Source organism: Argentina silus (assembly GCF_951799395.1).
Source record: "Argentina silus genome assembly, chromosome: 9".
NCBI lineage: Eukaryota > Metazoa > Chordata > Actinopteri > Argentiniformes > Argentinidae > Argentina > Argentina silus.
The window spans coordinates 293,019-364,615 of record NC_139663.1 but is presented as its reverse complement, the minus strand read 5'-3'; positions in this window follow the sequence as shown (position 1 = coordinate 364,615).

The following is a 71,597-nucleotide window of genomic DNA, read 5'->3' as shown; positions in this document are numbered from 1 at the left end:
GTCGAAAAACACATAGGCCCCAAAATGAAAGAAACGGCTGGCGCGCCAAAACTATGGCTTCAAACTTGATGAAAACAGTCTCTCCCATAATAACTCACGGGCTGCTTGTGTTTTTTAGGCCTTTGCAAGCTATCGGAAGTGTGTGCTCGGCAGGAGAGACAAATCCATGTTTTCGCGCCTTTTTTGCGATTTCAAGGTCGAAAAACACATAGGCCCCAAAATGAAAGAAACGGCTGGCGCGCCAAAACTATGGCTTCAAACTTGATGAAAACAGTCTCTCCCATAATAACTCACGGGCTGCTTGTGTTTTTTAGGCCTTTGCAAGCTATCGGAAGTGTGTGCGCGGCAGGAGAGATAAATCCATGTTTTCGCGCCTTTTTTGCGATTTCAAGGTCGAAAAACACATAGGCCCCAAAATGAAAGAAACGGCTGACACGCCAAAACTATGGCTTCAAACTTGATGAAAACAGTCTCTCCCATAATAACTCACGGACTGCTTGTGTTTTTTAGGCCTTTGCAAGCTATCGGAAGTGTGTGCGCGGCAGGAGAGACAAATCCATGTTTTCGCGCCTTTTTTGCGATTTCCAGGTCGAAAAACACACAGACCCCAAAAATAAAGAAACGGCTGTCCAGCCAAAACTGAGGCTTCAAACTTGATGAAAACAGTCTCTCCCACAATAACTCACGGGCTGATTGTGTTTTTTAGGCCTTCGCAAGCTATCGGAAGTGTGTGCGCAGCAGGAGAGACAAATCTATGTTTTCGCGCCTTTTTTGCCATTTCCAGGTCGAAAAACACACAGAACCCAAAAATAAAGAAACGGCTGGCGCGCCAAAACTATGGCTTCAAACTTGATGAAAACAGTCTTTCCCATAATAACTCACGGGCTGCTTGTGTTTTTTAGGCCTTTGCAAGCTATCGGAAGTGTATGCTCGGCAGGAGAGACAAATCCATGTTTTCGCGCCTTTTTTGCGATTTCAAGGTCGAAAAACACATAGGCCCCAAAATGAAAGAAACGGCTGGCGCGCCAAAACTATGGCTTCAAACTTGATGAAAACAGTCTTTCCCATAATAACTCACGGGCTGCTTGTGTTTTTTAGGCCTTTGCAAGCTATCGGAAGTGTGTGCGCGGCAGGAGAGACAAATCCATGTTTTCGCGCCTTTTTTGCGATTTCAAGGTCGAAAAACACATAGGCCCCAAAATGAAAGAAACGGCTGGCACGCCAAAACTATGGCTTCAAACTTGATGAAAACAGTCTCTCCCATAATAACTCACGGACTGCTTGTGTTTTTTAGGCCTTTGCAAGCTATCGGAAGTGTGTGCGCGGCAGGAGAGACAAATCCATGTTTTCGCGCCTTTTTTGCGATTTCCAGGTCGAAAAACACACAGACCCCAAAAATAAAGAAACGGCTGTCCAGCCAAAACTGAGGCTTCAAACTTGATGAAAACAGTCTCTCCCACAATAACTCACGGGCTGATTGTGTTTTTTAGGCCTTCGCAAGCTATCGGAAGTGTGTGCGCAGCAGGAGAGACAAATCTATGTTTTCGTGCCTTTTTTGCCATTTCCAGGTCGAAAAACACACAGAACCCAAAAATAAAGAAACGGCTGGCGCGCCAAAACTATGGCTTCAAACTTGATGAAAACAGTCTTTCCCATAATAACTCACGGGCTGCTTGTGTTTTTTAGGCCTTTGCACGCTATCGGAAGTGTGTGCGCGGCAGGAGAGACAAATCCATGTTTTCGCGCCTTTTTTGCGATTTCAATGTCGAAAAACACATAGGCCCCAAAATGAAAGAAACGGCTGTCGCGCCAAAACTATGGCTTCAAACTTGATGAAAACAGTCTCTCCCATAATAACTCACGGGCTGCTTGTGTTTTGTAGGCCTTTGCAAGCTATCGGAAGTGTGTGCGCGGCAGGAGAGACAAATCCATGTTTTCGCGCATTTTTTGCGATTTCAAGGTCGAAAAACACATAGGCCCCAAAATGAAAGAAACGGCTGCCGCGCCAAAACTATGGCTTCAAACTTGATGAAAACAGTCTCTCCCATAATAACTCACGGGCTGCTTGTGTTTTTTAGGCCTTTGCAAGCTATCGGAAGTGTGTGCGCGGCAGGAGAGACAAATCCATGTTTTCGCGCCTTTTTTGCGATTTCAAGGTCGAAAAACACATAGGCCCCAAAATGAAAGAAACGGCTGGCGCGCCAAAACTATGGCTTCAAACTTGATGAAAAGAGTCTCTCCCATATTAACTCACGGGCTGATTGTGTTTTTTAGGCCTTCGCAAGCTATCGGAAGTGTGTGCGCAGCAGGAGAGACAAATCTATGTTTTCGCGCCTGTTTTGCCATTTCCAGGTCGAAAAACACACAGACCCCAAAAATAAAGAAACGGCTGTCCAGCCAAAACTGAGGCTTCAAACTTGATGAAAACAGTCTCTCCCACAATAACTCAAGGGCCGCTTGTGTTTTTTAGGCCTTCGCAAGCTATCGGAAGTGTGTGCGCGGCAGGAGAGACAAATCCATGTTTTTGCGCATTTTTTGCGATTTCAAGGTCGAAAAACACATAGGCCCCAAAATGAAAGAAACGGCTGCCGCGCCAAAACTATGGCTTCAAACTTGATGAAAACAGTCTCTCCCATATTAACTCACGGGCTGATTGTGTTTTTTAGGCCTTCGCAAGCTATCGGAAGTGTGTGCGCGGCAGGAGAGACAAATCCATGTTTTCGCGCCTTTTTTGCGATTTCAAGGTCGAAAAACACATAGGCCCCAAAATGAAAGAAACGGCTGGCACGCCAAAACTATGGCTTCAAACTTGATGAAAACAGTCTCTCCCATAATAACTCACGGACTGCTTGTGTTTTTTAGGCCTTTGCAAGCTATCGGAAGTGTGTGCGCGGCAGGAGAGACAAATCCATGTTTTCGCGCCTTTTTGCGATTTCAAGGTCGAAAAACACATAGGCCCCAAAATGAAAGAAACGGCTGGCGCGCCAAAACTATGGCTTCAAACTTGATGAAAACAGTCTCTCCCATAATAACTCACGGGCTGCTTGTGTTTTTTAGGCCTTTGCAAGCTATCGGAAGTGTGTGCTCGGCAGGAGAGACAAATCCATGTTTTCGCGCCTTTTTTGCGATTTCAAGGTCGAAAAACACATAGGCCCCAAAATGAAAGAAACGGCTGGCACGCCAAAACTATGGCTTCAAACTTGATGAAAACAGTCTCTCCCATAATAACTCACGGACTGCTTGTGTTTTTTAGGCCTTTGCAAGCTATCGGAAGTGTGTGCGCGGCAGGAGAGACAAATCCATGTTTTCGCGCCTTTTTTGCGATTTCCAGGTCGAAAAACACACAGACCCCAAAAATAAAGAAACGGCTGTCCAGCCAAAACTGAGGCTTCAAACTTGATGAAAACAGTCTCTCCCACAATAACTCACGGGCTGATTGTGTTTTTTAGGCCTTCGCAAGCTATCGGAAGTGTGTGCGCAGCAGGAGAGACAAATCTATGTTTTCGCGCCTTTTTTGCCATTTCCAGGTCGAAAAACACACAGAACCCAAAAATAAAGAAACGGCTGGCGCGCCAAAACTATGGCTTCAAACTTGATGAAAACAGTCTTTCCCATAATAACTCACGGGCTGCTTGTGTTTTTTAGGCCTTTGCACGCTATCGGAAGTGTGTGCGCGGCAGGAGAGACAAATCCATGTTTTCGCGCCTTTTTTGCGATTTCAATGTCGAAAAACACATAGGCCCCAAAATGAAAGAAACGGCTGTCGCGCCAAAACTATGGCTTCAAACTTGATGAAAACAGTCTCTCCCATAATAACTCACGGGCTGCTTGAGTTTTTTAGGCCTTTGCAAGCTATCGGAAGTGTGTGCGCGGCAGGAGAGACAAATCCATGTTTTCGCGCATTTTTTGCGATTTCAAGGTCGAAAAACACATAGGCCCCAAAATGAAAGAAACGGCTGCCGCGCCAAAACTATGGCTTCAAACTTGATGAAAACAGTCTCTCCCATAATAACTCACGGGCTGCTTGTGTTTTTTAGGCCTTTGCAAGCTATCGGAAGTGTGTGCGCGGCAGGAGAGACAAATCCATGTTTTCGCGCCTTTTTTGCGATTTCAAGGTCGAAAAACACATAGGCCCCAAAATGAAAGAAACGGCTGGCGCGCCAAAACTATGGCTTCAAACTTGATGAAAACAGTCTCTCCCATATTAACTCACGGGCTGATTGTGTTTTTTAGGCCTTCGCAAGCTATCGGAAGTGTGTGCGCAGCAGGAGAGACAAATCTATGTTTTCGCGCCTGTTTTGCCATTTCCAGGTCGAAAAACACACAGACCCCAAAAATAAAGAAACGGCTGTCCAGCCAAAACTGAGGCTTCAAACTTGATGAAAACAGTCTCTCCCACAATAACTCAAGGGCCGCTTGTGTTTTTTAGGCCTTCGCAAGCTATCGGAAGTGTGTGCGCGGCAGGAGAGACAAATCCATGTTTTTGCGCATTTTTTGCGATTTCAAGGTCGAAATACACATAGGCCCCAAAATGAAAGAAACGGCTGCCGCGCCAAAACTATGGCTTCAAACTTGATGAAAACAGTCTCTCCCATATTAACTCACGGGCTGATTGTGTTTTTTAGGCCTTCGCAAGCTATCGGAAGTGTGTGCGCAGCAGGAGAGACAAATCTATGTTTTCGCGCCTGTTTTGCCATTTCCAGGTCGAAAAACACACAGACCCCAAAAATAAAGAAACGGCTGTCCAGCCAAAACTGAGGCTTCAAACTTGATGAAAACAGTCTCTCCCATAATAACTCACGGGCTGCTTGTGTTTTTTAGGCCTTTGCAAGCTATCGGAAGTGTGTGCGCGGCAGGAGAGACAAATCCATGTTTTCGCGCCTTTTTTGCGATTTCAAGGTCGAAAAACAAATAGGCCCCAAAATGAAAGAAACGGCTGGCACGCCAAAACTATGGCTTCAAACTTGATGAAAACAGTCTCTCCCATAATAACTCACGGACTGCTTGTGTTTTTTAGGCCTTTGCAAGCTATCGGAAGTGTGTGCGCGGCAGGAGAGACAAATCCATGTTTTCGCGCCTTTTTGCGATTTCAAGGTCGAAAAACACATAGGCCCCAAAATGAAAGAAACGGCTGGCGCGCCAAAACTATGGCTTCAAACTTGATGAAAACAGTCTCTCCCATAATAACTCACGGGCTGCTTGTGTTTTTTAGGCCTTTGCAAGCTATCGGAAGTGTGTGCTCGGCAGGAGAGACAAATCCATGTTTTCGCGCCTTTTTTGCGATTTCAAGGTCGAAAAACACATAGGCCCCAAAATGAAAGAAACGGCTGGCGCGCCAAAACTATGGCTTCAAACTTGATGAAAACAGTCTCTCCCATAATAACTCACGGGCTGCTTGTGTTTTTTAGGCCTTTGCAAGCTATCGGAAGTGTGTGCGCGGCAGGAGAGACAAATCCATGTTTTCGCGTCTTTTTTGCGATTTCAAGGTCGAAAAACACATAGGCCCCAAAATGAAAGAAACGGCTGGCACGCCAAAACTATGGCTTCAAACTTGATGAAAACAGTCTCTCCCATAATAACTCACGGACTGCTTGTGTTTTTTAGGCCTTTGCAAGCTATCGGAAGTGTGTGCGCGGCAGGAGAGACAAATCCATGTTTTCGCGCCTTTTTTGCGATTTCCAGGTCGAAAAACACACAGACCCCAAAAATAAAGAAACGGCTGTCCAGCCAAAACTGAGGCTTCAAACTTGATGAAAACAGTCTCTCCCATATTAACTCACGGGCTGATTGTGTTTTTTAGGCCTTCGCAAGCTATCGGAAGTGTGTGCGCAGCAGGAGAGACAAATCTATGTTTTCGCGCCTTTTTTGCCATTTCCAGGTCGAAAAACACACAGAACCCAAAAATAAAGAAACGGCTGGCGCGCCAAAACTATGGCTTCAAACTTGATGAAAACAGTCTCTCCCATAATAACTCACGGGCTGCTTGTGTTTTTTAGGCCTTTGCAAGCTATCGGAAGTGTGTGCGCGGCAGGAGAGACAAATCCATGTTTTCGCGCATTTTTTGCGATTTCAAGGTCGAAAAACACATAGGCCCCAAAATGAAAGAAACGGCTGCCGCGCCAAAACTATGGCTTCAAACTTGATGAAAACAGTCTCTCCCATAATAACTCACGGGCTGCTTGTGTTTTTTAGGCCTTTGCAAGCTATCGGAAGTGTGTGCGCGGCAGGAGAGACAAATCCATGTTTTCGCGCCTTTTTTGCGATTTCAAGGTCGAAAAACACATAGGCCCCAAAATGAAAGAAACGGCTGGCGCGCCAAAACTATGGCTTCAAACTTGATGAAAACAGTCTCTCCCATATTAACTCACGGGCTGATTGTGTTTTTTAGGCCTTCGCAAGCTATCGGAAGTGTGTGCGCAGCAGGAGAGACAAATCTATGTTTTCGCGCCTGTTTTGCCATTTCCAGGTCGAAAAACACACAGACCCCAAAAATAAAGAAACGGCTGTCCAGCCAAAACTGAGGCTTCAAACTTGATGAAAACAGTCTCTCCCACAATAACTCAAGGGCCGCTTGTGTTTTTTAGGCCTTCGCAAGCTATCGGAAGTGTGTGCGCGGCAGGAGAGACAAATCCATGTTTTTGCGCCTTTTTTGCGATTTCAAGGTCGAAAAACACATAGGCCCCAAAATGAAAGAAACGGCTGCCGCGCCAAAACTATGGCTTCAAACTTGATGAAAACAGTCTCTCCCATATTAACTCACGGGCTGATTGTGTTTTTTAGGCCTTCGCAAGCTATCGGAAGTGTGTGCGCAGCAGGAGAGACAAATCTATGTTTTCGCGCCTTTTTTGCCATTTCCAGGTCGAAAAACACACAGAACCCAAAAATAAAGCAACGGCTGTCCAGCCAAAACTGAGGCTTCAAACTTGATGAAAACAGTCTCTCCCACAATAACTCAATGGCCGCTTGTGTTTTTTAGGCCTTCGCAAGCTATCGGAAGTGTGTGCGCGGCAGGAGAGACAAATCCATGTTTTCGCGCATTTTTTGCGATTTCAAGGTCGAAAAACACATAGGCCCCAAAATGAAAGAAACGGCTGCCGCGCCAAAACTATGGCTTCAAACTTGATGAAAACAGTCTCTCCCATATTAACTCACGGGCTGATTGTGTTTTTTAGGCCTTCGCAAGCTATCGGAAGTGTGTGCGCAGCAGGAGAGACAAATCTATGTTTTCGCGCCTGTTTTGCCATTTCCAGGTCGAAAAACACACAGACCCCAAAAATAAAGAAACGGCTGTCCAGCCAAAACTGAGGCTTCAAACTTGATGAAAACAGTCTCTCCCACAATAACTCAAGGGCCGCTTGTGTTTTTTAGGCCTTCGCAAGCTATCGGAAGTGTGTGCGCGGCAGGAGAGACAAATCCATGTTTTCGCGAATTTTTTGCGATTTCAAGGTCGAAAAACACATAGGCCCCAAAATGAAAGCAACGGCTGTCCAGCCAAAACTGAGGCTTCAAACTTGATGAAAACAGTCTCTCCCACAATAACTCAAGGGCCGCTTGTGTTTTTTAGGCCTTTGCAAGCTATCGGAAGTGTGTGCGCGGCAGGAGAGACAAATCCATGTTTTCGCGCCTTTTTTGCGATTTCAAGGTCGAAAAACACATAGGCCCCAAAATGAAAGAAACGGCTGGCGCGCCAAAACTATGGCTTCAAACTTGATGAAAACAGTCTTTCCCATAATAACTCACGGGCTGCTTGTGTTTTTTAGGCCTTTGCAAGCTATCGGAAGTGTGTGCGCGGCAGGAGAGACAAATCCATGTTTTCGCGCCTTTTTTGCGATTTCAAGGTCGAAAAACACATAGGCCCCAAAATGAAAGAAACGGCTGCCGCGCCAAAACTATGGCTTCAAACTTGATGAAAACAGTCTCTCCCATAATAACTCACGGGCTGCTTGTGTTTTTTAGGCCTTTGCAAGCTATCGGAAGTGTGTGCGCGGCAGGAGAGACAAATCCATGTTTTCGCGCATTTTTTGCGATTTCAAGGTCGAAAAACACATAGGCCCCAAAATGAAAGAAACGGCTGCCGCTCCAAAACTATGGCTTCAAACTTGATGAAAACAGTCTCTCCCATAATAACTCACGGGCTGCTTGTGTTTTTTAGGCCTTTGAAAGCTATCGGAAGTGTGTGCGCGGCAGGAGAGACAAATCCATGTTTTCGCGCCTTTTTTGCGATTTCAAGGTCGAAAAACACATAGGCCCCAAAATGAAAGAAACGGCTGGCGCGCCAAAACTATGGCTTCAAACTTGATGAAAACAGTCTCTCCCATATTAACTCACGGGCTGATTGTGTTTTTTAGGCCTTCGCAAGCTATCGGAAGTGTGTGCGCAGCAGGAGAGACAAATCTATGTTTTCGCGCCTGTTTTGCCATTTCCAGGTCGAAAAACACACAGACCCCAAAAATAAAGAAACGGCTGTCCAGCCAAAACTGAGGCTTCAAACTTGATGAAAACAGTCTCTCCCACAATAACTCAAGGGCCGCTTGTGTTTTTTAGGCCTTCGCAAGCTATCGGAAGTGTGTGCGCGGCAGGAGAGACAAATCCATGTTTTTGCGCCTTTTTTGCGATTTCAAGGTCGAAAAACACATAGGCCCCAAAATGAAAGAAACGGCTGCCGCGCCAAAACTATGGCTTCAAACTTGATGAAAACAGTCTCTCCCATATTAACTCACGGGCTGATTGTGTTTTTTAGGCCTTCGCAAGCTATCGGAAGTGTGTGCGCAGCAGGAGAGACAAATCTATGTTTTCGCGCCTTTTTTGCCATTTCCAGGTCGAAAAACACACAGAACCCAAAAATAAAGCAACGGCTGTCCAGCCAAAACTGAGGCTTCAAACTTGATGAAAACAGTCTCTCCCACAATAACTCAATGGCCGCTTGTGTTTTTTAGGCCTTCGCAAGCTATCGGAAGTGTGTGCGCGGCAGGAGAGACAAATCCATGTTTTCGCGCATTTTTTGCGATTTCAAGGTCGAAAAACACATAGGCCCCAAAATGAAAGAAACGGCTGCCGCGCCAAAACTATGGCTTCAAACTTGATGAAAACAGTCTCTCCCATATTAACTCACGGGCTGATTGTGTTTTTTAGGCCTTCGCAAGCTATCGGAAGTGTGTGCGCAGCAGGAGAGACAAATCTATGTTTTCGCGCCTGTTTTGCCATTTCCAGGTCGAAAAACACACAGACCCCAAAAATAAAGAAACGGCTGTCCAGCCAAAACTGAGGCTTCAAACTTGATGAAAACAGTCTCTCCCACAATAACTCAAGGGCCGCTTGTGTTTTTTAGGCCTTCGCAAGCTATCGGAAGTGTGTGCGCGGCAGGAGAGACAAATCCATGTTTTCGCGAATTTTTTGCGATTTCAAGGTCGAAAAACACATAGGCCCCAAAATGAAAGCAACGGCTGTCCAGCCAAAACTGAGGCTTCAAACTTGATGAAAACAGTCTCTCCCACAATAACTCAAGGGCCGCTTGTGTTTTTTAGGCCTTTGCAAGCTATCGGAAGTGTGTGCGCGGCAGGAGAGACAAATACATGTTTTCGCGCCTTTTTTGCGATTTCAAGGTCGAAAAACACATAGGCCCCAAAATGAAAGAAACGGCTGGCGCGCCAAAACTATGGCTTCAAACTTGATGAAAACAGTCTTTCCCATAATAACTCACGGGCTGCTTGTGTTTTTTAGGCCTTTGCAAGCTATCGGAAGTGTGTGCGCGGCAGGAGAGACAAATCCATGTTTTCGCGCCTTTTTTGCGATTTCAAGGTCGAAAAACACATAGGCCCCAAAATGAAAGAAACGGCTGCCGCGCCAAAACTATGGCTTCAAACTTGATGAAAACAGTCTCTCCCATAATAACTCACGGGCTGCTTGTGTTTTTTAGGCCTTTGCAAGCTATCGGAAGTGTGTGCGCGGCAGGAGAGACAAATCCATGTTTTCGCGCATTTTTTGCGATTTCAAGGTCGAAAAACACATAGGCCCCAAAATGAAAGAAACGGCTGCCGCTCCAAAACTATGGCTTCAAACTTGATGAAAACAGTCTCTCCCATAATAACTCACGGGCTGCTTGTGTTTTTTAGGCCTTTGAAAGCTATCGGAAGTGTGTGCGCGGCAGGAGAGACAAATCCATGTTTTCGCGCCTTTTTTGCGATTTCAAGGTCGAAAAACACATAGGCCCCAAAATGAAAGAAACGGCTGGCGCGCCAAAACTATGGCTTCAAACTTGATGAAAACAGTCTCTCCCATATTAACTCACGGGCTGATTGTGTTTTTTAGGCCTTCGCAAGCTATCGGAAGTGTGTGCGCAGCAGGAGAGACAAATCTATGTTTTCGCGCCTGTTTTGCCATTTCCAGGTCGAAAAACACACAGACCCCAAAAATAAAGAAACGGCTGTCCAGCCAAAACTGAGGCTTCAAACTTGATGAAAACAGTCTCTCCCACAATAACTCAAGGGCCGCTTGTGTTTTTTAGGCCTTTGCAAGCTATCGGAAGTGTGTGCGCGGCAGGAGAGACAAATCCATGTTTTCGCGCCTTTTTTGCGATTTCAAGGTCGAAAAACACATAGGCCCCAAAATGAAAGAAACGGCTGCCGCGCCAAAACTATGGCTTCAAACTTGATGAAAACAGTCTTTCCCATAATAACTCACGGGCTGCTTGTGTTTTTTAGGCCTTTGCAAGCTATCGGAAGTGTGTGCGCGGCAGGAGAGACAAATCCATGTTTTCGCGCCTTTTTTGCGATTTCAAGGTCGAAAAACACATAGGCCCCAAAATGAAAGAAACGGCTGCCGCGCCAAAACTATGGCTTCAAACTTGATGAAAACAGTCTCTCCCATAATAACTCACGGGCTGCTTGTGTTTTTTAGGCCTTTGCAAGCTATCGGAAGTGTGTGCGCGGCAGGAGAGACAAATCCATGTTTTCGCGCATTTTTTGCGATTTCAATGTCGAAAAACACATAGGCCCCAAAATGAAAGAAACGGCTGCCGCGCCAAAACTATGGCTTCAAACTTGATGAAAACAGTCTCTCCCATAATAACTCACGGGCTGCTTGTGTTTTTTAGGCCTTTGCAAGCTATCGGAAGTGTGTGCGCGGCAGGAGAGACAAATCCATGTTTTCGCGACTTTTTTGCGATTTCCAGGTCGAAAAACACACAGACCCCAAAAATAAAGAAACGGCTGTCCAGCCAAAACTGAGGCTTCAAACTTGATGAAAACAGTCTCTCCCACAATAACTCAATGGCCGCTTGTGTTTTTTAGGCCTTCGCAAGCTATCGGAAGTGTGTGCGCGGCAGGAGAGACAAATCCATGTTTTCGCGCATTTTTTGCGATTTCAAGGTCGAAAAACACATAGGCCCCAAAATGAAAGAAACGGCTGCCGCGCCAAAACTATGGCTTCAAACTTGATGAAAACAGTCTCTCCCATATTAACTCACGGGCTGATTGTGTTTTTTAGGCCTTCGCAAGCTATCGGAAGTGTGTGCGCAGCAGGAGAGACAAATCTATGTTTTCGCGCCTGTTTTGCCATTTCCAGGTCGAAAAACACACAGACCCCAAAAATAAAGAAACGGCTGTCCAGCCAAAACTGAGGCTTCAAACTTGATGAAAACAGTCTCTCCCACAATAACTCAAGGGCCGCTTGTGTTTTTTAGGCCTTCGCAAGCTATCGGAAGTGTGTGCGCGGCAGGAGAGACAAATCCATGTTTTCGCGAATTTTTTGCGATTTCAAGGTCGAAAAACACATAGGCCCCAAAATGAAAGCAACGGCTGTCCAGCCAAAACTGAGGCTTCAAACTTGATGAAAACAGTCTCTCCCACAATAACTCAAGGGCCGCTTGTGTTTTTTAGGCCTTTGCAAGCTATCGGAAGTGTGTGCGCGGCAGGAGAGACAAATCCATGTTTTCGCGCCTTTTTTGCGATTTCAAGGTCGAAAAACACATAGGCCCCAAAATGAAAGAAACGGCTGGCGCGCCAAAACTATGGCTTCAAACTTGATGAAAACAGTCTTTCCCATAATAACTCACGGGCTGCTTGTGTTTTTTAGGCCTTTGCAAGCTATCGGAAGTGTGTGCGCGGCAGGAGAGACAAATCCATGTTTTCGCGCCTTTTTTGCGATTTCAAGGTCGAAAAACACATAGGCCCCAAAATGAAAGAAACGGCTGCCGCGCCAAAACTATGGCTTCAAACTTGATGAAAACAGTCTCTCCCATAATAACTCACGGGCTGCTTGTGTTTTTTAGGCCTTTGCAAGCTATCGGAAGTGTGTGCGCGGCAGGAGAGACAAATCCATGTTTTCGCGCCTTTTTTGCGATTTCAAGGTCGAAAAACACATAGGCCCCAAAATGAAAGAAACGGCTGCCGCGCCAAAACTATGGCTTCAAACTTGATGAAAACAGTCTTTCCCATAATAACTCACGGGCTGCTTGTGTTTTTTAGGCCTTTGCAAGCTATCGGAAGTGTGTGCGCGGCAGGAGAGACAAATCCATGTTTTCGCGCCTTTTTTGCGATTTCAAGGTCGAAAAACACATAGGCCCCAAAATGAAAGAAACGGCTGCCGCGCCAAAACTATGGCTTCAAACTTGATGAAAACAGTCTCTCCCATAATAACTCACGGGCTGCTTGTGTTTTTTAGGCCTTTGCAAGCTATCGGAAGTGTGTGCGCGGCAGGAGAGACAAATCCATGTTTTCGCGCCTTTTTTGCGATTTCAAGGTCGAAAAACACACAGACCCCAAAAATAAAGAAACGGCTGTCCAGCCAAAACTGAGGCTTCAAACTTGATGAAAACAGTCTCTCCCACAATAACTCAATGGCCGCTTGTGTTTTTTAGGCCTTCGCAAGCTATCGGAAGTGTGTGCGCGGCAGGAGAGACAAATCCATGTTTTCGCGCATTTTTTGCGATTTCAAGGTCGAAAAACACATAGGCCCCAAAATGAAAGAAACGGCTGCCGCGCCAAAACTATGGCTTCAAACTTGATGAAAACAGTCTCTCCCATATTAACTCACAGGCTGATTGTGTTTTTTAGGCCTTCGCAAGCTATCGGAAGTGTGTGCGCAGCAGGAGAGACAAATCTATGTTTTCGCGCGTGTTTTGCCATTTCCAGGTCGAAAAACACACAGACCCCAAAAATAAAGAAACGGCTGTCCAGCCAAAACTGAGGCTTCAAACTTGATGAAAACAGTCTCTCCCACAATAACTCAAGGGCCGCTTGTGTTTTTTAGGCCTTCGCAAGCTATCAGAAGTGTGTGCGCGGCAGGAGAGACAAATCCATGTTTTCGCGCATTTTTTGCGATTTCAAGGTCGAAAAACACATAGGCCCCAAAATGAAAGAAACGGCTGGCGCGCCAAAATTATGGCTTCAAACTTGATGAAAACAGTCTCTCCCATAATAACTCACGGGCTGCTTGTGTTTTTTAGGCCTTCGCAAGCTATCAGAAGTGTGTGCGCGGCAGGAGAGACAAATCCATGTTTTTGCGCATTTTTTGCGATTTCAAGGTCGAAAAACACATAGGCCCCAAAATGAAAGAAACGGCTGCCGCGCCAAAACTATGGCTTCAAACTTGATGAAAACAGTCTCCCCCATATTAACTCACGGGCTGATTGTGTTTTTTAGGCCTTCGCAAGCTATCGGAAGTGTGTGCGCAGCAGGAGAGACAAATCTATGTTTTCGCGCCTTTTTTGCCATTTCCAGGTCGAAAAACACACAGAACCCAAAAATAAAGAAACGGCTGGCGCGCCAAAACTATGGCTTCAAACTTGATGAAAACAGTCTTTCCCATAATAACTCACGGGCTGCTTGTGTTTTTTAGGCCTTTGCACGCTATCGGAAGTGTGTGCGCGGCAGGAGAGACAAATCCATGTTTTCGCGCCTTTTTTGCGATTTCAAGGTCGAAAAACACATAGGCCCCAAAATGAAAGAAACGGCTGCCGCGCCAAAACTATGGCTTCAAACTTGATGAAAACAGTCTCTCCCATAATAACTCACGGGCTGCTTGTGTTTTTTAGGCCTTTGCAAGCTATCGGAAGTGTGTGCGCGGCAGGAGAGACAAATCCATGTTTTCGCGCCTTTTTTGCGATTTCAAGGTCGAAAAACACATAGGCCCCAAAATGAAAGAAACGGCTGCCGCGCCAAAACTATGGCTTCAAACTTGATGAAAACAGTCTCTCCCATAATAACTCACGGGCTGCTTGTGTTTTTTAGGCCTTTGCAAGCTATCGGAAGTGTGTGCGCGGCAGGAGAGACAAATCCATGTTTTCGCGCCTTTTTTGCGATTTCAAGGTCGAAAAACACATAGGCCCCAAAATGAAAGAAACGGCTGGCGCACCAAAACTATGGCTTCAAACTTGATGAAAACAGTCTCTCCCATATTAACTCACGGGCTGATTGTGTTTTTTAGGCCTTCGCAAGCTATCGGAAGTGTGTGCGCAGCAGGAGAGACAAATCTATGTTTTCGCGCCTGTTTTGCCATTTCCAGGTCGAAAAACACACAGACCCCAAAAATAAAGAAACGGCTGTCCAGCCAAAACTGAGGCTTCAAACTTGATGAAAACAGTCTCTCCCACAATAACTCAAGGGCCGCTTGTGTTTTTTAGGCCTTCGCAAGCTATCGGAAGTGTGTGCGCGGCAGGAGAGACAAATCCATGTTTTTGCGCATTTTTTGCGATTTCAAGGTCGAAAAACACATAGGCCCCAAAATGAAAGAAACGGCTGCCGCGCCAAAACTGAGGCTTCAAACTTGATGAAAACAGTCTCTCCCACAATAACTCAAGGACCGCTTGTGTTTTTTAGGCCTTTGCAAGCTATCGGAAGTGTGTGGGCGGCAGGAGAGACAAATCCATGTTTTCGCGCCTTTTTTGCGATTTCAAGGTCGAAAAACACATAGGCCCCAAAATGAAAGAAACGGCTGCCGCGCCAAAACTATGGCTTCAAACTTGATGAAAACAGTCTCTCCCATAATAACTCACGGGCTGCTTGTGTTTTTTAGGCCTTTGCAAGCTATCGGAAGTGTGTGCGCGGCAGGAGAGACAAATCCATGTTTTCGCGCCTTTTTTGCGATTTCAAGGTCGAAAAACACATAGGCCCCAAAATGAAAGAAACGGCTGCCGCGCCAAAACTATGGCTTCAAACTTGATGAAAACAGTCTCTCCCATAATAACTCACGGGCTGCTTGTGTTTTTTAGGCCTTTGCAAGCTATCGGAAGTGTGTGCGCGGCAGGAGAGACAAATCCATGTTTTCGCGCCTTTTTTGCGATTTCCAGGTCGAAAAACACACAGACCCCAAAAATAAAGAAACGGCTGTCCAGCCAAAACTGAAGCTTCAAACTTGATGAAAACAGTCTCTCCCACAATAACTCAATGGCCGCTTGTGTTTTTTAGGCCTTCGCAAGCTATCGGAAGTGTGTGCGCGGCAGGAGAGACAAATCCATGTTTTCGCGCCTTTTTTGCGATTTCAAGGTCGAAAAACACATAGGCCCCAAAATGAAAGAAACGGCTGGCGCGCCAAAACTATGGCTTCAAACTTGATGAAAACAGTCTTTCCCATAATAACTCACGGGCTGCTTGTGTTTTTTAGGCCTTTGCAAGCTATCGGAAGTGTGTGCGCGGCAGGAGAGACAAATCCATGTTTTCGCGCATTTTTTGCGATTTCAAGGTCGAAAAACACATAGGCCCCAAAATGAAAGAAACGGCTGCCGCGCCAAAACTATGGCTTCAAACTTGATGAAAACAGTCTCTCCCATAATAACTCACGTGCTGCTTGTGTTTTTTAGGCCTTTGCAAGCTATCGGAAGTGTGTGCGCGGCAGGAGAGACAAATCCATGTTTTCACGCCTTTTTTGCGATTTCAAGGTCGAAAAACACATAGGCCCCAAAATGAAAGAAACGGCTGCCGCGCCAAAACTATGGCTTCAAACTTGATGAAAACAGTCTCTCCCATATTAACTCACGGGCTGATTGTGTTTTTTAGGCCTTCGCAAGCTATCGGAAGTGTGTGTGCAGCAGGAGAGACAAATCTATGTTTTCGCGCCTGTTTTGCCATTTCCAGGTCGAAAAACACACAGACCCCAAAAATAAAGAAACGGCTGTCCAGCCAAAACTGAGGCTTCAAACTTGATGAAAATAGTCTCTCCCACAATAACTCAAGGGCCGCTTGTGTTTTTTAGGCCTTCGCAAGCTATCGGAAGTGTGTGCGCGGCAGGAGAGACAAATCCATGTTTTCGCGCATTTTTTGCGATTTCAAGGTCGAAAAACACATAGGCCCCAAAATGAAAGAAACGGCTGCCGCGCCAAAACTATGGCTTCAAACTTGATGAAAACAGTCTCTCCCATAATAACTCACGGGCTGCTTGTGTTTTTTAGGCCTTTGCAAGCTATCGGAAGTGTGTGCGCGGCAGGAGAGACAAATCCATGTTTTCGCGCCTTTTTTGCGATTTCAAGGTCGAAAAACACATAGGCCCCAAAATGAAAGAAACGGCTGGCGCGCCAAAACTATGGCTTCAAACTTGATGAAAACAGTCTCTCCCATAATAACTCACGGGCTGCTTGTGTTTTTTAGGCCTTTGCAAGCTATCGGAAGTGTGTGCGCGGCAGGAGAGACAAATCCATGTTTTCGCGCCTTTTTTGCGATTTCAAGGTCGAAAAACACATAGGCCCCAAAATGAAAGAAACGGCTGGCGCGCCAAAACTATGGCTTCAAACTTGATGAAAACAGTCTCTCCCATAATAACTCACGGACTGCTTGTGTTTTTTAGGCCTTTGCAAGCTATCGGAAGTGTGTGCGCGGCAGGAGAGACAAATCCATGTTTTCGCGCCTTTTTTGCGATTTCCAGGTCGAAAAACACACAGACCCCAAAAATAAAGAAACGGCTGTCCAGCCAAAACTGAGGCTTCAAACTTGATGAAAACAGTCTCTCCCAAAATAACTCAAGGGCCGCTTGTGTTTTTTAGGCCTTCGCAAGCTATCGGAAGTGTGTGCGCGGCAGTAGAGACAAATCCATGTTTTCGCGCATTTTTTTCGATTTCAAGGTCGAAAAACACATAGGCCCCAAAATGAAAGAAACGGCTGCCGCGCCAAAACTATGGCTTCAAACTTGATGAAAACAGTCTCTCCCATAATAACTCACGGGCTGCTTGTGTTTTTTAGGCCTTTGCAAGTTATCGGAAGTGTGTGCGCGGCAGGAGAGACAAATCCATGTTTTCGCGCCTTTTTTGCGATTTCAAGGTCGAAAAACACATAGGCCCCAAAATGAAAGAAACGGCTGGCGCGCCAAAACTATGGCTTCAAACTTGATGAAAACAGTCTCTCCCATAATAACTCACGGGCTGCTTGTGTTTTTTAGGCCTTTGCAAGCTATCGGAAGTGTGTGCGCGGCAGGAGAGACAAATCCATGTTTTCGCGCCTTTTTTGCGATTTCAAGGTCGAAAAACACATAGGCCCCAAAATGAAAGAAACGGCTGGGGCGCCAAAACTATGGCTTCAAACTTGATGAAAACAGTCTCTCCCATATTAACTCACGGGCTGATTGTGTTTTTTAGGCCTTCGCAAGCTATCGGAAGTGTGTGCGCAGCAGGAGAGACAAATCTATGTTTTCGCGCCTGTTTTGCCATTTCCAGGTCGAAAAACACACAGACCCCAAAAATAAAGAAACGGCTGTCCAGCCAAAACTGAGGCTTCAAACTTGATGAAAATAGTCTCTCCCACAATAACTCAAGGGCCGCTTGTGTTTTTTAGGCCTTCGCAAGCTATCGGAAGTGTGTGCGCGGCAGGAGAGACAAATCCATGTTTTCGCGCATTTTTTGCGATTTCAAGGTCGAAAAACACATAGGCCCCAAAATGAAAGAAACGGCTGCCGCGCCAATACTATGGCTTCAAACTTGATGAAAACAGTCTCTCCCATAATAACTCACGGGCTGCTTGTGTTTTTAAGGCCTTTGCAAGCTATCGGAAGTGTGTGCGCGGCAGGAGATACAAATCCATGTTTTCGCGCCTTTTTTGCGATTTCAAGGTCGAAAAACACATAGGCCCCAAAATGAAAGAAACGGCTGCCGCGCCAAAACTATGGCTTCAAACTTGATGAAAACAGTCTCTCCCATAATAACTCACGGGCTGCTTGTGTTTTTTAGGCCTTTGCAAGCTATCGGAAGTGTGTGCGCGGCAGGAGAGACAAATCCATGTTTTCGCGCCTTTTTTGCGATTTCCAGGTCGAAAAACACACAGACCCCAAAAATAAAGAAACGGCTGTCCAGCCAAAACTGAGGCTTCAAACTTGATGAAAACAGTCTCTCCCACAATAACTCAATGGCCGCTTGTTTTTTTTAGGCCTTCGCAAGCTATCGGAAGTGTGTGCGCGGCAGGAGAGACAAATCCATGTTTTCGCGCATTTTTTGCGATTTCAAGGTCGAAAAACACATAGGCCCCAAAATGAAAGAAACGGCTGCCGCGCCAAAACTATGGCTTCAAACTTGATGAAAACAGTCTCTCCCATATTAACTCACGGGCTGATTGTGTTTTTTAGGCCTTCGCAAGCTATCGGAAGTGTGTGCGCAGCAGGAGAGACAAATCTATGTTTTCGCGCGTGTTTTGCCATTTCCAGGTCGAAAAACACACAGACCCCAAAAATAAAGAAACGGCTGTCCAGCCAAAACTGAGGCTTCAAACTTGATGAAAACAGTCTCTCCCACAATAACTCAAGGGCCGCTTGTGTTTTTTAGGCCTTCGCAAGCTATCAGAAGTGTGTGCGCGGCAGGAGAGACAAATCCATGTTTTCGCGCATTTTTTGCGATTTCAAGGTCGAAAAACACATAGGCCCCAAAATGAAAGAAACGGCTGCCGCGCCAAAACTATGGCTTCAAACTTGATGAAAACAGTCTCTCCCATAATAACTCACGGGCTGCTTGTGTTTTTTAGGCCTTCGCAAGCTATCGGAAGTGTGTGCGCAGCAGGAGAGACAAATCTATGTTTTCGCGCCTTTTTTGCCATTTCCAGGTCGAAAAACACACAGAACCCAAAAATAAAGAAACGGCTGGCGCGCCAAAACTATGGCTTCAAACTTGATGAAAACAGTCTTTCCCATAATAACTCACGGGCTGCTTGTGTTTTTTAGGCCTTTGCACGCTATCGGAAGTGTGTGCGCGGCAGGAGAGACAAATCCATGTTTTCGCGCCTTTTTTGCGATTTCAAGGTCGAAAAACACATAGGCCCCAAAATGAAAGAAACGGCTGCCGCGCCAAAACTATGGCTTTAAACTTGATGAAAACAGTCTCTCCCATAATAACTCACGGGCTGCTTGTGTTTTTTAGGCCTTTGCAAGCTATCGGAAGTGTGTGCGCGGCAGGAGAGACAAATCCATGTTTTCGCGCATTTTTTGCGATTTCAAGGTCGAAAAACACATAGGCCCCAAAATGAAAGAAACGGCTGCCGCGCCAAAACTATGGCTTCAAACTTGATGAAAACAGTCTCTCCCATAATAACTCACGGGCTGCTTGTGTTTTTTAGGCCTTTGCAAGCTATCGGAAGTGTGTGCGCGGCAGGAGAGACAAATCCATGTTTTCGCGCCTTTTTTGCGATTTCAAGGTCGAAAAACACATAGGCCCCAAAATGAAAGAAACGGCTGGCGCGCCAAAACTATGGCTTCAAACTTGATGAAAACAGTCTCTCCCATATTAACTCACGGGCTGATTGTGTTTTTTAGGCCTTCGCAAGCTATCGGAAGTGTGTGCGCAGCAGGAGAGACAAATCTATGTTTTCGCGCCTGTTTTGCCATTTCCAGGTCGAAAAACACACAGACCCCAAAAATAAAGAAACGGCTGTCCAGCCAAAACTGAGGCTTCAAACTTGATGAAAACAGTCTCTCCCACAATAACTCAAGGGCCGCTTGTGTTTTTTAGGCCTTCGCAAGCTATCGGAAGTGTGTGCGCGGCAGGAGAGACAAATCCATGTTTTTGCGCATTTTTTGCGATTTCAAGGTCGAAAAACACATAGGCCCCAAAATGAAAGAAACGGCTGCCGCGCCAAAACTATGGCTTCAAACTTGATGAAAACAGTCTCTCCCATATTAACTCACGGGCTGATTGTGTTTTTTAGGCCTTCGCAAGCTATCGGAAGTGTGTGCGCAGCAGGAGAGACAAATCTATGTTTTCGCGCGTGTTTTGCCATTTCCAGGTCGAAAAACACACAGACCCCAAAAATAAAGAAACGGCTGTCCAGCCAAAACTGAGGCTTCAAACTTGATGAAAACAGTCTCTCCCACAATAACTCAAGGGCCGCTTGTGTTTTTTAGGCCTTCGCAAGCTATCAGAAGTGTGTGCGCGGCAGGAGAGACAAATCCATGTTTTCGCGCATTTTTTGCGATTTCAAGGTCGAAAAACACATAGGCCCCAAAATGAAAGAAACGGCTGCCGCGCCAAAACTATGGCTTCAAACTTGATGAAAACAGTCTCTCCCATAATAACTCACGGGCTGCTTGTGTTTTTTAGGCCTTCGCAAGCTATCGGAAGTGTGTGCGCAGCAGGAGAGACAAATCTATGTTTTCGCGCCTTTTTTGCCATTTCCAGGTCGAAAAACACACAGAACCCAAAAATAAAGAAACGGCTGGCGCGCCAAAACTATGGCTTCAAACTTGATGAAAACAGTCTTTCCCATAATAACTCACGGGCTGCTTGTGTTTTTTAGGCCTTTGCACGCTATCGGAAGTGTGTGCGCGGCAGGAGAGACAAATCCATGTTTTCGCGCCTTTTTTGCGATTTCAAGGTCGAAAAACACATAGGCCCCAAAATGAAAGAAACGGCTGCCGCGCCAAAACTATGGCTTCAAACTTGATGAAAACAGTCTCTCCCATAATAACTCACGGGCTGCTTGTGTTTTTTAGGCCTTTGCAAGCTATCGGAAGTGTGTGCGCGGCAGGAGAGACAAATCCATGTTTTCGCGCATTTTTTGCGATTTCAAGGTCGAAAAACACATAGGCCCCAAAATGAAAGAAACGGCTGCCGCGCCAAAACTATGGCTTCAAACTTGATGAAAACAGTCTCTCCCATAATAACTCACGGGCTGCTTGTGTTTTTTAGGCCTTTGCAAGCTATCGGAAGTGTGTGCGCGGCAGGAGAGACAAATCCATGTTTTCGCGCCTTTTTTGCGATTTCAAGGTCGAAAAACACATAGGCCCCAAAATGAAAGAAACGGCTGGCGCGCCAAAACTATGGCTTCAAACTTGATGAAAACAGTCTCTCCCATATTAACTCACGGGCTGATTGTGTTTTTTAGGCCTTCGCAAGCTATCGGAAGTGTGTGCGCAGCAGGAGAGACAAATCTATGTTTTCGCGCCTGTTTTGCCATTTCCAGGTCGAAAAACACACAGACCCCAAAAATAAAGAAACGGCTGTCCAGCCAAAACTGAGGCTTCAAACTTGATGAAAACAGTCTCTCCCACAATAACTCAAGGGCCGCTTGTGTTTTTTAGGCCTTCGCAAGCTATCGGAAGTGTGTGCGCGGCAGGAGAGACAAATCCATGTTTTTGCGCATTTTTTGCGATTTCAAGGTCGAAAAACACATAGGCCCCAAAATGAAAGAAACGGCTGCCGCGCCAAAACTGAGGCTTCAAACTTGATGAAAACAGTCTCTCCCACAATAACTCAAGGGCCGCTTGTGTTTTTTAGGCCTTTGCAAGCTATCGGAAGTGTGTGGGCGGCAGGAGAGACAAATCCATGTTTTCGCGCCTTTTTTGCGATTTCAAGGTCGAAAAACACATAGGCCCCAAAATGAAAGAAACGGCTGGCGCGCCAAAACTATGGCTTCAAACTTGATGAAAACAGTCTTTCCCATAATAACTCACGGGCTGCTTGTGTTTTTTAGGCCTTTGCAAGCTATCGGAAGTGTGTGCGCGGCAGGAGAGACAAATCCATGTTTTCGCGCATTTTTTGCGATTTCAAGGTCGAAAAACACATAGGCCCCAAAATGAAAGAAACGGCTGCCGCGCCAAAACTATGGCTTCAAACTTGATGAAAACAGTCTCTCCCATAATAACTCACGGGCTGCTTGTGTTTTTTAGGCCTTTGCAAGCTATCGGAAGTGTGTGCGCGGCAGGAGAGACAAATCCATGTTTTCGCGCCTTTTTTGCGATTTCAAGGTCGAAAAACACATAGGCCCCAAAATGAAAGAAACGGCTGCCGCGCCAAAACTATGGCTTCAAACTTGATGAAAACAGTCTCTCCCATAATAACTCACGGGCTGCTTGTGTTTTTTAGGCCTTTGCAAGCTATCGGAAGTGTGTGCGCGGCAGGAGAGACAAATCCATGTTTTCGCGCCTTTTTTGCGATTTCCAGGTCGAAAAACACACAGACCCCAAAAATAAAGAAACGGCTGTCCAGCCAAAACTGAGGCTTCAAACTTGATGAAAACAGTCTCTCCCACAATAACTCAATGGCCGCTTGTGTTTTTTAGGCCTTCGCAAGCTATCGGAAGTGTGTGCGCGGCAGGAGAGACAAATCCATGTTTTCGCGCCTTTTTTGCGATTTCAAGGTCGAAAAACACATAGGCCCCAAAATGAAAGAAACGGCTGGCGCGCCAAAACTATGGCTTCAAACTTGATGAAAACAGTCTTTCCCATAATAACTCACGGGCTGCTTGTGTTTTTTAGGCCTTTGCAAGCTATCGGAAGTGTGTGCGCGGCAGGAGAGACAAATCCATGTTTTCGCGCATTTTTTGCGATTTCAAGGTCGAAAAACACATAGGCCCCAAAATGAAAGAAACGGCTGCCGCGCCAAAACTATGGCTTCAAACTTGATGAAAACAGTCTCTCCCATAATAACTCACGTGCTGCTTGTGTTTTTTAGGCCTTTGCAAGCTATCGGAAGTGTGTGCGCGGCAGGAGAGACAAATCCATGTTTTCGCGCCTTTTTTGCGATTTCAAGGTCGAAAAACACATAGGCCCCAAAATGAAAGAAACGGCTGCCGCGCCAAAACTATGGCTTCAAACTTGATGAAAACAGTCTCTCCCATATTAACTCACGGGCTGATTGTGTTTTTTAGGCCTTCGCAAGCTATCGGAAGTGTGTGCGCAGCAGGAGAGACAAATCTATGTTTTCGCGCCTGTTTTGCCATTTCCAGGTCGAAAAACACACAGACCCCAAAAATAAAGAAACGGCTGTCCAGCTAAAACTGAGGCTTCAAACTTGATGAAAATAGTCTCTCCCACAATAACTCAAGGGCCGCTTGTGTTTTTTAGGCCTTCGCAAGCTATCGGAAGTGTGTGCGCGGCAGGAGAGACAAATCCATGTTTTCGCGCATTTTTTGCGATTTCAAGGTCGAAAAACACATAGGCCCCAAAATGAAAGAAACGGCTGCCGCGCCAAAACTATGGCTTCAAACTTGATGAAAACAGTCTCTCCCATAATAACTCACGGGCTGCTTGTGTTTTTTAGGCCTTTGCAAGCTATCGGAAGTGTGTGCGCGGCAGGAGAGACAAATCCATGTTTTCGCGCCTTTTTTGCGATTTCAAGGTCGAAAAACACATAGGCCCCAAAATGAAAGAAACGGCTGGCGCGCCAAAACTATGGCTTCAAACTTGATGAAAACAGTCTCTCCCATAATAACTCACGGGCTGCTTGTGTTTTTTAGGCCTTTGCAAGCTATCGGAAGTGTGTGCGCGGCAGGAGAGACAAATCCATGTTTTCGCGCCTTTTTTGCGATTTCAAGGTCGAAAAACACATAGGCCCCAAAATGAAAGAAACGGCTGGCGCGCCAAAACTATGGCTTCAAACTTGATGAAAACAGTCTCTCCCATAATAACTCACGGACTGCTTGTGTTTTTTAGGCCTTTGCAAGCTATCGGAAGTGTGTGCGCGGCAGGAGAGACAAATCCATGTTTTCGCGCCTTTTTTGCGATTTCCAGGTCGAAAAACACACAGACCCCAAAAATAAAGAAACGGCTGTCCAGCCAAAACTGAGGCTTCAAACTTGATGAAAACAGTCTCTCCCAAAATAACTCAAGGGCCGCTTGTGTTTTTTAGGCCTTCGCAAGCTATCGGAAGTGTGTGCGCGGCAGTAGAGACAAATCCATGTTTTCGCGCATTTTTTTCGATTTCAAGGTCGAAAAACACATAGGCCCCAAAATGAAAGAAACGGCTGCCGCGCCAAAACTATGGCTTCAAACTTGATGAAAACAGTCTCTCCCATAATAACTCACGGGCTGCTTGTGTTTTTTAGGCCTTTGCAAGCTATCGGAAGTGTGTGCGCGGCAGGAGAGACAAATCCATGTTTTCGCGCCTTTTTTGCGATTTCAAGGTCGAAAAACACATAGGCCCCAAAATGAAAGAAACGGCTGGCGCGCCAAAACTATGGCTTCAAACTTGATGAAAACAGTCTCTCCCATAATAACTCACGGGCTGCTTGTGTTTTTTAGGCCTTTGCAAGCTATCGGAAGTGTGTGCGCGGCAGGAGAGACAAATCCATGTTTTCGCGCCTTTTTTGCGATTTCAAGGTCGAAAAACACATAGGCCCCAAAATGAAAGAAACGGCTGGGGCGCCAAAACTATGGCTTCAAACTTGATGAAAACAGTCTCTCCCATATTAACTCACGGGCTGATTGTGTTTTTTAGGCCTTCGCAAGCTATCGGAAGTGTGTGCGCAGCAGGAGAGACAAATCTATGTTTTCGCGCCTGTTTTGCCATTTCCAGGTCGAAAAACACACAGACCCCAAAAATAAAGAAACGGCTGTCCAGCCAAAACTGAGGCTTCAAACTTGATGAAAATAGTCTCTCCCACAATAACTCAAGGGCCGCTTGTGTTTTTTAGGCCTTCGCAAGCTATCGGAAGTGTGTGCGCGGCAGGAGAGACAAATCCATGTTTTCGCGCATTTTTTGCGATTTCAAGGTCGAAAAACACATAGGCCCCAAAATGAAAGAAACGGCTGCCGCGCCAATACTATGGCTTCAAACTTGATGAAAACAGTCTCTCCCATAATAACTCACGGGCTGCTTGTGTTTTTAAGGCCTTTGCAAGCTATCGGAAGTGTGTGCGCGGCAGGAGATACAAATCCATGTTTTCGCGCCTTTTTTGCGATTTCAAGGTCGAAAAACACATAGGCCCCAAAATGAAAGAAACGGCTGCCGCGCCAAAACTATGGCTTCAAACTTGATGAAAACAGTCTCTCCCATATTAACTCACGGGCTGATTGTGTTTTTTAGGCCTTCGCAAGCTATCGGAAGTGTGTGCGCAGCAGGAGAGACAAATCTATGTTTTCGCGCCTTTTTTGCCATTTCCAGGTCGAAAAACACACAGACCCCAAAAATAAAGAAACGGCTGTCCAGCCAAAACTGAGGCTTCAAACTTGATGAAAACAGTCTCTCCCAAAATAACTCAAGGGCCGCTTGTGTTTTTTAGGCCTTCGCAAGCTATCGGAAGTGTGTGCGCGGCAGTAGAGACAAATCCATGTTTTCGCGCATTTTTTGCGATTTCAAGGTCGAAAAACACATAGGCCCCAAAATGAAAGAAACGGCTGCCGCGCCAAAACTATGGCTTCAAACTTGATGAAAACAGTCTCTCCCATAATAACTCACGGGCTGCTTGTGTTTTTTAGGCCTTTGCAAGCTATCGGAAGTGTGTGCGCGGCAGGAGAGACAAATCCATGTTTTCGCGCCTTTTTAGCGATTTCAAGGTCGAAAAACACATAGGCCCCAAAATGAAAGAAACGGCTGGCGCGCCAAAATTATGGCTTCAAACTTGATGAAAACAGTCTCTCCCATAATAACTCACGGGCTGCTTGTGTTTTTTAGGCCTTTGCAAGCTATCGGAAGTGTGTGCGCGGCAGGAGAGACAAATCCATGTTTTCGCGCATTTTTTGCGATTTCAAGGTCGAAAAACACATAGGCCCCAAAATGAAAGAAACGGCTGGCGCGCCAAAACTATGGCTTCAAACTTGATGAAAACAGTCTCTCCCATAATAACTCACGGGCTGCTTGTGTTTTTTAGGCCTTTGCAAGCTATCGGAAGTGTGTGCGCGGCAGGAGAGACAAATCCATGTTTTCGCGCCTTTTTAGCGATTTCAAGGTCGAAAAACACATAGGCCCCAAAATGAAAGAAACGGCTGCCGCGCCAAAACTATGGCTTCAAACCTGATGAAAACAGTCTCTCCCATATTAACTCACGGGCTGATTGTGTTTTTTAGGCCTTCGCAAGCTATCGGAAGTGTGTGCGCAGCAGGAGAGACAAATCTATGTTTTCGCGCCTGTTTTGCCATTTCCAGTTCGAAATACACACAGACCCCAAAAATAAAGAAACGGCTGTCCAGCCAAAACTGAGGCTTCAAACTTGATGAAAACAGTCTCTCCCACAATAACTCAGGGCCGCTTGTGTTTTTTAGGCCTTCGCAAGCTATCGGAAGTGTGTGCGCGGCAGGAGAGACAAATCCATGTTTTCGCGCATTTTTTGCGATTTCAAGGTCGAAAAACACATAGGCCCCAAAATGAAAGAAACGGCTGCCGCGCCAAAACTATGGCTTCAAACTTGATGAAAACAGTCTCTCCCATAATAACTCACGGGCTGCTTGTGTTTTTTAGGCCTTTGCAAGCTATCGGAAGTGTGTGCGCGGCAGGAGAGACAAATCCATGTTTTCGCGCCTTTTTTGCGATTTCAAGGTCGAAAAACACATAGGCCCCAAAATGAAAGAAACGGCTGGCGCGCCAAAACTATGGCTTCAAACTTGATGAAAACAGTCTCTCCCATAATAACTCACGGGCTGCTTGTGTTTTTTAGGCCTTTGCAAGCTATCGGAAGTGTGTGCGCGGCAGGAGAGACAAATCCATGTTTTCGCGCCTTTTTTGCGATTTCAAGGTCGAAAAACACATAGGCCCCAAAATGAAAGAAACGGCTGGGGCGCCAAAACTATGGCTTCAAACTTGATGAAAACAGTCTCTCCCATATTAACTCACGGGCTGATTGTGTTTTTTAGGCCTTCGCAAGCTATCGGAAGTGTGTGCGCAGCAGGAGAGACAAATCTATGTTTTCGCGCCTGTTTTGCCATTTCCAGGTCGAAAAACACACAGACCCCAAAAATAAAGAAACCGCTGTCCAGCCAAAACTGAGGCTTCAAACTTGATGAAAATAGTCTCTCCCACAATAACTCAAGGGCCGCTTGTGTTTTTTAGGCCTTCGCAAGCTATCGGAAGTGTGTGCGCGGCAGGAGAGACAAATCCATGTTTTCGCGCATTTTTTGCGATTTCAAGGTCGAAAAACACATAGGCCCCAAAATGAAAGAAACGGCTGCCGCGCCAATACTATGGCTTCAAACTTGATGAAAACAGTCTCTCCCATAATAACTCACGGGCTGCTTGTGTTTTTAAGGCCTTTGCAAGCTATCGGAAGTGTGTGCGCGGCAGGAGATACAAATCCATGTTTTCGCGCCTTTTTTGCGATTTCAAGGTCGAAAAACACATAGGCCCCAAAATGAAAGAAACGGCTGCCGCGCCAAAACTATGGCTTCAAACTTGATGAAAACAGTCTCTCCCATATTAACTCACGGGCTGATTGTGTTTTTTAGGCCTTCGCAAGCTATCGGAAGTGTGTGCGCAGCAGGAGAGACAAATCTATGTTTTCGCGCCTTTTTTGCCATTTCCAGGTCGAAAAACACACAGACCCCAAAAATAAAGAAACGGCTGTCCAGCCAAAACTGAGGCTTCAAACTTGATGAAAACAGTCTCTCCCAAAATAACTCAAGGGCCGCTTGTGTTTTTTAGGCCTTCGCAAGCTATCGGAAGTGTGTGCGCGGCAGTAGAGACAAATCCATGTTTTCGCGCATTTTTTGCGATTTCAAGGTCGAAAAACACATAGGCCCCAAAATGAAAGAAACGGCTGCCGCGCCAAAACTATGGCTTCAAACTTGATGAAAACAGTCTCTCCCATAATAACTCACGGGCTGCTTGTGTTTTTTAGGCCTTTGCAAGCTATCGGAAGTGTGTGCGCGGCAGGAGAGACAAATCCATGTTTTCGCGCCTTTTTTGCGATTTCAAGGTCGAAAAACACATAGGCCCCAAAATGAAAGAAACGGCTGGCGCGCCAAAACTATGGCTTCAAACTTGATGAAAACAGTCTCTCCCATAATAACTCACGGGCTGCTTGTGTTTTTTAGGCCTTTGCAAGCTATCGGAAGTGTGTGCGCGGCAGGAGAGACAAATCCATGTTTTCGCGCCTTTTTTGCGATTTCAAGGTCGAAAAACACATAGGCCCCAAAATGAAAGAAACGGCTGGCGCGCCAAAACTATGGCTTCAAACTTGATGAAAACAGTCTCTCCCATAATAACTCACGGGCTGCTTGTGTTTTTTAGGCCTTTGCAAGCTATCGGAAGTGTGTGCGCGGCAGGAGAGACAAATCCATGTTTTCGCGCCTTTTTTGCGATTTCAAGGTCGAAAAACACATAGGCCCCAAAATGAAAGAAACGGCTGGCGCGCCAAAACTATGGCTTCAAACTTGATGAAAACAGTCTCTCCCATAATAACTCACGGACTGCTTGTGTTTTTTAGGCCTTTGCAAGCTATCGGAAGTGTGTGCGCGGCAGGAGAGACAAATCCATGTTTTCGCGCCTTTTTTGCGATTTCCAAGTCGAAAAACACACAGACCCCAAAAATAAAGAAACGGCTGTCCAGCCAAAACTGAGGCTTCAAACTTGATGAAAACAGTCTCTCCCACAATAACTCAATGGCCGCTTGTGTTTTTTAGGCCTTCGCAAGCTATCGGAAGTGTGTGCGCGGCAGGAGAGACAAATCCATGTTTTCGCGCATTTTTTGCGATTTCAAGGTCGAAAAACACATAGGCCCCAAAATGAAAGAAACGGCTGCCGCGCCAATACTATGGCTTCAAACTTGATGAAAACAGTCTCTCCCATAATAACTCACGGGCTGCTTGTGTTTTTAAGGCCTTTGCAAGCTATCGGAAGTGTGTGCGCGGCAGGAGATACAAATCCATGTTTTCGCGCCTTTTTTGCGATTTCAAGGTCGAAAAACACATAGGCCCCAAAATGAAAGAAACGGCTGCCGCGCCAAAACTATGGCTTCAAACTTGATGAAAACAGTCTCTCCCATAATAACTCACGGACTGCTTGTGTTTTTTAGGCCTTTGCAAGCTATCGGAAGTGTGTGCGCGGCAGGAGAGACAAATCCATGTTTTCGCGCCTTTTTTGCGATTTCCAGGTCGAAAAACACACAGACCCCAAAAATAAAGAAACGGCTGTCCAGCCAAAACTGAGGCTTCAAACTTGATGAAAACAGTCTCTCCCACAATAACTCAATGGCCGCTTGTGTTTTTTAGGCCTTCGCAAGCTATCGGAAGTGTGTGCGCGGCAGGAGAGACAAATCCATGTTTTCGCGCATTTTTTGCGATTTCAAGGTCGAAAAACACATAGGCCCCAAAATGAAAGAAACGGCTGCCGCGCCAAAACTATGGCTTCAAACTTGATGAAAACAGTCTCTCCCATAATAACTCACGGACTGCTTGTGTTTTTTAGGCCTTTGCAAGCTATCGGAAGTGTGTGCGCGGCAGGAGAGACAAATCCATGTTTTCGCGCCTTTTTTGCGATTTCCAAGTCGAAAAACACACAGACCCCAAAAATAAAGAAACGGCTGTCCAGCCAAAACTGAGGCTTCAAACTTGATGAAAACAGTCTCTCCCACAATAACTCAATGGCCGCTTGTGTTTTTTAGGCCTTCGCAAGCTATCGGAAGTGTGTGCGCGGCAGGAGAGACAAATCCATGTTTTCGCGCATTTTTTGCGATTTCAAGGTCGAAAAACACATAGGCCCCAAAATGAAAGAAACGGCTGCCGCGCCAATACTATGGCTTCAAACTTGATGAAAACAGTCTCTCCCATAATAACTCACGGGCTGCTTGTGTTTTTAAGGCCTTTGCAAGCTATCGGAAGTGTGTGCGCGGCAGGAGATACAAATCCATGTTTTCGCGCCTTTTTTGCGATTTCAAGGTCGAAAAACACATAGGCCCCAAAATGAAAGAAACGGCTGCCGCGCCAAAACTATGGCTTCAAACTTGATGAAAACAGTCTCTCCCATAATAACTCACGGACTGCTTGTGTTTTTTAGGCCTTTGCAAGCTATCGGAAGTGTGTGCGCGGCAGGAGAGACAAATCCATGTTTTCGCGCCTTTTTTGCGATTTCCAGGTCGAAAAACACACAGACCCCAAAAATAAAGAAACGGCTGTCCAGCCAAAACTGAGGCTTCAAACTTGATGAAAACAGTCTCTCCCACAATAACTCAATGGCCGCTTGTGTTTTTTAGGCCTTCGCAAGCTATCGGAAGTGTGTGCGCGGCAGGAGAGACAAATCCATGTTTTCGCGCATTTTTTGCGATTTCAAGGTCGAAAAACACATAGGCCCCAAAATGAAAGAAACGGCTGCCGCGCCAAAACTATGGCTTCAAACTTGATGAAAACAGTCTCTCCCATATTAACTCACGGGCTGATTGTGTTTTTTAGGCCTTCGCAAGCTATCGGAAGTGTGTGCGCAGCAGGAGAGACAAATCTATGTTTTCGCGCCTGTTTTGCCATTTCCAGGTCGAAAAACACACAGACCCCAAAAATAAAGAAACGGCTGTCCAGCCAAAACTGAGGCTTCAAACTTGATGAAAACAGTCTCTCCCACAATAACTCAAGGGCCGCTTGTGTTTTTTAGGCCTTCGCAAGCTATCGGAAGTGTGTGCGCGGCAGGAGAGACAAATCCATGTTTTCGCGCCTTTTTTGCGATTTCAAGGTCGAAAAACACATAGGCCCCAAAATGAAAGAAACGGCTGGCGCGCCAAAACTATGGCTTCAAACTTGATGAAAACAGTCTCTCCCATAATAACTCACGGGCTGCTTGTGTTTTTTAGGCCTTTGCAAGCTATCGGAAGTGTGTGCGCGGCAGGAGAGACAAATCCATGTTTTCGCGCCTTTTTTGCGATTTCAAGGTCGAAAAACACATAGGCCCCAAAATGAAAGAAACGGCTGGCGCGCCAAAACTATGGCTTCAAACTTGATGAAAACAGTCTCTCCCATAATAACTCACGGACTGCTTGTGTTTTTTAGGCCTTTGCAAGCTATCGGAAGTGTGTGCGCGGCAGGAGAGACAAATCCATGTTTTCGCGCCTTTTTTGCGATTTCCAGGTCGAAAAACACACAGACCCCAAAAATAAAGAAACGGCTGTCCAGCCAAAACTGAGGCTTCAAACTTGATGAAAACAGTCTCTCCCACAATAACTCAATGGCCGCTTGTGTTTTTTAGGCCTTCGCAAGCTATCGGAAGTGTGTGCGCGGCAGGAGAGACAAATCCATGTTTTCGCGCATTTTTTGCGATTTCAAGGTCGAAAAACACATAGGCCCCAAAATGAAAGAAACGGCTGCCGCGCCAAAACTATGGCTTCAAACTTGATGAAAACAGTCTCTCCCATATTAACTCACGGGCTGATTGTGTTTTTTAGGCCTTCGCAAGCTATCGGAAGTGTGTGCGCAGCAGGAGAGACAAATCTATGTTTTCGCGCCTGTTTTGCCATTTCCAGGTCGAAAAACACACAGACCCCAAAAATAAAGAAACGGCTGTCCAGCCAAAACTGAGGCTTCAAACTTGATGAAAATAGTCTCTCCCACAATAACTCAAGGGCCGCTTGTGTTTTTTAGGCCTTCGCAAGCTATCGGAAGTGTGTGCGCGGCAGGAGAGACAAATCCATGTTTTCGCGCATTTTTTGCGATTTCAAGGTCGAAAAACACATAGGCCCCAAAATTAAAGAAACGGCTGCCGCGCCAATACTATGGCTTCAAACTTGATGAAAACAGTCTCTCCCATAATAACTCACGGGCTGCTTGTGTTTTTAAGGCCTTTGCAAGCTATCGGAAGTGTGTGCGCGGCAGGAGATACAAATCCATGTTTTCGCGCCTTTTTTGCGATTTCAAGGTCGAAAAACACATAGGCCCCAAAATGAAAGAAACGGCTGCCGCGCCAAAACTATGGCTTCAAACTTGATGAAAACAGTCTCTCCCATATTAACTCACGGGCTGATTGTGTTTTTTAGGCCTTCGCAAGCTATCGGAAGTGTGTGCGCAGCAGGAGAGACAAATCTATGTTTTCGCGCCTTTTTTGCCATTTCCAGGTCGAAAAACACACAGACCCCAAAAATAAAGAAACGGCTGTCCAGCCAAAACTGAGGCTTCAAACTTGATGAAAACAGTCTCTCCCAAAATAACTCAAGAGCCGCTTGTGTTTTTTAGGCCTTCGCAAGCTATCGGAAGTGTGTGCGCGGCAGTAGAGACAAATCCATGTTTTTGCGCATTTTTTGCGATTTCAAGGTCGAAAAACACATAGGCCCCAAAATGAAAGAAACGGCTGCCGCGCCTAAACTATGGCTTCAAACTTGATGAAAACAGTCTCTCCCATAATAACTCACGGGCTGCTTGTGTTTTTTAGGCCTTTGCAAGCTATCGGAAGTGTGTGCGCGGCAGGAGAGACAAATCCATGTTTTCGCGCCTTTTTTGCGATTTCAAGGTCGAAAAACACATAGGCCCCAAAATGAAAGAAACGGCTGGCGCGCCAAAACTATGGCTTCAAACTTGATGAAAACAGTCTCTCCCATAATAACTCACGGGCTGCTTGTGTTTTTTAGGCCTTTGCAAGCTATCGGAAGTGTGTGCGCGGCAGGAGAGACAAATCCATGTTTTCGCGCCTTTTTTGCGATTTCAAGGTCGAAAAACACATAGGCCCCAAAATGAAAGAAACGGCTGGCGCGCCAAAACTATGGCTTCAAACTTGATGAAAACAGTCTCTCCCATAATAACTCACGGACTGCTTGTGTTTTTTAGGCCTTTGCAAGCTATCGGAAGTGTGTGCGCGGCAGGAGAGACAAATCCATGTTTTCGCGCCTTTTTTGCGATTTCCAGGTCGAAAAACACACAGACCCCAAAAATAAAGAAACGGCTGTCCAGCCAAAACTGAGGCTTCAAACTTGATGAAAACAGTCTCTCCCACAATAACTCAATGGCCGCTTGTGTTTTTTAGGCCTTCGCAAGCTATCGGAAGTGTGTGCGCGGCAGGAGAGACAAATCCATGTTTTCGCGCATTTTTTGCGATTTCAAGGTCGAAAAACACATAGGCCCCAAAATGAAAGAAACGGCTGCCGCGCCAAAACTATGGCTTCAAACTTGATGAAAACAGTCTCTCCCATATTAACTCACGGGCTGATTGTGTTTTTTAGGCCTTCGCAAGCTATCGGAAGTGTGTGCGCAGCAGGAGAGACAAATCTATGTTTTCGCGCCTTTTTTTCATTTCCAGGTCGAAAAACACACAGAACCCAAAAATAAAGAAACGGCTGTCCAGCCAAAACTGAGGCTTCAAACTTGATGAAAACAGTCTCTCCCACAATAACTCAAGGGCCGCTTGTGTTTTTTAGGCCTTCGCAAGCTATCAGAAGTGTGTGCGCGGCAGGAGAGACAAATCCATGTTTTTGCGCATTTTTTGCGATTTCAAGGTCGAAAAACACATAGGCCCCAAAATGAAAGAAACGGCTGGCGCGCCAAAACTATGGCTTCAAACTTGATGAAAACAGTCTCTCCCATAATAACTCACGGGCTGCTTGTGTTTTTTAGGCCTTTGCAAGCTATCGGAAGTGTGTGCGCGGCAGGAGAGACAAATCCATGTTTTCGCGCCTTTTTTGCGATTTCAAGGTCGAAAAACACACAGACCCCAAAAATAAAGAAACGGCTGTCAAGCCAAAACTGAGGCTTCAAACTTGATGAAAACAGTCTCTCCCACAATAACTCAAGGGCCGCTTGTGTTTTTTAGGCCTTCGCAAGCTATCGGAAGTGTGTGCGCGGCAGGAGAGACAAATCCATGTTTTCGCGCATTTTTTGCGATTTCAAGGTCGAAAAACACATAGGCCCCAAAATGAAAGAAACGGCTGCCGCGCCTAAACTATGGCTTCAAACTTGATGAAAACAGTCTCTCCCATAATAACTCACGGGCTGCTTGTGTTTTTTCGGCCTTTGCAAGCTATCGGAAGTGTGTGCGCGGCAGGAGAGACAAATCCATGTTTTCGCGCCTTTTTTGCGATTTCAAGGTCGAAAAACACATAGGCCCCAAAATGAAAGAAACGGCTGGCGCGCCAAAACTATGGCTTCAAACTTGATGAAAACAGTCTCTCCCATAATAACTCACGGGCTGCTTGTGTTTTTTAGGCCTTTGCAAGCTATCGGAAGTGTGTGCGCGGCAGGAGAGACAAATCCATGTTTTCGCGCCTTTTTTGCGATTTCCAGGTCGAAAAACACACAGAACCCAAAAATAAAGAAACGGCTGTCCAGCCAAAACTGAGGCTTCAAACTTGATGAAAACAGTCTCTCCCACAATAACTCAAGGGCCGCTTGTGTTTTTTAGGCCTTCGCAAGCTATCAGAAGTGTGTGCGCGGCAGGAGAGACAAATCCATGTTTTTGCGCATTTTTTGCGATTTCAAGGTCGAAAAACACATAGGCCCCAAAATGAAAGAAACGGCTGGCGCGCCAAAACTATGGCTTCAAACTTGATGAAAACAGTCTCTCCCATAATAACTCACGGGCTGCTTGTGTTTTTTAGGCCTTTGCAAGCTATCGGAAGTGTGTGCGCGGCAGGAGAGACAAATCCATGTTTTCGCGCCTTTTTTGCGATTTCAAGGTCGAAAAACACATAGGCCCCAAAATTTAAGAAACGGCTGGCGCGCCAAAACTATGGCTTCAAACTTGATGAAAACAGTCTCTCCCATATTAACTCACGGGCTGATTGTGTTTTTTAGGCCTTCGCAAGCTATCGGAAGTGTGTGCGCAGCAGGAGAGACAAATCTATGTTTTCGCGCCTGTTTTGCCATTTCCAGGTCGAAAAACACACAGACCCCAAAAATAAAGAAACGGCTGGCGCGCCAAAACTATGGCTTCAAACTTGATGAAAACAGTCTCTCCCATAATAACTCACGGACTGCTTGTGTTTTTTAGGCCTTTGCAAGCTATCGGAAGTGTGTGCGCGGCAGGAGAGACAAATCCATGTTTTCGCGCCTTTTTTGCGATTTCCAGGTCGAAAAACACACAGACCCCAAAAATAAAGAAACGGCTGTCCAGCCAAAACTGAGGCTTCAAACTTGATGAAAACAGTCTCTCCCACAATAACTCAATGGCCGCTTGTGTTTTTTAGGCCTTCGCAAGCTATCGGAAGTGTGTGCGCGGCAGGAGAGACAAATCCATGTTTTCGCGCATTTTTTGCGATTTCAAGGTCGAAAAACACATAGGCCCCAAAATGAAAGAAACGGCTGCCGCGCCAAAACTATGGCTTCAAACTTGATGAAAACAGTCTCTCCCATATTAACTCACGGGCTGATTGTGTTTTTTAGGCCTTCGCAAGCTATCGGAAGTGTGTGCGCAGCAGGAGAGACAAATCTATGTTTTCGCGCCTGTTTTGCCATTTCCAGGTCGAAAAACACACAGACCCCAAAAATAAAGAAACGGCTGTCCAGCCAAAACTGAGGCTTCAAACTTGATGAAAATAGTCTCTCCCACAATAACTCAAGGGCCGCTTGTGTTTTTTAGGCCTTCGCAAGCTATCGGAAGTGTGTGCGCGGCAGGAGAGACAAATCCATGTTTTCGCGCATTTTTTGCGATTTCAAGGTCGAAAAACACATAGGCCCCAAAATTAAAGAAACGGCTGCCGCGCCAATACTATGGCTTCAAACTTGATGAAAACAGTCTCTCCCATAATAACTCACGGGCTGCTTGTGTTTTTAAGGCCTTTGCAAGCTATCGGAAGTGTGTGCGCGGCAGGAGATACAAATCCATGTTTTCGCGCCTTTTTTGCGATTTCAAGGTCGAAAAACACATAGGCCCCAAAATGAAAGAAACGGCTGCCGCGCCAAAACTATGGCTTCAAACTTGATGAAAACAGTCTCTCCCATATTAACTCACGGGCTGATTGTGTTTTTTAGGCCTTCGCAAGCTATCGGAAGTGTGTGCGCAGCAGGAGAGACAAATCTATGTTTTCGCGCCTGTTTTGCCATTTCCAGGTCGAAAAACACACAGACCCCAAAAATAAAGAAACGGCTGTCCAGCCAAAACTGAGGCTTCAAACTTGATGAAAATAGTCTCTCCCACAATAACTCAAGGGCCGCTTGTGTTTTTTAGGCCTTCGCAAGCTATCGGAAGTGTGTGCGCGGCAGTAGAGACAAATCCATGTTTTCGCGCATTTTTTGCGATTTCAAGGTCGAAAAACACATAGGCCCCAAAATGAAAGAAACGGCTGCCGCGCCAAAACTATGGCTTCAAACTTGATGAAAACAGTCTCTCCCATAATAACTCACGGGCTGCTTGTGTTTTTTAGGCCTTTGCAAGCTATCGGAAGTGTGTGCGCGGCAGGAGAGACAAATCCATGTTTTCGCGCCTTTTTTGCGATTTCAAGGTCGAAAAACACACAGACCCCAAAAATAAAGAAACGGCTGTCCAGCCAAAACTGAGGCTTCAAACTTGATGAAAACAGTCTCTCCCACAATAACTCAATGGCCGCTTGTGTTTTTTAGGCCTTCGCAAGCTATCGGAAGTGTGTGCGCGGCAGGAGAGACAAATCCATGTTTTCGCGCATTTTTTGCGATTTCAAGGTCGAAAAACACATAGGCCCCAAAATGAAAGAAACGGCTGCCGCGCCAAAACTATGGCTTCAAACTTGATGAAAACAGTCTCTCCCATATTAACTCACGGGCTGATTGTGTTTTTTAGGCCTTCGCAAGCTATCGGAAGTGTGTGCGCAGCAGGAGAGACAAATCTATGTTTTCGCGCCTGTTTTGCCATTTCCAGGTCGAAAAACACACAGACCCCAAAAATAAAGAAACGGCTGTCCAGCCAAAACTGAGGCTTCAAACTTGATGAAAATAGTCTCTCCCACAATAACTCAAGGGCCGCTTGTGTTTTTTAGGCCTTCGCAAGCTATCGGAAGTGTGTGCGCGGCAGGAGAGACAAATCCATGTTTTCGCGCATTTTTTGCGATTTCAAGGTCGAAAAACACATAGGCCCCAAAATTAAAGAAACGGCTGCCGCGCCAATACTATGGCTTCAAACTTGATGAAAACAGTCTCTCCCATAATAACTCACGGGCTGCTTGTGTTTTTAAGGCCTTTGCAAGCTATCGGAAGTGTGTGCGCGGCAGGAGATACAAATCCATGTTTTCGCGCCTTTTTTGCGATTTCAAGGTCGAAAAACACATAGGCCCCAAAATGAAAGAAACGGCTGCCGCGCCAAAACTATGGCTTCAAACTTGATGAAAACAGTCTCTCCCATATTAACTCACGGGCTGATTGTGTTTTTTAGGCCTTCGCAAGCTATCGGAAGTGTGTGCGCAGCAGGAGAGACAAATCTATGTTTTCGCGCCTGTTTTGCCATTTCCAGGTCGAAAAACACACAGACCCCAAAAATAAAGAAACGGCTGTCCAGCCAAAACTGAGGCTTCAAACTTGATGAAAATAGTCTCTCCCACAATAACTCAAGGGCCGCTTGTGTTTTTTAGGCCTTCGCAAGCTATCGGAAGTGTGTGCGCGGCAGGAGAGACAAATCCATGTTTTCGCGCATTTTTTGCGATTTCAAGGTCGAAAAACACATAGGCCCCAAAATTAAAGAAACGGCTGCCGCGCCAATACTATGGCTTCAAACTTGATGAAAACAGTCTCTCCCATAATAACTCACGGGCTGCTTGTGTTTTTAAGGCCTTTGCAAGCTATCGGAAGTGTGTGCGCGGCAGGAGATACAAATCCATGTTTTCGCGCCTTTTTTGCGATTTCAAGGTCGAAAAACACATAGGCCCCAAAATGAAAGAAACGGCTGCCGCGTCAAAACTATGGCTTCAAACTTGATGAAAACAGTCTCTCCCATATTAACTCACGGGCTGATTGTGTTTTTTAGGCCTTCGCAAGCTATCGGAAGTGTGTGCGCGGCAGTAGAGACAAATCCATGTTTTCGCGCATTTTTTGCGATTTCAAGGTCGAAAAACACATAGGCCCCAAAATGAAAGAAACGGCTGGCGCGCCAAAACTATGGCTTCAAACTTGATGAAAACAGTCTCTCCCATAATAACTCACGGGCTGCTTGTGTTTTTTAGGCCTTTGCAAGCTATCGGAAGTGTGTGCGCGGCAGGAGAGACAAATCCATGTTTTCGCGCCTTTTTTGCGATTTCAAGGTCGAAAAACACATAGGCCCCAAAATGAAAGAAACGGCTGTCCAGCCAAAACTGAGGCTTCAAACTTGATGAAAACAGTCTCTCCCACAATAACTCAAGGGCCGCTTGTGTTTTTTAGGCCTTCGCAAGCTATCAGAAGTGTGTGCGCGGCAGGAGAGACAAATCCATGTTTTTGCGCATTTTTTGCGATTTCAAGGTCGAAAAACACATAGGCCCCAAAATGAAAGAAACGGCTGGCGCGCCAAAACTATGGCTTCAAACTTGATGAAAACAGTCTCTCCCATAATAACTCACGGGCTGCTTGTGTTTTTTAGGCCTTTGCAAGCTATCGGAAGTGTGTGCGCGGCAGGAGAGACAAATCCATGTTTTCGCGCCTTTTTTGCGATTTCAAGGTCGAAAAACACACAGACCCCAAAAATAAAGAAACGGCTGTCCAGCCAAAACTGAGGCTTCAAACTTGATGAAAACAGTCTCTCCCACAATAACTCAAGGGCCGCTTGTGTTTTTTAGGCCTTCGCAAGCTATCGGAAGTGTGTGCGCGGCAGGAGAGACAAATCCATGTTTTCGCGCATTTTTTGCGATTTCAAGGTCGAAAAACACATAGGCCCCAAAATGAAAGAAACGGCTGCCGCGCCTAAACTATGGCTTCAAACTTGATGAAAACAGTCTCTCCCATATTAACTCACGGGCTGATTGTGTTTTTTAGGCCTTCGCAAGCTATCGGAAGTGTGTGCGCGGCAGTAGAGACAAATCCATGTTTTCGCGCATTTTTTGCGATTTCAAGGTCGAAAAACACATAGGCCCCAAAATGAAAGAAACGGCTGGCGCGCCAAAACTATGGCTTCAAACTTGATGAAAACAGTCTCTCCCATAATAACTCACGGGCTGCTTGTGTTTTTTAGGCCTTTGCAAGCTATCGGAAGTGTGTGCGCGGCAGGAGAGACAAATCCATGTTTTCGCGCCTTTTTTGCGATTTCAAGGTCGAAAAACACATAGGCCCCAAAATGAAAGAAACGGCTGTCCAGCCAAAACTGAGGCTTCAAACTTGATGAAAACAGTCTCTCCCACAATAACTCAAGGGCCGCTTGTGTTTTTTAGGCCTTCGCAAGCTATCAGAAGTGTGTGCGCGGCAGGAGAGACAAATCCATGTTTTTGCGCATTTTTTGCGATTTCAAGGTCGAAAAACACATAGGCCCCAAAATGAAAGAAACGGCTGGCGCGCCAAAACTATGGCTTCAAACTTGATGAAAACAGTCTCTCCCATAATAACTCACGGGCTGCTTGTGTTTTTTAGGCCTTTGCAAGCTATCGGAAGTGTGTGCGCGGCAGGAGAGACAAATCCATGTTTTCGCGCCTTTTTTGCGATTTCAAGGTCGAAAAACACATAGGCCCCAAAATGAAAGAAACGGCTGCCGCGCCAAAACTATGGCTTCAAACTTGATGAAAACAGTCTCTCCCATATTAACTCACGGGCTGATTGTGTTTTTTAGGCCTTCGCAAGCTATCGGAAGTGTGTGCGCAGCAGGAGAGACAAATCTATGTTTTCGCGCCTTTTTTGCCATTTCCAGGTCGAAAAACACACAGACCCCAAAAATAAAGAAACGGCTGTCCAGCCAAAACTGAGGCTTCAAACTTGATGAAAACAGTCTCTCCCAAAATAACTCAAGGGCCGCTTGTGTTTTTTAGGCCTTCGCAAGCTATCGGAAGTGTGTGCGCGGCAGTAGAGACAAATCCATGTTTTCGCGCATTTTTTGCGATTTCAAGGTCGAAAAACACATAGGCCCCAAAATGAAAGAAACGGCTGCCGCGCCAAAACTATGGCTTCAAACTTGATGAAAACAGTCTCTCCCATAATAACTCACGGGCTGCTTGTGTTTTTTAGGCCTTTGCAAGCTATCGGAAGTGTGTGCGCGGCAGGAGAGACAAATCCATGTTTTCGCGCCTTTTTTGCGATTTCAAGGTCGAAAAACACATAGGCCCCAAAATGAAAGAAACGGCTGGCGCGCCAAAACTATGGCTTCAAACTTGATGAAAACAGTCTCTCCCATAATAACTCACGGGCTGCTTGTGTTTTTTAGGCCTTTGCAAGCTATCGGAAGTGTGTGCGCGGCAGGAGAGACAAATCCATGTTTTCGCGCCTTTTTTGCGATTTCAAGGTCGAAAAACACATAGGCCCCAAAATGAAAGAAACGGCTGGCGCGCCAAAACTATGGCTTCAAACTTGATGAAAACAGTCTCTCCCATATTAACTCACGGGCTGATTGTGTTTTTTAGGCCTTCGCAAGCTATCGGAAGTGTGTGCGCAGCAGGAGAGACAAATCTATGTTTTCGCGCCTGTTTTGCCATTTCCAGGTCGAAAAACACACAGACCCCAAAAATAAAGAAACGGCTGTCCAGCCAAAACTGAGGCTTCAAACTTGATGAAAACAGTCTCTCCCACAATAACTCAAGGGCCGCTTGTGTTTTTTAGGCCTTCGCAAGCTATCGGAAGTGTGTGCGCGGCAGGAGAGACAAATCCATGTTTTCGCGCATTTTTTGCGATTTCAAGGTCGAAAAACACATAGGCCCCAAAATGAAAGAAACGGCTGGCGCGCCAAAACTATGGCTTCAAACTTGATGAAAACAGTCTCTCCCATATTAACTCACGGGCTGATTGTGTTTTTTAGGCCTTCGCAAGCTATCGGAAGTGTGTGCGCAGCAGGAGAGACAAATCTATGTTTTCGCGCCTTTTTTTCATTTCCAGGTCGAAAAACACACAGAACCCAAAAATAAAGAAACGGCTGTCCAGCCAAAACTGAGGCTTCAAACTTGATGAAAACAGTCTCTCCCACAATAACTCAAGGGCCGCTTGTGTTTTTTAGGCCTTCGCAAGCTATCAGAAGTGTGTGCGCGGCAGGAGAGACAAATCCATGTTTTTGCGCATTTTTTGCGATTTCAAGGTCGAAAAACACATAGGCCCCAAAATGAAAGAAACGGCTGGCGCGCCAAAACTATGGCTTCAAACTTGATGAAAACAGTCTCTCCCATAATAACTCACGGGCTGCTTGTGTTTTTTAGGCCTTTGCAAGCTATCGGAAGTGTGTGCGCGGCAGGAGAGACAAATCCATGTTTTCGCGCCTTTTTTGCGATTTCAAGGTCGAAAAACACACAGACCCCAAAAATAAAGAAACGGCTGTCAAGCCAAAACTGAGGCTTCAAACTTGATGAAAACAGTCTCTCCCACAATAACTCAAGGGCCGCTTGTGTTTTTTAGGCCTTCGCAAGCTATCGGAAGTGTGTGCGCGGCAGGAGAGACAAATCCATGTTTTCGCGCATTTTTTGCGATTTCAAGGTCGAAAAACACATAGGCCCCAAAATGAAAGAAACGGCTGCCGCGCCTAAACTATGGCTTCAAACTTGATGAAAACAGTCTCTCCCATAATAACTCACGGGCTGCTTGTGTTTTTTCGGCCTTTGCAAGCTATCGGAAGTGTGTGCGCGGCAGGAGAGACAAATCCATGTTTTCGCGCCTTTTTTGCGATTTCAAGGTCGAAAAACACATAGGCCCCAAAATGAAAGAAACGGCTGGCGCGCCAAAACTATGGCTTCAAACTTGATGAAAACAGTCTCTCCCATAATAACTCACGGGCTGCTTGTGTTTTTTAGGCCTTTGCAAGCTATCGGAAGTGTGTGCGCGGCAGGAGAGACAAATCCATGTTTTCGCGCCTTTTTTGCGATTTCCAGGTCGAAAAACACACAGAACCCAAAAATAAAGAAACGGCTGTCCAGCCAAAACTGAGGCTTCAAACTTGATGAAAACAGTCTCTCCCACAATAACTCAAGGGCCGCTTGTGTTTTTTAGGCCTTCGCAAGCTATCAGAAGTGTGTGCGCGGCAGGAGAGACAAATCCATGTTTTTGCGCATTTTTTGCGATTTCAAGGTCGAAAAACACATAGGCCCCAAAATGAAAGAAACGGCTGGCGCGCCAAAACTATGGCTTCAAACTTGATGAAAACAGTCTCTCCCATAATAACTCACGGGCTGCTTGTGTTTTTTAGGCCTTTGCAAGCTATCGGAAGTGTGTGCGCGGCAGGAGAGACAAATCCATGTTTTCGCGCCTTTTTTGCGATTTCAAGGTCGAAAAACACATAGGCCCCAAAATTTAAGAAACGGCTGGCGCGCCAAAACTATGGCTTCAAACTTGATGAAAACAGTCTCTCCCATATTAACTCACGGGCTGATTGTGTTTTTTAGGCCTTCGCAAGCTATCGGAAGTGTGTGCGCAGCAGGAGAGACAAATCTATGTTTTCGCGCCTGTTTTGCCATTTCCAGGTCGAAAAACACACAGACCCCAAAAATAAAGAAACGGCTGGCGCGCCAAAACTATGGCTTCAAACTTGATGAAAACAGTCTCTCCCATAATAACTCACGGACTGCTTGTGTTTTTTAGGCCTTTGCAAGCTATCGGAAGTGTGTGCGCGGCAGGAGAGACAAATCCATGTTTTCGCGCCTTTTTTGCGATTTCCAGGTCGAAAAACACACAGACCCCAAAAATAAAGAAACGGCTGTCCAGCCAAAACTGAGGCTTCAAACTTGATGAAAACAGTCTCTCCCACAATAACTCAATGGCCGCTTGTGTTTTTTAGGCCTTCGCAAGCTATCGGAAGTGTGTGCGCGGCAGGAGAGACAAATCCATGTTTTCGCGCATTTTTTGCGATTTCAAGGTCGAAAAACACATAGGCCCCAAAATGAAAGAAACGGCTGCCGCGCCAAAACTATGGCTTCAAACTTGATGAAAACAGTCTCTCCCATATTAACTCACGGGCTGATTGTGTTTTTTAGGCCTTCGCAAGCTATCGGAAGTGTGTGCGCAGCAGGAGAGACAAATCTATGTTTTCGCGCCTGTTTTGCCATTTCCAGGTCGAAAAACACACAGACCCCAAAAATAAAGAAACGGCTGTCCAGCCAAAACTGAGGCTTCAAACTTGATGAAAATAGTCTCTCCCACAATAACTCAAGGGCCGCTTGTGTTTTTTAGGCCTTCGCAAGCTATCGGAAGTGTGTGCGCGGCAGGAGAGACAAATCCATGTTTTCGCGCATTTTTTGCGATTTCAAGGTCGAAAAACACATAGGCCCCAAAATTAAAGAAACGGCTGCCGCGCCAATACTATGGCTTCAAACTTGATGAAAACAGTCTCTCCCATAATAACTCACGGGCTGCTTGTGTTTTTAAGGCCTTTGCAAGCTATCGGAAGTGTGTGCGCGGTAGGAGATACAAATCCATGTTTTCGCGCCTTTTTTGCGATTTCAAGGTCGAAAAACACATAGGCCCCAAAATGAAAGAAACGGCTGCCGCGCCAAAACTATGGCTTCAAACTTGATGAAAACAGTCTCTCCCATATTAACTCACGGGCTGATTGTGTTTTTTAGGCCTTCGCAAGCTATCGGAAGTGTGTGCGCAGCAGGAGAGACAAATCTATGTTTTCGCGCCTGTTTTGCCATTTCCAGGTCGAAAAACACACAGACCCCAAAAATAAAGAAACGGCTGTCCAGCCAAAACTGAGGCTTCAAACTTGATGAAAATAGTCTCTCCCACAATAACTCAAGGGCCGCTTGTGTTTTTTAGGCCTTCGCAAGCTATCGGAAGTGTGTGCGCGGCAGTAGAGACAAATCCATGTTTTCGCGCATTTTTTGCGATTTCAAGGTCGAAAAACACATAGGCCCCAAAATGAAAGAAACGGCTGCCGCGCCAAAACTATGGCTTCAAACTTGATGAAAACAGTCTCTCCCATAATAACTCACGGGCTGCTTGTGTTTTTTAGGCCTTTGCAAGCTATCGGAAGTGTGTGCGCGGCAGGAGAGACAAATCCATGTTTTCGCGCCTTTTTTGCGATTTCAAGGTCGAAAAACACACAGACCCCAAAAATAAAGAAACGGCTGTCCAGCCAAAACTGAGGCTTCAAACTTGATGAAAACAGTCTCTCCCACAATAACTCAATGGCCGCTTGTGTTTTTTAGGCCTTCGCAAGCTATCGGAAGTGTGTGCGCGGCAGGAGAGACAAATCCATGTTTTCGCGCATTTTTTGCGATTTCAAGGTCGAAAAACACATAGGCCCCAAAATGAAAGAAACGGCTGCCGCGCCAAAACTATGGCTTCAAACTTGATGAAAACAGTCTCTCCCATATTAACTCACGGGCTGATTGTGTTTTTTAGGCCTTCGCAAGCTATCGGAAGTGTGTGCGCAGCAGGAGAGACAAATCTATGTTTTCGCGCCTGTTTTGCCATTTCCAGGTCGAAAAACACACAGACCCCAAAAATAAAGAAACGGCTGTCCAGCCAAAACTGAGGCTTCAAACTTGATGAAAATAGTCTCTCCCACAATAACTCAAGGGCCGCTTGTGTTTTTTAGGCCTTCGCAAGCTATCGGAAGTGTGTGCGCGGCAGGAGAGACAAATCCATGTTTTCGCGCATTTTTTGCGATTTCAAGGTCGAAAAACACATAGGCCCCAAAATTAAAGAAACGGCTGCCGCGCCAATACTATGGCTTCAAACTTGATGAAAACAGTCTCTCCCATAATAACTCACGGGCTGCTTGTGTTTTTAAGGCCTTTGCAAGCTATCGGAAGTGTGTGCGCGGCAGGAGATACAAATCCATGTTTTCGCGCCTTTTTTGCGATTTCAAGGTCGAAAAACACATAGGCCCCAAAATGAAAGAAACGGCTGCCGCGCCAAAACTATGGCTTCAAACTTGATGAAAACAGTCTCTCCCATATTAACTCACGGGCTGATTGTGTTTTTTAGGCCTTCGCAAGCTATCGGAAGTGTGTGCGCAGCAGGAGAGACAAATCTATGTTTTCGCGCCTGTTTTGCCATTTCCAGGTCGAAAAACACACAGACCCCAAAAATAAAGAAACGGCTGTCCAGCCAAAACTGAGGCTTCAAACTTGATGAAAATAGTCTCTCCCACAATAACTCAAGGGCCGCTTGTGTTTTTTAGGCCTTCGCAAGCTATCGGAAGTGTGTGCGCGGCAGGAGAGACAAATCCATGTTTTCGCGCATTTTTTGCGATTTCAAGGTCGAAAAACACATAGGCCCCAAAATTAAAGAAACGGCTGCCGCGCCAATACTATGGCTTCAAACTTGATGAAAACAGTCTCTCCCATAATAACTCACGGGCTGCTTGTGTTTTTAAGGCCTTTGCAAGCTATCGGAAGTGTGTGCGCGGCAGGAGATACAAATCCATGTTTTCGCGCCTTTTTTGCGATTTCAAGGTCGAAAAACACATAGGCCCCAAAATGAAAGAAACGGCTGCCGCGCCAAAACTATGGCTTCAAACTTGATGAAAACAGTCTCTCCCATATTAACTCACGGGCTGATTGTGTTTTTTAGGCCTTCGCAAGCTATCGGAAGTGTGTGCGCAGCAGGAGAGACAAATCTATGTTTTCGCGCCTTTTTTGCCATTTCCAGGTCGAAAAACACACAGACCCCAAAAATAAAGAAACGGCTGTCCAGCCAAAACTGAGGCTTCAAACTTGATGAAAACAGTCTCTCCCACAATAACTCAAGGGCCGCTTGTGTTTTTTAGGCCTTCGCAAGCTATCAGAAGTGTGTGCGCGGCAGGAGAGACAAATCCATGTTTTTGCGCATTTTTTGCGATTTCAAGGTCGAAAAACACATAGGCCCCAAAATGAAAGAAACGGCTGGCGCGCCAAAACTATGGCTTCAAACTTGATGAAAACAGTCTCTCCCATAATAACTCACGGGCTGCTTGTGTTTTTTAGGCCTTTGCAAGCTATCGGAAGTGTGTGCGCGGCAGGAGAGACAAATCCATGTTTTCGCGCCTTTTTTGCGATTTCAAGGTCGAAAAACACACAGACCCCAAAAATAAAGAAACGGCTGTCCAGCCAAAACTGAGGCTTCAAACTTGATGAAAACAGTCTCTCCCACAATAACTCAAGGGCCGCTTGTGTTTTTTAGGCCTTCGCAAGCTATCGGAAGTGTGTGCGCGGCAGGAGAGACAAATCCATGTTTTCGCGCATTTTTTGCGATTTCAAGGTCGAAAAACACATAGGCCCCAAAATGAAAGAAACGGCTGCCGCGCCTAAACTATGGCTTCAAACTTGATGAAAACAGTCTCTCCCATAATAACTCACGGGCTGCTTGTGTTTTTTCGGCCTTTGCAAGCTATCGGAAGTGTGTGCGCGGCAGGAGAGACAAATCCATGTTTTCGCGCCTTTTTTGCGATTTCAAGGTCGAAAAACACATAGGCCCCAAAATGAAAGAAACGGCTGGCGCGCCAAAACTATGGCTTCAAACTTGATGAAAACAGTCTCTCCCATAATAACTCACGGGCTGCTTGTGTTTTTTAGGCCTTTGCAAGCTATCGGAAGTGTGTGCGCGGCAGGAGAGACAAATCCATGTTTTCACGCCTTTTTTGCGATTTCCAGGTCGAAAAACACACAGAACCCAAAAATAAAGAAACGGCTGTCCAGCCAAAACTGAGGCTTCAAACTTGATGAAAACAGTCTCTCCCACAATAACTCAAGGGCCGCTTGTGTTTTTTAGGCCTTCGCAAGCTATCGGAAGTGTGTGCGCAGCAGGAGAGACAAATCTATGTTTTCGCGCCTGTTTTGCCATTTCCAGGTCGAAAAACACACAGACCCCAAAAATAAAGAAACGGCTGTCCAGCCAAAACGGAGGCTTCAAACTTGATGAAAACAGTCTCTCCCACAATAACTCAAGGGCCGCTTGTGTTTTTTAGGCCTTCGCAAGCTATCGGAAGTGTGTGCGCGGCAGGAGAGACAAATCCATGTTTTCGCGCATTTTTTGCGATTTCAAGGTCGAAAAACACATAGGCCCCAAAATGAAAGAAACGGCTGCCGCGCCAAAACTATGGCTTCAAACTTGATGAAAACAGTCTCTCCCACAATAACTCAAGGGCCGCTTGTGTTTTTTAGGCCTTTGCAAGCTATCGGAAGTGTGTGCGCGGCAGTAGAGACAAATCCATGTTTTCGCGCATTTTTTGCGATTTCAAGGTCGAAAAACACATAGGCCCCAAAATGAAAGAAACGGCTGCCGCGCCTAAACTATGGCTTCAAACTTGATGAAAACAGTCTCTCCCATAATAACTCACGGGCTGCTTGTGTTTTTTAGGCCTTTGCAAGCTATCGGAAGTGTGTGCGCGGCAGGAGAGACAAATCCATGTTTTCGCGCCTTTTTTGCGATTTCCAGGTCGAAAAACACACAGACCCCAAAAATAAAGAAACGGCTGTCCAGCCAAAACTGAGGCTTCAAACTTGATGAAAACAGTCTCTCCCACAATAACTCAATGGCCGCTTGTGTTTTTTAGGCCTTCGCAAGCTATCGGAAGTGTGTGCGCGGCAGGAGAGACAAATCCATGTTTTCGCGCATTTTTTGCGATTTCAAGGTCGAAAAACACATAGGCCCCAAAATGAAAGAAACGGCTGCCGCGCCAAAACTATGGCTTCAAACTTGATGAAAACAGTCTCTCCCATATTAACTCACGGGCTGATTGTGTTTTTTAGGCCTTCGCAAGCTATCGGAAGTGTGTGCGCAGCAGGAGAGACAAATCTATGTTTTCGCGCCTGTTTTGCCATTTCCAGGTCGAAAAACACACAGACCCCAAAAATAAAGAAACGGCTGTCCAGCCAAAACTGAGGCTTCAAACTTGATGAAAACAGTCTCTCCCACAATAACTCAAGGGCCGCTTGTGTTTTTTAGGCCTTTGCAAGCTATCGGAAGTGTGTGCGCGGCAGGAGAGACAAATCCATGTTTTCGCGCCTTTTTTGCGATTTCAAGGTCGAAAAACACATAGGCCCCAAAATGAAAGAAACGTCTGGCGCGCCAAAACTATGGCTTCAAACTTGATGAAAACAGTCTCTCCCATAATAACTCACGGGCTGCTTGTGTTTTTTAGGCCTTTGCAAGCTATCGGAAGTGTGTGCGCGGCAGGAGAGACAAATCCATGTTTTCGCGCCTTTTTTGCGATTTCCAGGTCGAAAAACACACAGACCCCAAAAATAAAGAAACGGCTGTCCAGCCAAAACTGAGGCTTCAAACTTGATGAAAACAGTCTCTCCCACAATAACTCAATGGCCGCTTGTGTTTTTTAGGCCTTCGCAAGCTATCGGAAGTGTGTGCGCGGCAGGAGAGACAAATCCATGTTTTCGCGCATTTTTTGCGATTTCAAGGTCGAAAAACACATAGGCCCCAAAATGAAAGAAACGGCTGCCGCGCCAAAACTATGGCTTCAAACTTGATGAAAACAGTCTCTCCCATATTAACTCACGGGCTGATTGTGTTTTTTATGCCTTCGCAAGCTATCGGAAGTGTGTGCGCAGCAGGAGAGACAAATCTATGTTTTCGCGCCTGTTTTGCCATTTCCAGGTCGAAAAACACACAGACCCCAAAAATAAAGAAACGGCTGTCCAGCCAAAACTGAGGCTTCAAACTTGATGAAAACAGTCTCTCCCACAATAACTCAAGGGCCACTTGTGTTTTTTAGGCCTTCGCAAGCTATCGGAAGTGTGTGCGCGGCAGGAGAGACAAATCCATGTTTTCGCGCCTTTTTTGCGATTTCAAGGTCGAAAAACACATAGGCCCCAAAATGAAAGAAACGTCTGGCGCGCCAAAACTATGGCTTCAAACTTGATGAAAACAGTCTCTCCCATAATAACTCACGGGCTGCTTGTGTTTTTTAGGGCTTTGCAAGCTATCGGAAGTGTGTGCGCGGCAGGAGAGACAAATCCATGTTTTCGCGCCTTTTTTGCGATTTCAAGGTCGAAAAACACATAGGCCCCAAAATGAAAGAAACGTCTGGCGCGCCAAAACTATGGCTTCAAACTTGATGAAAACAGTCTCTCCCATAATAACTCACGGGCTGCTTGTGTTTTTTAGGCCTTTGCAAGCTATCGGAAGTGTGTGCGCGGCAGGAGAGACAAATACATGTTTTCGCGCCTTTTTTGCGATTTCCAGGTCGAAAAACACACAGACCCCAAAAATAAAGAAACGGCTGTCCAGCCAAAACTATGGCTTCAAACTTGATGAAAACAGTCTCTCCCATAATAACTCACAGGCTGCTTGTGTTTTTTAGGCCTTTGCAAGCTATCGGAAGTGTGTGCGCGGCAGGAGAGACAAATCCATGTTTTCGCGCCTTTTTTGCGATTTCAAGGTCGAAAAACACATAGGCCCCAAAATGAAAGAAACGGCTGGCGCGCCAAAACTATGGCTTCAAACTTGATGAAAACAGTCTCTCCCATAATAACTCACGGGCTGCTTGTGTTTTTTAGGCCTTTGCAAGCTATCGGAAGTGTGTGCGCGGCAGGAGAGACAAATCCATGTTTTTGCGCCTTTTTTGCGATTTCCAGGTCGAAAAACACACAGACCCCAAAAATAAAGAAACGGCTGTCCAGCCAAAACTGAGGCTTCAAACTTGATGAAAACAGTCTCTCCCACAATAACTCAATGGCCGCTTGTGTTTTTTAGGCCTTCGCAAGCTATCGGAAGTGTGTGCGCAGCAGGAGAGACAAATCTATGTTTTCGCGCCTGTTTTGCCATTTCCAGGTCGAAAAACACACAGACCCCAAAAATAAAGAAACGGCTGTCCAGCCAAAACTGAGGCTTCAAACTTGATGAAAACAGTCTCTCCCACAATAACTCAAGGGCCGCTTGTGTTTTTTAGGCCTTCGCAAGCTATCGGAAGTGTGTGCGCGGCAGGAGAGACAAATCCATGTTTTCGCGCATTTTTTGCGATTTCAAGGTCGAAAAACACATAGGCCCCAAAATGAAAGAAACGGCTGCCGCGCCAAAACTAGGGCTTCAAACTTGATGAAAACAGTCTCTCCCATAATAACTCACGGCCTGCTTGTGTTTTTTAGGCCTTTGCAAGCTATCGGAAGTGTGTGCGCGGCAGGAGAGACAAATCCATGTTTTCGCCCCTTTTTTGCGATTTCAAGGTCGAAAAACACATAGAACCCAAAAATAAAGAAACGGCTGTCCAGCCAAAACTGAGGCTTCAAACTTGATGAAAACAGTCTCCCCCACAATAACTCAAGGGCCGCTTGTGTTTTTTAGGCCTTCGCAAGCTATCGGAAGTGTGTGCGCGGCAGGAGAGACAAATCCATGTTTTCGTGCATTTTTTGCGATTTCAAGGTCGAAAAACACATAGGCCCCAAAATGAAAGAAACGGCTGCCGCGCCAAAACTATGGCTTCAATCTTGATGAAAACAGTCTCTCCCATAATAACTCACGGGCTGCTTGTGTTTTTTAGGCCTTTGCAAGCTATCGGAAGTGTGTGCGCGGCAGGAGAGACAAATCCATGTTTTCGCGCCTTTTTTGCGATTTCAAGGTCTAAAAACACATAGGCCCCAAAATGAAAGAAACGGCTGGCGCGCCAAAACTATGGCTTCAAACTTGATGAAAACAGTCTCTCCCATATTAACTCACGGGCTGATTGTGTTTTTTAGGCCTTCGCAAGCTATCGGAAGTGTGTGCGCAGCAGGAGAGACAAATCTATGTTTTCGCGCCTGTTTTGCCATTTCCAGGTCGAAAAACACACAGACCCCAAAAATAAAGAAACGGCTGTCCAGCCAAAACTGAGGCTTCAAACTTGATGAAAACAGTCTCTCCCACAATAACTCAAGGGCCGCTTGTGTTTTTTAGGCCTTCGCAAGCTATCGGAAGTGTGTGCGCGGCAGGAGAGACAAATCCATGTTTTCGCGCATTTTTTGCGATTTCATGGTCGAAAAACACATAGGCCCCAAAATGAAAGAAACGGCTGCCGCGCCAAAACTATGGCTTCAAACTTGATGAAAACAGTCTCTCCCATAATAACTCACGGGCTGCTTGTGTTTTTTAGGCCTTTGCAAGCTATCGGAAGTGTGTGCGCGGCAGGAGAGACAAATCCATGTTTTCGCGCCTTTTTTGCGATTTCAAGGTCGAAAAACACATAGGCCCCAAAATGAAAGAAACTGCTGGCGCGCCAAAACTATGGCTTCAAACTTGATGAAAACAGTCTCTCCCATAATAACTCACGGGCTGCTTGTGTTTTTTAGGCCTTTGCAAGCTATCGGAAATGTGTGCGCGGCAGGAGAGACAAATCCATGTTTTCGCGCCTTTTTTGCGATTTCAAGGTCGAAAAACACATAGGCCCCAAAATGAAAGAAACGGGTGGCGCTCCAAAACTATGGCTTCAAACTTGATGAAAACAGTCTCTCCCATATTAACTCACGGGCTGATTGTGTTTTTTAGGCCTTCGCAAGCTATCGGAAGTGTGTGCGCAGCAGGAGAGACAAATCTATGTTTTCGCGCCTGTTTTGCCATTTCCAGGTCGAAAAACACACAGACCCCAAAAATAAAGAAACGGCTGTCCAACCAAAACTGAGGCTTCAAACTTGATGAAAACAGTCTCTCCCACAATAACTCAAGGGCCGCTTGTGTTTTTTAGGCCTTCGCAAGCTATCGGAAGTGTGTGCGCGGCAGGAGAGACAAATCCATGTTTTCGCGCATTTTTTGCGATTTCAAGGTCGAAAAACACATAGGCCCCAAAATGAAAGAAACGGCTGCCGCGCCAAAACTATGGCTTCAAACTTGATGAAAACAGTCTCTCCCATAATAACTCACGGGCTGCTTGTGTTTTTTAGGCCTTTGCAAGCTATCGGAAGTGTGTGCGCGGCAGGAGAGACAAATCCATGTTTTCGCGCCTTTTTTGCGATTTCAAGGTCGAAAAACACATAGGCCCCAAAATGAAAGAAACTGCTGGCGCGCCAAAACTATGGCTTCAAACTTGATGAAAACAGTCTCTCCCATAATAACTCACGGGCTGCTTGTGTTTTTTAGGCCTTTGCAAGCTATCGGAAATGTGTGCGCGGCAGGAGAGACAAATCCATGTTTTCGCGCCTTTTTTGCGATTTCAAGGTCGAAAAACACATAGGCCCCAAAATGAAAGAAACGGGTGGCGCACCAAAACTATGGCTTCAAACTTGATGAAAACAGTCTCTCCCATAATAACTCACGGCCTGCTTGTGTTTTTTAGGCCTTTGCAAGCTATCGGAAGTGTGTGCGCGGCAGGAGAGACAAATCCATGTTTTCGCCCCTTTTTTGCGATTTCAAGGTCGAAAAACACATAGAACCCAAAAATAAAGAAACGGCTGTCCAGCCAAAACTGAGGCTTCAAACTTGATGAAAACAGTCTCCCCCACAATAACTCAAGGGCCGCTTGTGTTTTTTAGGCCTTCGCAAGCTATCGGAAGTGTGTGCGCGGCAGGAGAGACAAATCCATGTTTTCGTGCATTTTTTGCGATTTCAAGGTCGAAAAACACATAGGCCCCAAAATGAAAGAAACGGCTGCCGCGCCAAAACTATGGCTTCAATCTTGATGAAAACAGTCTCTCCCATAATAACTCACGGGCTGCTTGTGTTTTTTAGGCCTTTGCAAGCTATCGGAAGTGTGTGCGCGGCAGGAGAGACAAATCCATGTTTTCGCGCCTTTTTTGCGATTTCAAGGTCTAAAAACACAGAGGCCCCAAAATGAAAGAAACGGCTGGCGCGCCAAAACTATGGCTTCAAACTTGATGAAAACAGTCTCTCCCATAATAACTCACGGGCTGCTTGTGTTTTTTAGGCCTTTGCAAGCTATCGGAAATGTGTGCGCGGCAGGAGAGACAAATCCATGTTTTCGCGCCTTTTTTGCGATTTCAAGGTCGAAAAACACATAGGCCCCAAAATGAAAGAAACGGCTGCCGCGCCAAAACTATGGCTTCAAACTTGATGAAAACAGTCTCTCCCATAATAACTCACGGGCTGCTTGTGTTTTTTAGGCCTTTGCAAGCTATCGGAAGTGTGTGCGCGGCAGGAGAGACAAATCCATGTTTTCGCGCGTTTTTTGCGATTTCAAGGTCCAAAAACACATAGGCCCCAAAATGAAAGAAACTGCTGGCGCGCCAAAACTATGGCTTCAAACTTGATGAAAACAGTCTCTCCCATAATAACTCACGGGCTGCTTGTGTTTTTTAGGCCTTTGCAAGCTATCGGAAATGTGTGCGCGGCAGGAGAGACAAATCCATGTTTTCGCGCCTTTTTTGCGATTTCAAGGTCGAAAAACACATAGGCCCCAAAATGAAAGAAACGGGTGGCGCACCAAAACTATGGCTTCAAACTTGATGAAAACAGTCTCTCCCATAATAACTCACGGCCTGCTTGTGTTTTTTAGGCCTTTGCAAGCTATCGGAAGTGTGTGCGTGGCAGGAGAGACAAATCCATGTTTTCGCCCCTTTTTTGCGATTTCAAGGTCGAAAAACACATAGGCCCCAAAATGAAAGAAACGGCTGCCGCGCCAAAACTATGGCTTCAAACTTGATGAAAACAGTCTCTCCCATATTAACTCACGGGCTGATTGTGTTTTTTAGGCCTTCGCAAGCTATCGGAAGTGTGTGCGCAGCAGGAGAGACAAATCTATGTTTTCGCGCCTTTTTTGCCATTTCCAGGTCGAAAAACACATAGAACCCAAAAATAAAGAAACGGCTGTCCAGCCAAAACTGAGGCTTCAAACTTGATGAAAACAGTCTCTCCCACAATAACTCAAGGGCCGCTTGTGTTTTTTAGGCCTTCGCAAGCTATCGGAAGTGTGTGCGCGGCAGGAGAGACAAATCCATGTTTTCGTGCATTTTTTGCGATTTCAAGGTCGAAAAACACATAGGCCCCAAAATGAAAGAAACGGCTGCCGCGCCAAAACTATGGCTTCAATCTTGATGAAAACAGTCTCTCCCATAATAACTCACGGGCTGCTTGTGTTTTTTAGGCCTTTGCAAGCTATCGGAAGTGTGTGCGCGGCAGGAGAGACAAATCCATGTTTTCGCGCCTTTTTTGCGATTTCAAGGTCGAAAAACACATAGGCCCCAAAATGAAAGAAACGGCTGGGGCGTCAAAACTATGGCTTGAAACTTGATGAAAACAGTCTCTCCCATAATAACTCAAGGGCTGCTTGTGTTTTTTAGGCCTTTGCAAGCTATCGGAAGTTGTGCGCGGCAGGAGAGACAAATCCATGTTTTCGCGCCTTTTTTGCGATTTCAAGGTCGAAAAACACATAGGCCCCAAAATGAAAGAAACGGCTGGCGCGCCAAAACTATGGCTTCAAACTTGATGAAAACAGTCTCTCCCATAATAACTCACGGGCTGCTTGTGTTTTTTAGGCCTTTGCAAGCTATCGGAAGTGTGTGCGCGGCAGGAGAGACAAATCCATGTTTTCGCGCCTTTTTTGCGATTTCAAGGTCGAAAAACACATAGGCCCCAAAATGAAAGAAACGGCTGCCGCGCCAAAACTATGGCTTCAAACTTGATGAAAACAGTCTCTCCCATAATAACTCACGGGCTGCTTGTGTTTTTTAGGCCTTTGCAAGCTATCGGAAGTGTGTGCGCGGCAGGAGAGACAAATCCATGTTTTCGCGCATTTTTTGCGAATTCAAGGTCGAAAAACACATAGGCCCCAAAATGAAAGAAACGGCTGCCGCGCCAAAACTATGGCTTCAAACTTGATGAAAACAGTCTCTCCCATAATAACTCACGGGCTGCTTGTGTTTTTTAGGCCTTTGCAAGCAATTGGAAGTGTGTGCGCGGCAGGAGAGACAAATCCATGTTTTCGCGCCTTTTTTGCGATTTCAAGGTCGAAAAACACATAGGCCCCAAAATGAAAGAAACGGCTGCCGCGCCAAAACTATGGCTTCAATCTTGATGAAAACAGTCTCTCCCATAATAACTCACGGGCTGCTTGTGTTTTTTAGGCCTTTGCAAGCTATCGGAAGTGTGTGCGCGGCAGGAGAGACAAATCCATGTTTTCGCGACTTTTTTGCGATTTCAAGGTCGAAAAACACATAGGCCCCAAAATGAAAGAAACGGCTGCCGCGCCAAAACTATGGCTTCAAACTTGATGAAAACAGTCTCTCCCATAATAACTCACGGGCTGCTTGTGTTTTTTAGGCCTTTGCAAGCTATCGGAAGTGTGTGCGCGGCAGGAGAGACAAATCCATGTTTTCGCGCCTTTTTTGCGATTTCAAGGTCGAAAAACACATAGGCCCCAAAATGAAAGAAACGGCTGGCGCGCCAAAACTATGGCTTCAAACTTGATGAAAACAGTCTCTCCCATAATAACTCACGGGCTGCTTGTGTTTTTTAGGCCTTCGCAAGCTATCGGAAGTGTGTGCGCGGCAGGAGAGACAAATCCATGTTTTCGCGCATTTTTTGCGATTTCAAGGTCGAAAAACACATAGGCCCCAAAATGAAAGAAACGGCTGCCGCGCCAAAACTATGGCTTCAAACTTGATGAAAACAGTCTCTCCCATAATAACTCACGGGCTGCTTGTGTTTTTTAGGCCTTTGCAAGCTATCGGAAGTGTGTGCGCGGCAGGAGAGACAAATCCATGTTTTCGCGCCTTTTTTGCGATTTCAAGGTCGAAAAACACATAGGCCCCAAAATGAAAGAAACGGCTGGGGCACCAAAACTATGGCTTGAAACTTGATGAAAACAGTCTCTCCCATAATAACTCAAGGGCTGCTAGTGTTTTTTAGGCCTTTGCAAGCTATCGGAAGTTGTGCGCGGCAGGAGAGACAAATCCATGTTTTCGCGCCTTTTTTGCGATTTCAAGGTCGAAAAACACATAGGCCCCAAAATGAAAGAAACGGCTGCCGCGCCAAAACTATGGCTTCAAACTTGATGAAAACAGTCTCTCCCATAATAACTCACGGGCTGCTTGTGTTTTTTAGGCCTTCGCAAGCTATCGGAAGTGTGTGCGCGGCAGGAGAGACAAATCCATGTTTTCGCGCATTTTTTGCGATTTCAAGGTCGAAAAACACATAGGCCCCAAAATGAAAGAAACGGCTGCCGCGCCAAAACTATGGCTTCAAACTTGATGAAAACAGTCTCTCCCATAATAACTCACGGGCTGCTTGTGTTTTTTAGGCCTTTGCAAGCTATCGGAAGTGTGTGCGCGGCAGGAGAGACAAATCCATGTTTTCGCGCCTTTTTTGCGATTTCAAGGTCGAAAAACACATAGGCCCCAAAATGAAAGAAACGGCTGGGGCACCAAAACTATGGCTTGAAACTTGATGAAAACAGTCTCTCCCATAATAACTCAAGGGCTGCTAGTGTTTTTTAGGCCTTTGCAAGCTATCGGAAGTTGTGCGCGGCAGGAGAGACAAATCCATGTTTTCGCGCCTTTTTTGCGATTTCAAGGTCGAAAAACACATAGGCCCCAAAATGAAAGAAACGGCTGCCGCGCCAAAACTATGGCTTCAAACTTGATGAAAACAGTCTCTCCCATAATAACTCACGGGCTGCTTGTGTTTTTTAGGCCTTTGCAAGCTATCGGAAGTGTGTGCGCGGCAGGAGAGACAAATCCATGTTTTCGCGCCTTTTTTGCGATTTCAAGGTCGAAAAACACATATGCCCCAAAATGAAAGAAACGGCTGCCGCGCCAAAACTATGGCTTCAAACTTGATGAAAACAGTCTCTCCCATAATAACTCACGGGCTGCTTGTGTTTTTTAGGCCTTTGCAAGCTATCGGAAGTGTGTGCGCGGCAGGAGAGACAAATCCATGTTTTCGCGCATTTTTTGCGATTTCAAGGTCGAAAAACACATAGGCCCCAAAATGAAAGAAACGGCTTCCGCGCCAAAACTATGGCTTCAAACTTGATGAAAACAGTCTCTCCCATAATAACTCACGGGCTGCTTGTGTTTTTTAGGCCTTTGCAAGCTATTGGAAGTGTGTGCGCGGCAGGAGAGACAAATCCATGTTTTCGCGCCTTTTTTGCGATTTCAAGGTCGAAAAACACATAGGCCCCAAAATGAAAGAAACGGCTGCCGCGCCAAAACTATGGCTTCAATCTTGATGAAAACAGTCTCTCCCATAATAACTCACGGGCTGCTTGTGTTTTTTAGGCCTTTGCAAGCTTTCGGAAGTGTGTGCGCGGCAGGAGAGACAAATCCATGTTTTCGCGACTTTTTTGCGATTTCAAGGTCGAAAAACACATAGGCCCCAAAATGAAAGAAACGGCTGCCGCGCCAAAACTATGGCTTCAAACTTGATGAAAACAGTCTCTCCCATAATAACTCACGGGCTGCTTGTGTTTTTTAGGCCTTTGCAAGCTATCGGAAGTGTGTGCGCGGCAGGAGAGACAAATCCATGTTTTCGCGCCTTTTTTGCGATTTCAAGGTCGAAAAACACATAGGCCCCAAAATGAAAGAAACGGCTGGCGCGCCAAAACTATGGCTTCAAACTTGATGAAAACAGTCTCTCCCATAATAACTCACGGGCTGCTTGTGTTTTTTAGGCCTTCGCAAGCTATCGGAAGTGTGTGCGCGGCAGGAGAGACAAATCCATGTTTTCGCGCATTTTTTGCGATTTCAAGGTCGAAAAACACATAGGCCCCAAAATGAAAGAAACGGCTGCCGCGCCAAAACTATGGCTTCAAACTTGATGAAAACAGTCTCTCCCATAATAACTCACGGGCTGCTTGTGTTTTTTAGGCCTTTGCAAGCTATCGGAAGTGTGTGCGCGGCAGGAGAGACAAATCCATGTTTTCGCGCCTTTTTTGAGATTTCAAGGTCGAAAAACACATAGGCCCCAAAATGAAAGAAACGGCTGGGGCACCAAAACTATGGCTTGAAACTTGATGAAAACAGTCTCTCCCATAATAACTCAAGGGCTGCTTGTGTTTTTTAGGCCTTTGCAAGCTATCGGAAGTTGTGCGCGGCAGGAGAGACAAATCCATGTTTTCGCGCCTTTTTTGCGATTTCAAGGTCGAAAAACACATAGGCCCCAAAATGAAAGAAACGGCTGCCGCGCCAAAACTATGGCTTCAAACTTGATGAAAACAGTCTCTCCCATAATAACTCAAGGGCTGCTAGTGTTTTTTAGGCCTTTGCAAGCTATCGGAAGTTGTGCGCGGCAGGAGAGACAAATCCATGTTTTCGCGCCTTTTTTGCGATTTCAAGGTCGAAAAACACATAGGCCCCAAAATGAAAGAAACGGCTGCCGCGCCAAAACTATGGATTCAAACTTGATGAAAACAGTCTCTCCCATAATAACTCACGGGCTGCTTGTGTTTTTTAGGCCTTTGCAAGCTATCGGAAGTGTGTGCGCGGCAGGAGAGACAAATCCATGTTTTCGCGCCTTTTTTGCGATTTCAAGGTCGAAAAACACATATGCCCCAAAATGAAAGAAACGGCTGCCGCGCCAAAACTATGGCTTCAAACTTGATGAAAACAGTCTCTCCCATAATAACTCACGGGCTGCTTGTGTTTTTTAGGCCTTTGCAAGCTATTGGAAGTGTGTGCGCGGCAGGAGAGACAAATCCATGTTTTCGCGCCTTTTTTGCGATTTCAAGGTCGAAAAACACATAGGCCCCAAAATGAAAGAAACGGCTGCCGCGCCAAAACTATGGCTTCAAACTTGATGAAAACAGTCTCTCCCATAATAACTCAAGGGCTGCTAGTGTTTTTTAGGCCTTTGCAAGCTATCGGAAGTTGTGCGCGGCAGGAGAGACAAATCCATGTTTTCGCGCCTTTTTTGCGATTTCAAGGTCGAAAAACACATAGGCCCCAAAATGAAAGAAACGGCTGCCGCGCCAAAACTATGGATTCAAACTTGATGAAAACAGTCTCTCCCATAATAACTCACGGGCTGCTTGTGTTTTTTAGGCCTTTGCAAGCTATCGGAAGTGTGTGCGCGGCAGGAGAGACAAATCCATGTTTTCGCGCCTTTTTTGCGATTTCAAGGTCGAAAAACACATATGCCCCAAAATGAAAGAAACGGCTGCCGCGCCAAAACTATGGCTTCAAACTTGATGAAAACAGTCTCTCCCATAATAACTCACGGGCTGCTTGTGTTTTTTAGGCCTTTGCAAGCTATCGGAAGTGTGTGCGCGGCAGGAGAGACAAATCCTTTTTTTCGCGCATTTTTTGCGATTTCAAGGTCGAAAAACACATAGGCCCCAAAATGAAAGAAACGGCTGCCGCGCCAAAACTATGGCTTCAAACTTGATGAAAACAGTCTCTCCCATAATAACTCACGGGCTGCTTGTGTTTTTTAGGCCTTTGCAAGCTATTGGAAGTGTGTGCGCGGCAGGAGAGACAAATCCATGTTTTCGCGCCTTTTTTGCGATTTCAAGGTCGAAAAACACATAGGCCCCAAAATGAAAGAAACGGCTGCCGCGCCAAAACTATGGCTTCAATCTTGATGAAAACAGTCTCTCCCATAATAACTCACGGGCTGCTTGTGTTTTTTAGGCCTTTGCAAGCTTTCGGAAGTGTGTGCGCGGCAGGAGAGACAAATCCATGTTTTCGCGACTTTTTTGCGATTTCAAGGTCGAAAAACACATAGGCCCCAAAATGAAAGAAACGGCTGCCGCGCCAAAACTATGGCTTCAAACTTGATGAAAACAGTCTCTCCCATAATAACTCACGGGCTGCTTGTGTTTTTTAGGCCTTTGCAAGCTATCGGAAGTGTGTGCGCGGCAGGAGAGACAAATCCATGTTTTCGCGCCTTTTTTGCGATTTCAAGGTCGAAAAACACACAGAACCCAAAAATAAAGAAACGGCTGTCCAGCCAAAACTGAGGCTTCAATCTTGATGAAAACAGTCTCTCCCACAATAACTCAAGGGCCGCTTGTGTTTTTTAGGCCTTCGCAAGCTATCGGAAGTGTGTGCGCGGCAGGAGAGACAAATCCATGTTTTCGCGCCTTTTTTGCGATTTCAAGGTCGAAAAACACATAGGCCACAAAATGAAAGAAACGGCTGGGGCACCAAAACTATGGCTTGAAACTTGATGAAAACAGTCTCTCCCATAATAACTCAATGGCTGCTTGTGTTTTTTAGGCCTTTGCAAGCTATCGGAAGTTGTGCGCGGCAGGAGAGACAAATCCATGTTTTCGCGCCTTTTTTGCGATTTCAAGGTCGAAAAACACATAGGCCCCAAAATGAAAGAAACGGCTGCCGCGCCAAAACTATGGCTTCAAACTTGATGAAAACAGTCTCTCCCATAATAACTCACGGGCTGCTTGTGTTTTTTAGGCCTTTGCAAGCTATCGGAAGTGTGTGCGCGGCAGGAGAGACAAATCCATGTTTTCGCGCCTTTTTTGCGATTTCAAGGTCGAAAAACACATATGCCCCAAAATGAAAGAAACGGCTGCCGCGCCAAAACTATGGCTTCAAACTTGATGAAAACAGTCTCTCCCATAATAACTCACGGGCTGCTTGTGTTTTTTAGGCCTTTGCAAGCTATCGGAAGTGTGTGCGCGGCAGGAGAGACAAATCCATGTTTTCGCGCATTTTTTGCGATTTCAAGGTCGAAAAACACATAGGCCCCAAAATGAAAGAAACGGCTGCCGCGCCAAAACTATGTCTTCAAACTTGATGAAAACAGTCTCTCCCATAATAACTCACGGGCTGCTTGTGTTTTTTAGGCCTTTGCAAGCTATTGGAAGTGTGTGCGCGGCAGGAGAGACAAATCCATGTTTTCGCGCCTTTTTTGCGATTTCAAGGTCGAAAAACACATAGGCCCCAAAATGAAAGAAACGGCTGCCGCGCCAAAACTATGGCTTCAATCTTGATGAAAACAGTCTCTCCCATAATAACTCACGGGCTGCTTGTGTTTTTTAGGCCTTTGCAAGCTTTCGGAAGTGTGTGCGCGGCAGGAGAGACAAATCCATGTTTTCGCGCCTTTTTTGCGATTTCAAGGTCGAAAAACACACAGAACCCAAAAATAAAGAAACGGCTGTCCAGCCAAAACTGAGGCTTCAATCTTGATGAAAACAGTCTCTCCCACAATAACACAAGGGCCGCTTGTGTTTTTTAGGCCTTCGCAAGCTATCGGAAGTGTGTGCGCGGCAGGAGAGACAAATCCATGTTTTCGCGCATTTTTTGCGATTTCAAGGTCGAAAAACACATAGGCCCCAAAATGAAAGAAACGGCTGGGTCGCCAAAACTATGGCTTGAAACTTGATGAAAACAGTCTCTCCCATATTAACTCACGGGCTGATTGTGTTTTTTAGGCCTTCGCAAGCTATCGGAAGTGTGTGCGCGGCAGGAGAGACAAATCCATGTTTTCGTGCATTTTTTGCGATTTCAAGGTCGAAAAACACATAGGCCCCAAAATGAAAGAAACGGCTGCCGCGCCAAAACTATGGCTTCAAACTTGATGAAAACAGTCTCTCCAATAATAACTCACGGGCTGCTTGTGTTTTTTAGGCCTTTGCAAGCTATCGGAAGTGTGTGCGCGGCAGGAGAGACAAATCCATGTTTTCGCGCCTTTTTTGCGATTTCAAGGTCGAAAAACACATAGGCCCCAAAATGAAAGAAACGGCTGGGGCGCCAAAACTATGCCTTGAAACTTGATGAAAACAGTCTCTCCCATAATAACTCAAGGGCTGCTTGTGTTTTTTAGGCCTTTGCAAGCTATCGGAAGTTGTGCGCGGCAGGAGAGACAAATCCATGTTTTCGCGCCTTTTTTGCGATTTCAAGGTCGAAAAACACATAGGCCCCAAAATGAAAGAAACGGCTGGCGCGCCAAAACTATGGCTTCAAACTTGATGAAAACAGTCTTTCCCATAATAACTCACGGGCTGCTTGTGTTTTTTAGGCCTTTGCAAGCTATCGGAAGTTGTGCGCGGCAGGAGAGACAAATCCATGTTTTCGCGCCTTTTTTGCGATTTCAAGGTCGAAAAACACATAGGCCCCAAAATGAAAGAAACGGCTGGCGCGCCAAAACTATGGCTTCAAACTTGATGAAAACAGTCTTTCCCATAATAACTCACGGGCTGCTTGTGTTTTTTAGGCCTTTGCAAGCTATCGGAAGTGTGTGCGCGGCAGGAGAGACAAATCCATGTTTTCGCGACTTTTTTGCGATTTCAAGGTCGAAAAACACATAGGCCCCAAAATGAAAGAAACGGCTGCCAAGCCAAAACTATGGCTTCAAACTTGATGAAAACAGTCTCTCCCATAATAACTCACGGGCTGCTTGTGTTTTTTAGGCCTTTGCAAGCTATCGGAAGTGTGTGCGCGGCAGGAGAGACAAATCCATGTTTTCGCGCCTTTTTTGCGATTTCAAGGTCGAAAAACACATAGGCCACAAAATGAAAGAAACGGCTGGGGCACCAAAACTATGGCTTGAAACTTGATGAAAACAGTCTCTCCCATAATAACTCAATGGCTGCTTGTGTTTTTTAGGCCTTTGCAAGCTATCGGAAGTTGTGCGCGGCAGGAGAGACAAATCCATGTTTTCGCGCCTTTTTTGCGATTTCAAGGTCGAAAAACACATAGGCCCCAAAATGAAAGAAACGGCTGCCGCGCCAAAACTATGGCTTCAAACTTGATGAAAACAGTCTCTCCCATAATAACTCACGGGCTGCTTGTGTTTTTTAGGCCTTTGCAAGCTATCGGAAGTGTGTGCGCGGCAGGAGAGACAAATCCATGTTTTCGCGCCTTTTTTGCGATTTCAAGGTCGAAAAACACATATGCCCCAAAATGAAAGAAACGGCTGCCGCGCCAAAACTATGGCTTCAAACTTGATGAAAACAGTCTCTCCCATAATAACTCACGGGCTGCTTGTGTTTTTTAGGCCTTTGCAAGCTATCGGAAGTGTGTGCGCGGCAGGAGAGACAAATCCATGTTTTCGCGCATTTTTTGCGATTTCAAGGTCGAAAAACACATAGGCCCCAAAATGAAAGAAACGGCTGCCGCGCCAAAACTATGTCTTCAAACTTGATGAAAACAGTCTCTCCCATAATAACTCACGGGCTGCTTGTGTTTTTTAGGCCTTTGCAAGCTATTGGAAGTGTGTGCGCGGCAGGAGAGACAAATCCATGTTTTCGCGCCTTTTTTGCGATTTCAAGGTCGAAAAACACATAGGCCCCAAAATGAAAGAAACGGCTGCCGCGCCAAAACTATGGCTTCAATCTTGATGAAAACAGTCTCTCCCATAATAACTCACGGGCTGCTTGTGTTTTTTAGGCCTTTGCAAGCTTTCGGAAGTGTGTGCGCGGCAGGAGAGACAAATCCATGTTTTCGCGCCTTTTTTGCGATTTCAAGGTCGAAAAACACACAGAACCCAAAAATAAAGAAACGGCTGTCCAGCCAAAACTGAGGCTTCAATCTTGATGAAAACAGTCTCTCCCACAATAACACAAGGGCCGCTTGTGTTTTTTAGGCCTTCGCAAGCTATCGGAAGTGTGTGCGCGGCAGGAGAGACAAATCCATGTTTTCGCGCATTTTTTGCGATTTCAAGGTCGAAAAACACATAGGCCCCAAAATGAAAGAAACGGCTGGGTCGCCAAAACTATGGCTTGAAACTTGATGAAAACAGTCTCTCCCATATTAACTCACGGGCTGATTGTGTTTTTTAGGCCTTCGCAAGCTATCGGAAGTGTGTGCGCGGCAGGAGAGACAAATCCATGTTTTCGTGCATTTTTTGCGATTTCAAGGTCGAAAAACACATAGGCCCCAAAATGAAAGAAACGGCTGCCGCGCCAAAACTATGGCTTCAAACTTGATGAAAACAGTCTCTCCAATAATAACTCACGGGCTGCTTGTGTTTTTTAGGCCTTTGCAAGCTATCGGAAGTGTGTGCGCGGCAGGAGAGACAAATCCATGTTTTCGCGCCTTTTTTGCGATTTCAAGGTCGAAAAACACATAGGCCCCAAAATGAAAGAAACGGCTGGGGCGCCAAAACTATGCCTTGAAACTTGATGAAAACAGTCTCTCCCATAATAACTCAAGGGCTGCTTGTGTTTTTTAGGCCTTTGCAAGCTATCGGAAGTTGTGCGCGGCAGGAGAGACAAATCCATGTTTTCGCGCCTTTTTTGCGATTTCAAGGTCGAAAAACACATAGGCCCCAAAATGAAAGAAACGGCTGGCGCGCCAAAACTATGGCTTCAAACTTGATGAAAACAGTCTTTCCCATAATAACTCACGGGCTGCTTGTGTTTTTTAGGCCTTTGCAAGCTATCGGAAGTGTGTGCGCGGCAGGAGAGACAAATCCATGTTTTCGCGACTTTTTTGCGATTTCAAGGTCGAAAAACACATAGGCCCCAAAATGAAAGAAACGGCTGCCAAGCCAAAACTATGGCTTCAAACTTGATGAAAACAGTCTCTCCCATAATAACTCACGGGCTGCTTGTGTTTTTTAGGCCTTTGCAAGCTATCGGAAGTGTGTGCGCGGCAGGAGAGACAAATCCATGTTTTCGCGCCTTTTTTGCGATTTCAAGGTCGAAAAACACATAGGCCCCAAAATGAAAGAAACGGCTGGCGCGCCAAAACTATGGCTTCAAACTTGATGAAAACAGTCTCTCCCATAATAACTCACGGGCTGCTTGTGTTTTTTAGGCCTTCGCAAGCTATCGGAAGTGTGTGCGCGGCAGGAGAGACAAATCCATGTTTTCGCGCATTTTTTGCGATTTCAAGGTCGAAAAACACATAGGCCCCAAAATGAAAGAAACGGCTGCCGCGCCAAAACTATGGCTTCAAACTTGATGAAAACAGTCTTTCCCATAATAACTCACGGGCTGCTTGTGTTTTTTAGGCCTTTGCAAGCTATCGGAAGTGTGTGCGCGGCAGGAGAGACAAATCCATGTTTTCGCGCCTTTTTTGCGATTTCAAGGTCGAAAAACACATAGGCCCCAAAATGAAAGAAACGGCTGCCGCGCCAAAACTATGGCTTCAAACTTGATGAAAACAGTCTCTCCCATAATAACTCACGGGCTGCTTGTGTTTTTTAGGCCTTTGCAAGCTATTGGAAGTGTGTGCGCGGCAGGAGAGACAAATCCATGTTTTCGCGCCTTTTTTTGCAATTTCAAGGTCGAAAAACACATAGGCCCCAAAATGAAAGAAACGGCTGCCGCGCCAAAACTATGGCTTCAATCTTGATGAAAACAGTCTCTCCCATAATAACTCACGGGCTGCTTGTGTTTTTTAGGCCTTTGCAAGCTATCGGAAGTGTGTGCGCGGCAGGAGAGACAAATCCATGTTTTCGCGCCTTTTTTGCGATTTCAAGTTCGAAAAACACATAGGCCCCAAAATGAAAGAAACGGCTGGGGCGCCAAAACTATGGCTTGAAACTTGATGAAAACAGTCTCTCCCATAATAACTCAAGGGCTGCTTGTGTTTTTTAGGCCTTTGCAAGCTATCGGAAGTTGTGCGCGGCAGGAGAGACAAATCCATGTTTTCGCGCCTTTTTTGCGATTTCAAGGTCGAAAAACACATAGGCCCCAAAATGAAAGAAACGGCTGGCGCGCCAAAACTATGGCTTCAAACTTGATGAAAACAGTCTTTCCCATAATAACTCACGGGCTGCTTGTGTTTTTTAGGCCTTTGCAAGCTATCGGAAGTGTGTGCGCGGCAGGAGAGACAAATCCATGTTTTCGCGACTTTTTTGCGATTTCAAGGTCGAAAAACACATAGGCCCCAAAATGAAAGAAACGGCTGCCACGCCAAAACTATGGCTTCAAACTTGATGAAAACAGTCTCTCCCATAATAACTCACGGGCTGCTTGTGTTTTTTAGGCCTTTGCAAGCTATCGGAAGTGTGTGCGCGGCAGGAGAGACAAATCCATGTTTTCGCGCCTTTTTTGCGATTTCAAGGTCGAAAAACACATAGGCCCCAAAATGAAAGAAACGGCTGGCGCGCCAAAACTATGGCTTCAAACTTGATGAAAACAGTCTCTCCCATAATAACTCACGGGCTGCTTGTGTTTTTTAGGCCTTCGCAAGCTATCGGAAGTGTGTGCGCGGCAGGAGAGACAAATCCATGTTTTCGCGCATTTTTTGCGATTTCAAGGTCGAAAAACACATAGGCCCCAAAATGAAAGAAACGGCTGCCGCGCCAAAACTATGGCTTCAAACTTGATGAAAACAGTCTCTCCCATAATAACTCACGGTCTGCTTGTGTTTTTTAGGCCTTTGCAAGCTATCGGAAGTGTGTGCGCGGCAGGAGAGACAAATCCATGTTTTCGCGCCTTTTTTGCGATTTCAAGGTCGAAAAACACATAGGCCCCAAAATGAAAGAAACGGCTGGCGCGCCAAAACTATGGCTTCAAACTTGATGAAAACAGTCTCTCCCATATTAACTCACGGGCTGATTGTGTTTTTTAGGCCTTCGCAAGCTATCGGAAGTGTGTGCGCAGCAGGAGAGACAAATCTATGTTTTCGCGCCTGTTTTGCCATTTCCAGGTCGAAAAACACACAGAACCCAAAAATAAAGAAACGGCTGTCCAGCCAAAACTGAGGCTTCAAACTTGATGAAAACAGTCTCTCCCACAATAACTCAAGGGCCGCTTGTGTTTTTTAGGCCTTCGCAAGCTATCGGAAGTGTGTGCGCGGCAGGAGAGACAAATCCATGTTTTCGCGCATTTTTTGCGATTTCAAGGTCGAAAAACACATAGGCCCCAAAATGAAAGAAACGGCTGGGGCGCCAAAACTATGGCTTGAAACTTGATGAAAACAGTCTCTCCCATAATAACTCAAGGGCTGCTTGTGTTTTTTAGGCCTTCGCAAGCTATCGGAAGTGTGTGCGCAGCAGGAGAGACAAATCTATGTTTTCGCGCCTGTTTTGCCATTTCCAGGTCGAAAAACACACAGAACCCAAAAATAAAGAAACGGCTGTCCAGCCAAAACTGAGGCTTCAAACTTGATGAAAACAGTCTCTCCCACAATAACTCAAGGGCCGCTTGTGTTTTTTAGGCCTTCGCAAGCTATCGGAAGTGTGTGCGCGGCAGGAGAGACAAATCCATGTTTTCGCGCATTTTTTGCGATTTCAAGGTCGAAAAACACATAGGCCCCAAAATGAAAGAAACGGCTGGGGCGCCAAAACTATGGCTTGAAACTTGATGAAAACAGTCTCTCCCATATTAACTCACGGGCTGATTGTGTTTTTTAGGCCTTCGCAAGCTATCGGAAGTGTGTGCGCGGCAGGAGAGACAAATCCATGTTTTCGCGCCTTTTTTGCGATTTCAAGGTCGAAAAACACATAGGCCCCAAAATGAAAGAAACGGCTGGGGCGCCAAAACTATGGCTTGAAACTTGATGAAAACAGTCTCTCCCATAATAACTCAAGGGCTGCTTGTGTTTTTTAGGCCTTTGCAAGCTATCGGAAGTTGTGCGCGGCAGGAGAGACAAATCCATGATTTCGCGCCTTTTTTGCGATTTCAAGGTCAAAAAACACATAGGCCCCAAAATGAAAGAAACGGCTGGGGCGCCAAAACTATGGCTTGAAACTTGATGAAAACAGTCTCTCCCATAATAACTCAAGGGCTGCTTGTGTTTTTTAGGCCTTTGCAAGCTATCGGAAGTTGTGCGCGGCAGGAGAGACAAATCCATGTTTTCGCTCCTTTTTTGCGATTTCAAGGTCGAAAAACACATAGGCCCCAAAATGAAAGAAACGGCTGCCGCGCCAAAACTATGGCTTCAAACTTGATGAAAACAGTCTCTCCCATAATAACTCACGGGCTGCTTGTGTTTTTTAGGCCTTTGCAAGCTATCGGAAGTGTGTGCGCGGCAGGAGAGACAAATCCATGTTTTCGCGCATTTTTTGCGATTTCAAGGTCGAAAAACACATAGGCCCCAAAATGAAAGAAACGGCTGGCGCGTCAAAACTATGGCTTCAAACTTGATGAAAACAGTCTCTCCCACAATAACTCAAGGGCCGCTTGTGTTTTTTAGGCCTTCGCAAGCTATCGGAAGTGTGTGCGCGGCAGGAGAGACAAATCCATGTTTTCGCGCATTTTTTGCGATTTCAAGGTCAAAAAACACATAGGCCCCAAAATGAAAGAAACGGCTGGGGCGCCAAAACTATGGCTTGAAACTTGATGAAAACAGTCTCTCCCATAATAACTCAAGGGCTGCTTGTGTTTTTTAGGCCTTTGCAAGCTATCGGAAGTTGTGCGCGGCAGGAGAGACAAATCCATGTTTTCGCGCCTTTTTTGCGATTTCAAGGTCGAAAAACACATAGGCCCCAAAATGAAAGAAACGGCTGGCGCGCCAAAACTATGGCTTCAAACTTGATGAAAACAGTCTTTCCCATAATAACTCACGGGCTGCTTGTGTTTTTTAGGCCTTTGCAAGCAATCGGAAGTGTGTGCGCGGCAGGAGAGACAAATCCATGTTTTCGCGCCTTTTTTGCGATTTCAAGGTCGAAAAACACATAGGCCCCAAAATGAAAGAAACGGCTGGCGCGCAAAAACTATGGCTTCAAACTTGAGGAAAACAGTCTCTCCCATAATAACTCACGGGCTGCTTGTGTTTTTTAGGCCTTTGCAAGCTATCGGAAGTGTGTGCGCGGCAGGAGAGACAAATCCATGTTTTCGCGCCTTTTTTGCGATTTCAAGGTCGAAAAACACATAGGCCCCAAAATGAAAGAAACGGATGGCGCGCCAAAACTATGGCTTCAAACTTGATGAAAACAGTCTCTCCCATAATAACTCACGGGCTGCTTGTGTTTTTTAGGCCTTTGCAAGCTATCGGAAGTGTGTGCGCGGCAGGAGAGACAAATCCATGTTTTCGCGCCTTTTTTGCGATTTCCAGGTCGAAAAACACACAGACACCAAAAATAAAGAAACGGCTGTCCAGCCAAAACTGAGGCTTCAAACTTGATGAAAACAGTCTCTCCCACAATAACTCAAGGGCCGCTTGTGTTTTTTAGGCCTTCGCAAGCTATCGGAAGTGTGTGCGCGGCAGGAGAGACAAATCCATGTTTTCGCGCATTTTTTGCGATTTCAAGGTCGAAAAACACATAGGCCCCAAAATGAAAGAAACGGCTGCCGCGCCAAAACTATGGCTTCAAACTTGATGAAAACAGTCTCTCCCACAATAACTCAAGGGCCGCTTGTGTTTTTTAGGCCTTTGCAAGCTATCGGAAGTGTGTGCGCGGCAGTAGAGACAAATCCATGTTTTCGCCCATTTTTTGCGATTTCAAGGTCGAAAAACACATAGGCCCCAAAATGAAAGAAACGGCTGCCGCGCCAAAACTATGGCTTCAAACTTGATGAAAACAGTCTCTCCCATAATAACTCACGGGCTGCTTGTGTTTTTTAGGCCTTTGCAAGCTATCGGAAGTGTGTGCGCGGCAGGAGAGACAAATCCATGTTTTCGCGCCTTTTTTGCGATTTCAAGGTCGAAAAACACATAGGCCCCAAAATGAAAGAAACGGCTGGCGCGCCAAAACTATGGCTTCAAACTTGATGAAAACAGTCTCTCCCATAATAACTCACGGGCTGCTTGTGTTTTTTAGGCCTTTGCAAGCTATCGGAAGTGTGTGCGCGGCAGGAGAGACAAATCCATGTTTTCGCGCCTTTTTTGCGATTTCCAGGTCGAAAAACACACAGACCCCAAAAATAAAGAAACGGCTGTCCAGCCAAAACTATGGCTTCAAACTTGATGAAAACAGTCTCTCCCATAATAACTCACAGGCTGCTTGTGTTTTTTAGGCCTTTGCAAGCTATCGGAAGTGTGTGCGCGGCAGGAGAGACAAATCCATGTTTTCACGCCTTTTTTGCGATTTCAAGGTCGAAAAACACATAGGCCCCAAAATGAAAGAAACGGCTGGCGCGCCAAAACTATGGCTTCAAACTTGATGAAAACAGTCTCTCCCATATTAACTCACGGGCTGATTGTGTTTTTTAGGCCTTCGCAAGCTATCGGAAGTGTGTGCGCAGCAGGAGAGACAAATCTATGTTTTCGCGCCTGTTTTGCCATTTCCAGGTCGAAAAACACACAGACCCCAAAAATAAAGAAACGGCTGTCCAGCCAAAACTGAGGCTTCAAACTTGATGAAAACAGTCTCTCCCACAATAACTCAAGGGCCGCTTGTGTTTTTTAGGCCTTCGCAAGCTATCGGAAGTGTGTGCGCGGCAGGAGAGACAAATCCATGTTTTCGCGCATTTTTTGCGATTTCAAGGTCGAAAAACACATAGGCCCCAAAATGAAAGAAACGGCTGCCGCGCCAAAACTATGGCTTCAAACTTGATGAAAACAGCCTCTCCCATAATAACTCACGGGCTGCTTGTGTTTTTTAGGCCTTTGCAAGCTATCGGAAGTGTGTGCGCGGCAGGAGAGACAAATCCATGTTTTCGCGCCTTTTTTGCGATTTCAAGGTCGAAAAACACATAGGCCCCAAAATGAAAGAAACGGCTGGCGCGCCAAAACTATGGCTTCAAACTTGATGAAAACAGTCTCTCCCATATTAACTCACGGGCTGATTGTGTTTTTTAGGCCTTCGCAAGCTATCGGAAGTGTGTGCGCATCAGGAGAGACAAATCTATGTTTTCGCGCCTTTTTTGCCATTTCCAGGTCGAAAAACACACAGAACCCAAAAATAAAGAAACGGCTGTCCAGCCAAAACTGAGGCTTCAAACTTGATGAAAACAGTCTCTCCCACAATAACTCAAGGGCCGCTTGTGTTTTTTAGGCCTTCGCAAGCTATCAGAAGTGTGTGCGCGGCAGGAGAGACAAATCCATGTTTTTGCGCATTTTTTGCGATTTCAAGGTCGAAAAACACATAGGCCCCAAAATGAAAGAAACGGCTGCCGCGCCAAAACTATGGCTTCAAACTTGATGAAAACAGTCTCTCCCATATTAACTCACGGGCTGATTGTGTTTTTTAGGCCTTCGCAAGCTATCGGAAGTGTGTGCACAGCAGGAGAGACAAATCTATGTTTTCGCGCCTGTTTTGCCATTTCCAGGTCGAAAAACACACAGACCCCAAAAATAAAGAAACGGCTGGGGCGCCAAAACTATGGCTTGAAACTTGATGAAAACAGTCTCTCCCATAATAACTCAAGGGCTGCTTGTGTTTTTTAGGCCTTTGCAAGCTATCGGAAGTTGTGCGCGGCAGGAGAGACAAATCCATGTTTTCGCGCCTTTTTTTGCGATTTCAAGGTCGAAAAACACATAGTCCCCAAAATGAAAGAAACGGCTGCCGCGCCAAAACTATGGCTTCAAACTTGATGAAAACAGTCTCTCCCATATTAACTCACGGGCTGATTGTGTTTTTTAGGCCTTCGCAAGCTATCGGAAGTGTGTGCTCAGCAGGAGAGACAAATCTATGTTTTCGCGCCTGTTTTGCCATTTCCAGGTCGAAAAACACACAGAACCCAAAAATAAAGACACGGCTGTCCAGCCAAAACTGAGGCTTCAAACTTGATGAAAACAGTCTCTCCCACAATAACTCAAGGGCCGCTTGTGTTTTTTAGGCCTTCGCAAGCTATCGGAAGTGTGTGCGCGGCAGGAGAGAGAAATCCATGTTTTCGCGCATTTTTTGCGATTTCAAGGTCAAAAAACACATAGGCCCCAAAATGAAAGAAACGGCTGGGGCGCCAAAACTATGGCTTGAAACTTGATGAAAAC